This window comes from Equus caballus, chromosome 3 (genome assembly GCF_041296265.1).
Source record: "Equus caballus isolate H_3958 breed thoroughbred chromosome 3, TB-T2T, whole genome shotgun sequence".
NCBI classification, from domain to species: domain Eukaryota; kingdom Metazoa; phylum Chordata; class Mammalia; order Perissodactyla; family Equidae; genus Equus; species Equus caballus.
The window spans coordinates 39737668-39809756 of record NC_091686.1 but is presented as its reverse complement, the minus strand read 5'-3'; the positions used below and the strand labels follow the sequence as shown (position 1 = coordinate 39809756).

General features: G+C 37.9%; 3 pseudogenes; 2 read left to right on the top strand and 1 right to left on the bottom strand.

Annotated features, from left to right (window-relative positions):
• Positions 36313–37233, top strand: OR2BZ2P (olfactory receptor family 2 subfamily BZ member 2, pseudogene; annotated as a pseudogene).
• On the top strand, positions 46650–47514 carry OR2CA2P (olfactory receptor family 2 subfamily CA member 2, pseudogene; annotated as a pseudogene).
• OR14V1P (olfactory receptor family 14 subfamily V member 1, pseudogene) lies at positions 61832–62386 on the bottom strand (annotated as a pseudogene).

Below are 72089 nucleotides of genomic sequence, written 5' to 3'. Positions count from 1 at the left end.
TGCACTGACTTGGTAATTACTTTTATTATCTGCCCTTAAATCAAACAGTGTGAGTTCTCCAAACTGTTCTTCTTTTTTCAAAATTATTTAATCTTTCCATATAAATATTAGAATCTTTTTGATTTCTAGAACAAATCCTGCTGGAAGTCTGAATCTATAGATCGGTTTGGGGAACTGACCTCTTAAGATGGAGTCTTCCAATTTATGAACATAGTATATCTCTCCATTTATTTAGGTCTTTTTTTCAGTGCTTTATAGTTTTCAGCATACAGTTCCTGAACATATACTGTTAGATTTATGTCTAAATATTTAATATATTTCATGCTATTGCAAATGGATCTGTTTTACAAATTTCAACTTCCAATTATGCATTGCTAAGTATAGAAATACAATTGATCTTTTCACATCAATCTTGTGTCCTCTGACTTTGTTAAACTTATTTGTTAGTTCTACTTGTAGATTTGTCTCTCTCTCTTTTCAGTTCTGTTAGTATTTACTTCATATATTTTGAAGTTCCATTGTTAGTGAATACACATTTAGGATTATTATGTCTTCTCAGTGAATTGAGTCCTTTATCCTTATTTAATATCTCTTTATCACTGATAATATTTTTTTCCTGAAGTCTCCTTTGTCTAATAAGTCTCCAGCTTTTGATTCCAGTGTTTGCATGGAATATCTTTTTTCTATCTTTTTATTTCTAACTTTTATTTTAAGCTATCTTTTAGCCAGCATATAGTTGGCTCTTGCTTTTTTTTTTTAGGAAGATTAGCCCTGAGCTAATATCTGCTGCCGATCCTCCTCTTTTTTCTGAGGAAGACTGGCCCTGAGCTAACATCTGTGCCCATCTTTCTCTACTTTATATGTGGGACACCTGCCACAGCATGGTTTGCCAAGCAGTGCCATGTCCACACCCGGGATCCAAACCAGTGAACCCTGGGCCACCGAAGTGGAACGTGTGAACTTAATCGCTGTACCACCGGGCCAGCCCCGGTTCTTGCTTTTTTATGCATTCTGACAATCTGTTTTAATCACTTAGATTATTTACATTTAATGTAATTGATATGATTAGATTAAAATCTTCCATCTTTCTGATTGTTTTCTATTTGTTCCATTTGATCTTCATTCCTTCCCCCCTCCTCCCCCAACCCCCACCTCTCCTTGTCTTACTTATGTGAGAGGAGGTGATTAAATGAGTATTTTTATGATGTCATTTTATTTCCACTATTGGCTTATCATTTATTAGGTAACTATCCTGGTACTTACAATATACATCTTTAATTAATCACAGACTAGCTTCAGATAATATTATACCACTTCACGTATAGAGGAAGAGACAAACAGCAGTGCACTTCCAATTCCTCTTTCCCATCTTTTGTAGTATCATTGTCATATACTTTACTTTTACGTATGCCATAAATCCATGATATTACTACTATTTTTGTGTTACACAATCAATTATCTATTAGGATTGTCAGAAATAAGAAAAAGGCCTTTATATTTACTTTCTTTTTGTCCATTTCTAAGGACCTTTATTTCTTTGATAGATCCCCGTTTCTGTCCAGTATCATACTCTCTTCCTGAAGAACTCTTCAAAGTTTCTTGTAGAGTAGGTATGCTGGCAATAAATGCTCTCAGTTTTTGTTTGCATGAAGAAGTCTTTGTTTATCCTCTGTTAATATTTTTAAAAGGCATTTTGGGTATAGCATTATGAGTGGCACTTTAAAGATGTCAATTCATTGACTTGTGTGTTAGTTTCTGATGAGAAATCTGCTATAACTAAGATGTTACTCTGCATGTACTCCTAGTATTCATAATATCATTGAAGGTAGTTTCAAAGATGTGACAACATTAGCACGAATAGACTCATATTCACTTAACGTGTGATCCAGTCACTGTGGAATCACCAATTTCATTTCTTAACACATTCCTCTACTTCTCTAAGTTCCAGTCCCGTCAACTTTTTCTTTCATCATTTGAAGTATTTCCCTCTCCAATTGTTTCTTCTGCCCAGGACGCCTGTCCCCCTATCTTACGGTTCATCACTTCTCAACATTCAGACATCAGTTCAAACATCTTCATCACAGAGAGGGCTTCATTCCCACCCCACCGAGCATAAGTTACGACTCACCCCTCAACCCCCAGCCTCATACGGCATTGTGTGATTTGTTTTCATGGCTCGTATTTGAAGTTATCTTATTGGTTTGGTAACTTGCTTGTTGTCTAGATCACCCATCTCGGTACAAGTTCCTGAAAAGCATGAACCTTGTGCGTCTCTTTCTGTCTGCTCCCCCAGCTCTGGGAACAGTGCCTGGGGAAGAGCAGAGTCTCAGCACACGCTTCTGCGTGATGAGCGAGTGAATGCATTGTGCTCAACATCTTCCCATAGGCCCCCTCTCGTTTCTCTTAACGAAATACCAGATGATGTTTTCTCCGTTTTACAGGTGATGAACTGAAGCTCAGCGAGACTAACTCATCCAATTTGATGTGGCCCAGGAGAGGAGGAACACTGCAGCGAAGCAAAACAGAAAAGAAGTAACAAATAGGCCAGCGGGCACACGCGCTGGGAGTCCTCTTTGTCTTTTTACACCCAGCGTCTAGAAAAATCGTGGCCCATTACACTGCAGATGCTCAATTAACACCTGCTACATTCCTGAAACTCGAGCCCCAGAATCCTGAGACTGGAATATAAAACACAAGATATTACATAAAAGAGGCCACCACAAGATTATTTTGATTACTCCTTTACTTGGAGAGTTTTCTTTAAAATCAACGTCAGGTGTTTGTTGCCACGGCGCTGCCCACTGCTGCTCTGCGTACCCGCCATGTCTGGTACAACTACTGCACAGGAAGAAAGACGGAAGTTCTCCCCTCCCCGTCAGACCACCTCAAGGCTTGCAACATCTCCCGCAAACTTGGTGCGCACCCGGACAAGTTCCTCTCCGTTGACGTTAACCCGCTGTGGTCATCCCCATTTTGAAAGCATTCAACAGGGCACTTCACAATTTTCAGCTTCTCCAGCACCAAGTGCTGCATTGTGTGCAGGACAGCCAGCTTGGGATGAGGTTGTTGGAGATGACCAGGAGGCTCAGGTGGGACCTGGTCCCACAGGGCCGGCAGGATGGCACAGAGGTGCACGTCCTTCAGCGGCAGTGGTTCGGTCCAGGTGCTGCAGCGTCCCTGAGACCTCCTCCAGCAAGGTCGCTAGGGGCCCAGGGACCACGTGGGACAGGTCGTTGCCACTCAGATCCAGCTTCTTCAGGTGGGCGGCATCAAGGCTCTGGGACAAGTAGGTGATGTCGGTGTCCAGAAGTCCACATCTTGGGATCTCCAGGGTTTCCAGAGGTCTCTGCACACCACTTAGGAGAGACAGACAGGCATTCCTGGGAGCTGGGGCTCGAGTCCAAGCCCCCTTTGGGAAAGACCTAAGGCTTTCGGTTTGGTAGACCTTCAGCGCCCACACCTAGGGCTGGACCTATTGCACGAGACAGTCTCTCCACGCTTCTGAAGGCCAGACTGCAGAGTCAACCACTCTCCTGTACCCCAAAGAGCTCTCACTCAATGTATGATATTGGGCACTTTCCTCGACCACCACTAGCCACAGCCTCCCACCTGGCTATATCCCCATAATCATCACTCAGGCCGCACGAAGACACTGGGGGTTGGGGCTTTGTAGGAACTTGACACTCTATGGCTCCATGGTTACTGTGTGATGGGTCTCGAAAGATGCCTGCCTGTTCCACCCCCTGTACCCAGTGGTCAGTGGCCTAGTTCAGACCAAGCCTCTGATAAATTTTATGACTTATACATGAGATCAGTGTTTAAAAGATGTCAACTGAGATTAGAATCAATTAGGGGGTGGGGCACTCAATTACCTACCACATATTCCATCTGTGGTATCATAATATTTATTTGTCTTTTGTCCCCAGTTCCTGGCACAGAGCTCCTAAAACGCTTGTTATTTCCTGAGCCACAGGAATGTCTTTTGTTACTCATCAGAAGCCCTTTATGACCACACCTGAGTCCATGCTAATGAGGTGACTCAAGCTGGGGCCCCTAGATAGCTTCAGGACAGGAGCTGGTCACCAGAAAGACCAACAAGTGATTAGAGACCCCCATCCCAACCTTAACCCCCACCTTCTGGGGAGGGGCAGCTAGAGGGTGGGTTAGAACAACCGGAACGATGAGATTCGAAGAGCTTCTGGGTTGGCGGATGCATCCATGTGGTGGGAGGGTGGTGCAGCTGGAGAGGGCGGCACAGCTGGAGAGGGCATGGATGCTCTGCAGCCACCCCCACCCCCACCCCAACCCCATACCTTACCTCATGCATTTCTTCCACTTGACTGTTCCCGACTTGTATCCTTTCTGATAAATCAGTAAACTTAAGTAAAGCATTTTCCTGAGTCCTGTGAGCCATTCTAGCATATTATCAAACCTGAGGTGGGGGGGATCACGGGAGCCCCCAAATTTGTAGCCAAGTCAGACAGAAGTGTGGGTAGCCTGAATACCCAATTTGTGACTAGCCTCTGAAATGGGGCAGTCTTGTGGGACTGACCCTAAAACCTTTGGGGTCGGATGCTAACTCTGGGTAGTTAGTCTCAGAATTGAACTGTTGCACACCCAGTTGGTGTCAGGGAATTACAGAAGTGGTGTAAGTGCCAGGCCGAGAGCCAGAATGTGGCCAGTGGCAGTGGGCCCCGGGGAGAAGCAGGCCTTCAGGACCCTCATTCAGCCACCCCTGCCTCCTCCCATCTGCCCCCTGCACAGTGGTGCTCTACCATGCGGTTCTCCCCTCCGATCCCCTCTGTCACTGTCTCCTGCAGCCCTTGGTCACCACTCATGGAGTTTCCAAACAACTCTTGCCCATCTCAGCTACACAAGCAGACCCAACCCACACCTGACACTTTAGCCCGGAGGGGCTCCAAGCACAGACTTCCGGCCCTGAGAGTCCCAGTTTGTGCACACACCTTTTGCTGCTCCACTCCCAGTGACTCCCTCACCCCTTCTCTGTGCCCCAATTGCATGCAGTCCCTGCTGTCACCTGTGGCGGGCAGTGTCAGCAGGAACAATCTCCAGTGTGTCCAGCATGGCTTCCAAGCCAGCTTTACTTAGTGACGGGTCCTGCTGAGCCCAGGAGGAGACAGGGGAAGGGCCAGTCCTGCACCACAGCCGTCATGGTCTTTGAGGCCCCCAGTGAAGCCCCCCAGGGAGTCTCCCAGGGCTGCAATGGCTGAGTCCACAGCCCTCGGCAGGCTCTGTGTTGAGAGATCCAAGACACTGAGTGGGACTCTGGGTCATCTCCACTGACTGGGCCAGAGGAGGGGTGCCCCGAGTGGGCCTTCACAGTGGCCAGCCTCCCTCCCAGGCCTCACACCACAGAGAGCCCCAGTGCCCTCAAGATGTACTCCTGCTTACACCCTGCGCTTGTCGAGCAGAAATGTGCAGATCCTCCTCCACTCACAAGAGCCCCGGTGCTCTAGTCCAGGCACCAGGAGGCTGGCCTGGAGACAGGCATCTCAGTATTTCAGCTCTGTTCCTAACGGATCTCAAAGGGATGAACTGCTCTGAACTTGCCTTCCTGGTCTCTCCCCCCAGAATTCACATTAGCACATGCACAGTTCCAGGAGCTGGAGAGAAGTAGCGAGGAGCCCACAGCTCCTGTGAGGACCACAGAAAGCTCAGCTCTCAGCCTGTGGTGGGTAGGGAAGCTGCCAGGAATGAAATCACCAAAACCCCGGGAGCATCAGGATCATCAGGGATAAGGGCCAGGAGAGAGGGAACACAGGAGGCCTGAGAGAGGCATCCTCTGCCCCACAGGGGACAGGAGCCTCAGCTGCAGAGGGGAGCCCCAGGGGTCTGGGCAGGCAGCCCTGCCATGGCGTGGGAGGGAGGGGCTCCTGGAAGGAGGGACTGGAAGGAAAATGGACCAACTGGAAAGCTGGCACACTGAAGGGTGAGCCCCAGGCTCCCTTCCTGCCAGGCTCCCAGCAAGCTGGCAGCTAGGTTGGCAAGCCTCAGGGAGGGGACAAGAGGACTGTTCCTGGAAAAAGAGTAGAAGCCCTGAGGTTCTTTCACATGGAGGATTCCTTGTGAGAAATAGCTGGGCATCTGGCCCACACTCCTACACTGCTGCCCACGGTTGACAAGCATTGTCCAGGTGCCAGGGCACCCGGTCACCTTCCTCAGGCTTCAGTCTGAAGGACAGACAGTTGACGATTGCACTTTGTAACAAACCTTCAAGAAAGAAGCCAAAACTGTTAACCAAGTTTGAGGGTTGAATACCTTTTTAAATTAAGTAAACAAAAGGAATCAATCATTACAGTCTTAAAAGAAAGAATATACAGGCATAACAAGCCAAGTGGCAAGCTGTGAACATTTATGTGGAAATAATTGAGTATGTATTGAATGTTGATTTAATGAAGAATTGATGTATCTGTTGGCAAGATGGAGCAGACATGTGTGTGTGAGTGGGAGGTAAGAGGTAATACTCTACTCCAGAGCAGGAGCTGGGGACGAGGGAACCTGGAAACAGAACTAAGAGGGTGCAGGATGGGCAGGTTGGAGAGTGATGGGGACAGAAGCACAAGAGAAGAAAGAGGCTGCCCCACTCCGAGCAGGAATCAGAAGGGAGCAGGGAACGATTCTTTTTATTACCGTCCTAGCCTACAGTACTACTTGGCTTTTTTTGAAGAAGATTAGCCCTGAGCTAACATCTGTGCCCATCCTCCTCTACTTTATATGTGGGATGCCACCACAGCATAGCTCACCAGGCGGTGCCATGTCTGCACCCGGGATCCGAACCAGCGAACCACGGGCCGCCAAAGCAGAACGTGTGAACTTAACCGCTGCACCACTGGGCCAGCCCCATTGGATTTTAGGATAAGATAAAACATAAATTCAAAAGAAAAAAATACCCATCAGCAGATGTCAGGTAAACACAGCTCCTTGCTGCAGACACGTGCCGATGACAGAGGCAATGACAAGAGCTCATGGTAGGATACAGACAGGCTCAAGAACAAGGTCCCAACTTGACCGGACAACCAACCAATGAGACAGAAACAAATGCAGGGCCCCGAGCAGTGCTGCACCATTGACCTCCGCTCCTGAGCAGTAGCGTGGCTCCGGGGGGACACCCGGGCTAAGGATGAAGGAGCCAGGGCAAGCCCAGGGCTGGGAGCTCAGGCCTGTGGTACACATCTCCCATCCTCAAAGCATAATTGAAAACTGCTGATCAACAGCCTGCAAGGGACCAACCAGGACAGAGACCAGTATTTGGTTGTAAACGTGTGTCCAGCCAAGTCTGGTGAACTTACTCTCGCATTTTCATTCTAGCAGCCTGTCCTCTGCAGTGGAGCCTGTGGTCCTCTTCTTCCTGTCCACTGTCCATTCCTGCCCACACTCCCCATCCCACCATAGCCACCGGTTTGGAGCCTTGGTCTCCACTCGAGGGCAGGCCCTGGTCATCTAGGCCAGTGGTTTCCAAACTTGAGCGACATCAGAACCACCTGGAGGGCTTGTTACAACAAAGCTGGCTGGGATCTTCCCTGAAACCAGAGATTCTGCGTTTCTAACAAGTTCCCAAGTGATGCTGCCGCTGCTGGTCTGGGAAACACTTTGAGAACCACGGGTCTAGGCCAACCATGGTAACGTCCCCTCACAGCAAATGATGCGGGGACACAGACCAAACATTAATGAACACCAACCAAATAAAAAGCTGGGTTTAGCAATGTTAACATCTGGGAAAGCAATATTTGAGCCAAAATCATTAATAGAGATAAAGATGTTCATGACTTCATAACAAATGAACCATCCACTAAGTCAAAAGGTACACAAAAAATTCCAAGTGGATAAAAGATATAATTGTGAAAAGCAAAACCTGAAATGCTTGAAAAAATATGGCAGAACATCTTTACAGCACAAGGAGAGACGGGTATTTTAATGAAGAAATAAACCACAAAAAAAGACTGACAAATTAAGCCTGTACAAAAAATTAAACTTTTTTCAACAGAAGACCTGAAAAACAGAGGATCTAGAGAAGCCAAAGGCTAGGGAATGATGTTTTCAATGCATATAATTGACAAAGCAGTAGTAATAAAAATAAATGAAAAACAATGCTAATCAGTAAGAAAAATACCCCCAAAATGGAAATATGGACAAAGTGTATGAACAGGCAAGTCCCATACGAGATCAGTGCGGACTCGTTTTTCAGCTGGAGTCTAACTTTGGAATCGAGGGACTGGAGCAGGTACCAACATCTGCTCCCGCTGCTCAAGGAGCTCCCTTCCCAGTGTAACTGGAGCTCACTCTTTCCTCTAGCGCCTCATTGAATCTCCCCTGCTCCTCATATTTTTCTTCGGCAAAAATTTTACTCAACTACCACCACTACATGTTATGCTGTTCTGGGAATTCTGACCAGTGACGTGAAATAAATATGTATCATTCAGAAAAAGATACATGAAAAACAATTAGAAAATATATAATTATGTACCGAGAAATCTTAAAAGAAACAATGAAAATAATTACGATGAGCTAATTAATGGGACTAATTAATGATGTGCTTGCTTTGGGGTGCGTGGTATTGTCAAAGATAAGCAAAACCAGAGACTAGTTAAAGGGGTAGGAAGAGGTTTTTATTAGTAATACACCACTACAATAGGGAAAACCGTGCAGCTGAACTGAACACAACCTGGGTTTGTACAGAGGCGACTGGGCATCACAAAGGGAGAGCGAGGGAACAGGGAGGGCGCTGAGAGGGGCTCAGTAGTCAGGGAGGCGAAAATGACGGAAAGCGGGAAGGGCGGGTTGGGCCACGTGACACCCAGCTGCGTCTGCTGAAGGGAGCTTACGATGTTCGGCCCCCACCCTCCCACAGAGGCTGGGAGACGAGCCCTGTCCTCAGGCGTTGCCTGGAAAAGACAGTAAATTCCTCAAGCAGGCGTTTCAGAGGGACGAGGGTCATTCTAGGGATGTGAACCCGAGCTGTTAGAAACTGTGTTAGCGTTTCTTCAATTAGAGGTCCAGGTTGAGGCCCGACTGAGAAGAGGGCTCAAGATCCCGGCCAGACTCTGGTCTGGGAGAGGCTTCGTCAGCATATCCCAGCAGCAGCCTACTGCTAAACGATGATAGAAAAAATAACGTATCTGTTTCCTCGTGCGCCACGCACTATTCCTAACCATGAACTTAATGATAAACGAGTCGCGACTGCTTGAAGAGCAAAGTTTTCACCCTGAAGATAAAAGAAGGCCACGCAATGAGGTTGGATGGTGAGAGCAAGGGGAAAATACACACACATACAGTAGCCCTCACTAATTGGTTTTTTGTTGTTAATCAAACTAAAAATTCCAACTTTACTCTAGAAGAATCACAGGTTAAAAGGGGCTGTAAGAGTAACTAGGATATATCCCTCTCAGCAGCTATTTAAAATAACAGACTGAGAGAATGACACAAAGCGACCCCCACTTAGGGAGAGCGGCAGAACCGACCGAGGGCCTCCTGCAGGCGCGCCCAGCCCTCCCTGCGACCCCCTCGGCCTGAGTCCTCGGCGGTTGACCCCGGGAACCAGTGGACACGTGCGGGGCGCGAGAGGTAACCCAGCCGCCCACCGCACTTAAAGCAGCAGGATAAAGGCCTCCAATTGGTCGCGTTGGTCAGGTGGCCCGTTTAGACCAATCAGCTCTGGGCTTGGGCGGGGCCAACTGGGGGCTGAGAGGCAGGGCCGGGGCGGGGCCAGGGAGGCTGCGGCTGCCAAGGCAGCCTGGGAGGGACCCGGGGTGCGAGCTCCCTGGAGCACGGTTAGCCCGGTGGAGCTGAGGCTCTGCGGAGGCGGGAGGAGGTATGTGGTCCGCAGGTCGCGCCTGTGCCCGAGAAGGACCCACCCCAGGAGCAGACGAGCCGACCCTGCACGTCTGGAGATGACCTGACGGCTCGTGCTCACACGTCCGATCTCCCCTTCCATCCTGTTCCTCTCTGAATTTTTAATTTCATTTAATCTTGGGTAGTTTAAAGTTGAATTTACAAAATCGAACTTGGTTCAGTTATTGAAAAATCCTTACGTATGTCTGGAACAACTTGGGTATATGAATTTACTTTTCATCTGGAAATTTTATAACATCTAAATACAAATAAAATATTCCATTGAAAGTCTAAAGTCTAAATTGAGATCTACTTACTGGATTTTGAAGATAGGTACAATAAAAGGAAGGGAAATATCTAATTTAATATTTCCTTGTATTTATTCTGTGGTGAAATAATAATGTTTTGGATATATTGAGTTAAAATATATCAATAAAGTTGGGCTGGCCCCATGGCCGAGTGATTAAGTTTGCCTGCTCTGCTGCAGGTGGCCTAGTGTTTCATTGGTTCGAATTCTGGGCACGGACATGGCACTGCTCATCATACCATGCTGAGGCAGCATCCCACATGCCACAACTAGAAGGACCCACAACGAAGAATATACAACTATGTACAGGGGGGCTTTGGGGAGAAAAAGGAAAAAATAAAATCTTAAAAAATATATATATCTCAATAAAGTTGATTTCACCTGTTTCTTTCTAATGTGACTATTAGAAAAGTTTTAATCGTGGTTGTGGCTCACGTTATATTTCTATTGGAAAATGCTGTCATCGATTATGAGAAACTGCCATTGGAGCTGTCAGTGAGAATGGAATTTCTCACTCCTGCTCAAGACCTCAGACCTCTGGGCTACTTTGACACAGGGATGCAGCTCAATTTCCAACCCAGAGCTTCAGATAAGTGGTTGCTAGTTTGCAGTTTCCAAGGAAACAGGTAATCAGACTGGAATACTCCTAACAGAACCTAAAATAATGTTTCCCCTGGGAGGAGGCCAGGGCCATGTAAGCAGCGTTTCTCCTCAGGCTATCCAGCCCCCTCCTTTGGAGGGATTATTGCTTTTTACCAGTGACATCCCCTGCTCTGCTTTGTTCCTGTCGCCTCCAGAACAACTACAGAGAAACCTCAGTTGCTAAACTGTCCCTGCCTCATGACCACAACAATCCAGAGCTGATCCCTGTTTCTTAGGTCCCTCCCCAGAATCATCCAGCAGGGCCCACACCCTGAGGTGAGCCCCTCTCAGGTCGCTGTGCCCAGACTCTCCAAGGTTCCCTGAGAGGCCTCATGTTCTCCCTTGCAGCAGCAAGTAAATAAACCAAACTTTACTTAACTGCAACTTGTGATACCAAACTTCTTAATCTCAAGATCCTGTGCTGTGCACAGTAAGCCGAACACAGAGACATGGGTGCCTGGAGGCAGAGAAAGATCTATTCAAATTGGCCAAAACAAGGAGGAGGAAGACAGGTTCTCACAAAGCCACCTTCAAAGAGAGGAAAGTGGGGGATTTTATAAGCTAAGGGGGTTGGCAGGAGGAGTTTCAATGAAACAAAGGGGAAATCCGTGGTGTTCCTTTCATTCCAGATAACTCCTTGGGCAACTTGACTTCTGGGCATCAAGGGCAGCCTGGGGCTGTTTATCTGGTGATTGTAACTTCATTGAAGGCATTCTTGGGGCGGGCCTGGTGGTGCAGCAGTTAGGTTCATATGTTCCACTTCAGCAGCCCAGGGTTCATGGGATCAGGCCCTGAGCACGGACCTGTGTGCCGCTCATCAAACCATGCTGTGGCAGTGCCCCATATACAAAATAGAGGAAGACTGGCACAGATGTTAGCTCAGGGACAATCTTCCTCACCAAAATAATAATAATAAAATAAAAGGTAACAAAAATGAAGGCATTCTTTTTCTTCTGCAAAATAAGCTTATAAATCCCTGTGACCCTTGAGTCACCCCTCAAGTTAAACAAACAAAAAAAAAACCCCCAGCAAATTGACAATATTAACTTCTTTTCATCTATGTCTGTGTTGGGAACAAGGTCAAAAGAATCGAATGTTTACAGTAACCCTCAGGTACCCAGCTTCATGTATTCTTGGTGGCCTCCATCTGATGGGCTTTATCTGTAGACATCTTGAGATGGAGTCTTGAAATCTTGAAATTGGATTACCAAATAGGAGCAAGAGAAATCATTTATTGATTCAAGAAAAATTTAGAATGTAGAGTGGAGATTAGTTTTAGAGTCTGACCAACCTGGGCTCTAGTTCTGGAGCTGCTCAATTTCTGTTCTCAGACTTCATTGATGTGAGTCATATCAATACCTACTTCATTAGTCACATGAGATTTTCACATATTGAGTATATGGGGTAACCATTCTGGTTCAAAACTGATTTGGCTTGAACTAAAGAAGCTTGACTTACTGCCTATCAAACACACATTGTACATCTGCTTTAACTGTTAAAGAATGCATTCTCTTACAAGAATGTGTAGGTCCCCTCCTACAATGCCAGTATCAGCCAGTATCACCAGTATCAGTAATTCCCTATCAGTAACACCCATATCAGCACTCCTGAAAATAAGTTCCCTTTCCTGGACATCAGGGTCAGGTTGACCTGCTAACTTGTAACTGAATATCTCTTTGAAACTTTGATGAGTATGTATCCTGGGCATGTTTAATGTATGTTCTTTGCTCTCAAAAGCTATAAAACTGTACTGCAAACCCTGCTTCTCTGGAACATTTTCTTCCTTTGTGGAAACTGCCTTCCCAGCTTATAATCCTCAACTTGACTCAAGTAAAACTCAACTTATCTCTCTAATCTATAGAATGGTTATTGGTTATTTTGCATAGACATAAGGTTGTTGTGAGAATGAAATGAAATACCCTATATAAAAAGCATAGCATAGCAGCTGGCATACAGTAAGGACTTCAAAAACTGGTAGTTACTGTGAGCTGAGCACAAAAGGGAAAAGTTAGAATGAGGCTCAAATCCTGTGGGCGCCCCTGTGTTCTCCACCAGCCCTGTTTCTGGTAAGGCAGGGAGCAGGGCTTGGGTGAAGAATGGGACTTAATTACTTAATGAATCTATTTGCCTGTAACAGTTAAAGTTGAAAGGAAGATAATGGGGCTCTAAATTCTCCACTGGAATTAAAGGAGGGAATAATTACAAATAAAGGATTCTCCATTTCAAAAACCTGTTCTGTTTTCCTGAGTTTTAAAGATGCTCTCTAGAGCCAGCCTGATGTCCTAGCAGTTCAAGTTCAGCATGCTCCACTTCAGCAGCCTGGGTTCAGTTCCCGGGCACAGAAGCAGACGACTCATTTGTCAGTAGCCATGCTATGGTGGTGGCTCACATAGAAGAACCAGAAGAACTTACAACTATACACAACTATGTACTGGGGACTTTAGGGGAAAAAAAAACAAAGAAAAAATTAGGAAGATTGACAACAGATGCTAGCTTAGGGCAAATCTTCCCCTGAAAAAATAAATAAATAAATAAATAAATAAAGATGCTCTCACTTTGTGTGTCTAATAAACTTTTAATGCCTAATGGCTCCAGAGTCCATGTAAACCAAGCCTTGGATTAGCAGGTGCGCGAGATGAGTACAGGGTAGTGGCAAAGAGTGTGGGCTTTGACTTGGCTTTTAATCTCTACCCTGCCACTGTTTTAAATCCAAAGGTTGAAGGCCATATATGTCCTTGGGCAAGAGACGTAATCCTTCATAAACCTCAGTTTGATAACAATCTCTTCTCCATGGAGTTTTAAGATAAATTATATTACAGTACCTGGCAAATAATAGATTTTCAACAAATGGTACTTTAAAATACTAATACTGACAATAACAATAATAACAATATCCTTGGATCTACCAATAGAAATTATGAGCATTTTAGTTAAAGTATTGAGACATCAAGAGCAAGAGGTATTGCTATAAAAAATTATTAAGAATGACAAAATTTAACATTAGTTGGCCACAAGTATAAACTGGTGGAGTCTTCCTATGAAAGTTATCCCCTCCTTCTTGGTGGCTGCAAGTGTCACTCAGACACTCGGCAGGCTGGGCTCTGCCAGGGAGGCCGTCTCAGCACAGCCGGAGGCTGAGGATCAACTCTAGTTCCCAACAGTCCAGTCCCTTGCTGATGCGGCACAGCCACCCAGGAAAGAGACTTGCCAGAGGAAGGTGGGGAAGGCTGTGCTGTCCCTCCAGGGAGAAAGAGTCGTGGCAGGTCCCAGGGCTAGTCCAGGGCCAGGACGAAGGCATGGGTGTCCCAAGAGGGTCTCCTCCAGGACTGGGGTGCTCCTGAGAGCCGATCCGACAGGTAGCAACTTTCATTTTGTTGCAGGAGTACAGCTGTGGACACAGGAGGCACCATTTATCCCATCTTTGGGTTTCCAAATTGGAAGTAGGTTGTGGAAGTCCACAAGGAAAGAAATTAGAAAATCTCGATGAAATGTTTCTTGTTCATGGCACACAGAATTTACCTAAACTGGATTCCTAAGAGCTGACTTAGGAGAAGAGAATCTAATAATGTGAGTACCTTGAAATGCCTCAGGTGAATATGGTGCTGGAAGGAAATGCTCAAAATATTTGAGGAACTCGTAAGTTGGGTGCCATTTAAACTATTCCAGGTCTAAGGTGGGGACATATGCTTGCATCTTGGCTTCCACTGCAAGCAAAAACAAGATCATGTTGGGATTCAACTCACTCTTTCCAAAGTGGTCGATGAGATGGCGTTTGTACTCCTCACTCACGGACCTCGAGAACATCTTGCCCTGTGGTCCATGCACAGATGCATCTTCCATTTATGGCAGCTGACAAAAAATCTGTCCAGTTGACAGCCATACCATCCAGTCTAATGCCGTCTCCCCCCACTCACAGTGCCCTGCAAACCTGTCTTGCTGGCTTGGACACGATTTGCCTCATTACAATGAGAGAGCCATGCCAGGGGGTTCTAGAGCCCTGTGAACCATGTTCACACCCCCTCTATCTGCCAAGACAGGAGCATCTCTGGACGGGTAACCTGAGTCCAGACCCTTGACTTTCCCTAGGCTTGGCTTAGCATTTGTCCCTGAATGGCATGACTCGGCTATTCTCCCGAATGCTGCTCCTCAGCTTAGGTGTGTCTGGAAGAATTACCAGGATGGACTGGCCTTTCCTTCACCCTTGTGGAGACCAACGAGAAGGCTCCTCCATTCACCAACCTGCCCCTGGGTTTCGATGTCTACCAGGCCTGTCCCCGTGACACCAAGACCTTGGAGAACACCCTGTTCTGGCTCTCTGGAGGGAATCAGACTCTCCCTAACTACAAGCACCCAACTACAGCAAATCCGTGGCCACCGTTACAGGAACAACTTCATCACTGTCAGCGGAGGTCGGAACCCTTCTGGAGCTCTCCAGAAGCCCCCAGGTAAGAGGGTCTGAATCCTGGAGAGAGAGGTTCTGGTCTTCCCCAATGCCTTTCTCTCAGCCAATCACAGGGAAAGGCAGAGCTCCACTTAAGTCCTCCCAGGGACTTCCTCAGATCAGGAGATTATTAGCTGGGTTGGGAAGGAAGACCACGGTGAAGAAGTGCCGTTGAAACATTGAGACTCAACGCAGACTCATGCTCAAGGCCAAGGCATCCACCCTGCAGCTCCTGGGACTATTGGCTGAGGACAGCTCACAGCTCTGTCCCTCACAGGACATGCCCACAGCATAGGGAACCGCCTAACCTGAGGAAGCAGCCCTCTCCAGGGACAGCCAGGGACCCATGTCTGGCAGATAAGGGTGTAAGAAACCTGGTTCCCTTGTCTCAATTTCGGACAACACCAAAGGGCCGTCCCAGCTCCAGAGATCCCTGAGGTTTGGCTGAGACCCAGTGGAAACGGGCTTGTGCTTCAGCTTCTCCTGTGATCATCTCTGCTTTTCTAACTTCCCATAGGGATATCTCTCCAGAACACTTCCATACACTTTCCACATGCAATACTCCCCATCAGACTCAGAGTCTCTTGGCAGGGCCCCCATCTGTGACAAGCAGCTGTCAGCAGACATGACTTCTGACCACAGCAACATGAGGTTCTACCAATTCTGGTCTGAGAAAATCACCCTTTAGACAATCTTAGAGGGTAGGTCATCGTAATCTTCAGGACAAGCTTAGGTAATGCTCTAGTAAGAAATTAAAAGCAACGATTAAGAAATCCATGACTAAAAATGTATTTCCCCTCAGATTTACATGAAACATTGGTCACCGGGGTGAAGGGAACCCTGCCTCCCAAGTCTCATTGGGCAAGGCTGATGGAGACCCCATGACCTTGTTGCTACACCATCTGAAACTCACGCCTTCTTCCATTGTCAGTGAAGGACACCAAGAGCACCTGGGGCCTTACACATCCTCTTTTGTCCTTTGGCTGAAAAGTGATGCCCTTGGGCATAAGTAGCCACAAGTTCATTTGATAACCAAGAGGGCTAGGAAACCTAGTCTTCTGTGTGCCAGAATGAAAGGAGAACTGCATGCAGTCCACCACGCTCTTTCTCTACACCAAAGCAGACAGTCACTCTCCCTGTCACATACAGACTTCCCTCACCCTCTTTCCCCTTGAGGACATCCTAAGACCCACTAAACTCAGGATCTCTGGCTGATCTTGAGGTTAACAGATCAAAGTCTTCAGTGGCCACACATGACAAAGAATACAGGACTTTCAGGATTGGATCAGAATATCCCCTAAAGAAACTAACACTATCTATTGCAGTCAGCACCCCCCAGAAATGCTGGGGAGGGGGAGAATCTGATTTCCCTAGTTGTCATGTCATAATATTCCAAATGGTAAGTTTTCTGCCCAAAGTTCCAGGGCATACAAAGAGACAAAGAAGGATGGCTCCTACCTAGGAAAAATCCAAGAACAGAAGGGGCCCCTGAGGAAGCCCTCAGGGGTGAGCCCACAAAGCTTTCTCTGGTTGTTGCTGTTGACATCCCTGTGTTGAACATCCATCTTCCTATGCAGCAATATGCTGAAAACCTCTGTTTCAGGGTCAAGACAGAGTCAGAGGCCATGGATGCTGGAAATGGATTTGTCTCTTTTCTTCAGTCTTTGTCCATGACTATATCTACTGCCTCATCTTGATTTACAGGGAAAACCTGGGAAACCTACCCAAACAAGAGTTTTTTTGTTGTTGTAGGAAGAATACAGAAAATATTGCAGTTATTTTGGCGGAAGAAACTCAACTTCATGGAGTCACTTTCAACCTCAAGGTGAATTTTGTTTAGAAAAAAATTAAACATAGAATTAGCATATGACCCAGAATGTTTATTTCAGATTTTGTGGCCTTGATGGCTGCAGCATCTGACCCAAAGGTGCAACTGTGGACCACATTTCCCCAAAGCCAAAGGTCAGAGACACACACCTGTCTCTCCCCATCTCCCTTCCTGGAACAGCCTGGACTTACCGGTTTGCTGTGGGAGGGTGATGGGTTTGGGGGACTGTCCAAGAGACTCCTGAGTTCTTTTTCCTTTTCTCCTTTTTACTGGAATTGCTATCTGTAGAGCCTGAAATTTTCAAGCATCAAAGGAAATGCAGGGCAGCATTTCTTTGTAAGAGTTCTGAACAAAAGCACCTTACTTTTTATGACATGCAGAGCAGGATCATTTGGGGAAGAATTTGATCTACAATCCTAAAGCAACTTCAGAGGGAAGCGAGGGTGTTTCCTGTAATGATTTGGTTATGCTCCTGTTTATGCTGTTCCAACTGACGTGTAGTGATTGCCTTTAAGTTTCTGGGTAGATAAGGTGATGTTCATCTGTTCCCTGTAGAAGGGAAGATTGCTTAAGAGGTCATTTAATGCTTTCTCTGCTGAAGGGTCCACTGATGGTGTTCTCTGCCTCGTGATGGTGCTGATCAGATTCTGGGTTGGTGCAGTGACCAAACTTTTGGACTTAATGACAGTACACTGTGTGAGGCATTACTGTCACTTTAGTGCTAGTATCTGTATTGACGATCTGCACTAATATTTACAGGGTAACGACTTGCTGTTGCATTCAGTGCTGCAGCAGTTGTTAAGCCAATGAGCTGATACCAGGACGTGTCAAGCATAGCACCTGGTGGACAGCAAGTAAGAAAGTGCCCAGGAGGTGGTCAGACAGAAAGCTTATGCTCAATTGTCTGGCAGGATGCAAGTGTGTGTTTCAAAAGTCACAGTAATGATTTCAAAATGCTGGGAGGCCCTCAAATTAGATTTCTTGAATAGGCCAGCTTTTTCTTCTTTTTTTTGGATTGAAGAACTAGTGTGAAATAATAATTATAAAAAGTGACTGTTGCAGATATCTAGAAAAGAAAAAAGATTTTTATTTTGACAGCAGTATTTTTTCTTAAAGCCAGCTTCAATAATCTATAATGTACTTTGAATAGAATTTTTATTTGAAAAATAAAACTTACTGGAAATGAAGCACAGCTTTAAAATTGACCTTCTATCCAGTGAAGGATGCCGACTCGATTTCTGTCAATGTGCAAGTGCTGCTGCCTGCATAGCTCAGGCAGCAATCCTACAGGAAATGAATGCTGCCTGTGTTTGTGGAGGAGGTTCTCATGACATTGGTCTTGATGGGTTTGGAGAATGGGTTGGTACCTGAATGGGGCTGGAGAGTGAGTTTCAGACGTGACAGGTGAGGTTATTTTTCACTGTGAGCAGAAGTGGACTGATTTGTGCTCCAGATGTCGGGGACCTACTAGATATCAGGGACTGTGCTGGGGGCAGAGTCTGTTCTTGCTATTGTAATGTTTTGTGGAAGAAAGTTGTCTTTGTTTTAAACTAATGGAGGTCATTCTTTTTGACCTGAGTTATCCAGCACCCAAGAAGTCAGTAAATGCATAGGACACGTTTGAAGACAATATGGAATTTTTGATAAGGATGAAAGATTAATCAGGAAGGTGATAGAATCCTGGCAAAGCATGTGGCTAGGTGGTGTACCAAGATGTTCCTAGGGGCTTGTGGAGAGGGAGGAATGGGGGGTTGTTTTGTAATGGGAGCAGAGTTTATGTTGAGGATGACAAAATGTCTTGGACATAGACGATGATGGTTACACAAAGTTGTGTATATATTTAATGCCACTGAGTTATACACTTAGAAATGGTTAAAATGATAAATATTATGTATATTTACCATAATAAAAAGGAAGAGAAAGAAAAGTAACTTCACTTTTCCAACCCAGATGAGTTCATTCTGTGTCCACATTCATATCTTCTGTTTACATCATTGTAATTATTATACAAAGCATTTTATTTTGTATTTGTACGTTTCTTACTCAGCGTGTGCTATAGCTTCCCTCCCATAGTTTGTCTCATCTTCCTCTTTTTTGTGGCTGCAGACTGTTTCATCATGTAGTCAGATCACGGTTTACACAGCCCTGGTCTTTACAGGGAATAATTAGGTTATTTCTTGGTGTTTTTTTTATAGAAAATTTCTGCCTTTCATGACCTTTTGTCTGTGGAACCCCTTTGACATCAGGAATCTGGTGATAGAGAAAGAAGACATTCAAAGCTACCTCCCTTTAAGGGGAATCCACTTAAAAAACTAATTTTGAAGTAGATAGTACATGCATGTGGTACAAAATTAAAAACAAGTACAAGGGGTTTTACAGTGGAACTGTTTCCTTCTTTTGTCCCCCAGTCACCCAGTTCCTCTCACTGAGAAAAGAACATCGATTAAAAACAAGCAAATAATTTATTAAGATATTCATACTAAAAAGCCCACACATCCTAAGTGCATAATTTGATGGATTTCCACAAACTGGACCCATCTGGTCACCAGCACTCAGATCAAGAAACTGAACACGATTTCCACTCCAGAAGACCCCCCAAGGGGGCGTTTTTATGGCAAAAGCAACAGACCAGAGAACTGATGTGATGAACTCGTAAGTTCATCTGTGTTATAGAAAAGCCAAAATTCTTGGAAGAACTGAGTGTGTGCATTTCTCACTTAAGTTTTTGAGTTTGCCCTTTGTGAACTCATTTGAGAGCTTGATGTACAAGAGCAAGTTCTTTTCACAGACGCTTTAAAATAAAGTTGCATGTTATACTGGTCATGAACAGACTTCCTTTTTTCCACCTTTCCTCTGACCAGACCTCAGTGCAGTGTTTGACATCCGCATGGTCCATGTCACCACGACCAAAATGCAGCTGGAGTGGCAGAGTACTGACAGTGTGTCTGAGGACATCTGCCATCTAGCCATACAGATGGCATGGCTCAAATGAGACCGACTGTCCTCACAGAGTGTCACTCTCAGGGGCCTGATCCCGGCACCTTATGTAATGTCACACTCTCTCCAGAAGTGAGCCATGTCCGTGGGGACTCCAACTCCACCACACAGCAGACGTGTGAGTGTCTTAGGATGTCCTCCTAAGGGAGTATTCTCCTTACTTTCAATGGAGGGGTGGGAAGTAAGTGTTGGTTAGATGGTGGGGTCAGGGGCAGTGGTTTTTCTGGGCTCCAAGCAGAATGTGAAACCACTTAAGCTGAAAACATCGGCCTCGGCAAAGTTCCCACGGTTCTCCAGGGGCACTAGTGCTGAACCATGTGGACCTGGAATTTTCTTTAGAAGCAGAGGGTGATCCCATAAGCTTGGAAAACTGCACTTTGAGAAAACAAGAACAAAGATCGCACAGAGCAGTATGTAAAAATGTAAACACTTGCAAACACGTGAGCCCTCAGAGGAACACTGACCTCCGGGCATAGACCAGGGCCAGGGCCAAACACCTTGCAGACTGCAGCTCAGCAGGAAAGTGGCAGCCAAAGAGCATGCGTGCGCATCCTGAGTGAGGGTCAAAATTCTCCAAGGAAGCTGAGGGGGCACAAGTGTTAAATTTCTGGGCCTTCTTTGTAATGGAGCCTCACACCTAGAGAACAGTCTCCTCGGGACCCTGCCTATGCGCCCAACCAGTGCTTGCTGAAAGTCTACCTCAGTTTCAGTTTATGGTTCCCAGAGGCCAATGGACCTGGAATTAAACGTCCCAGAGACCAACGTCCTCTTCATTTGAATTTGCCTGTGGTAGGTGAGTCCGCAGGGAAACTCAGGGTGATGTGGGGAGCTCGCTGCAGACAGTGGCTCTCTGAGCTTACTGTCTGTGTAGGAGTGGAGGGTATGGGATGAAGAATGGATGTGTGGGCTGAGGTCAGGGTTGGGGAAGATTGATATGGACTGGGGTGATGGTGTGAGGTAGGAGATGCTCTCAAGATCACCAATCCACAGGGTGAAAGTAGCTAAAAATCATTGCCCTGAGACAGAGCTCTGCTCTTGGGTTCGAATTTTAGAGCTGAAGGAGTCCCCATGTCAAGAAGGAGAGGCACCTGAGGAAGAGTCGCCGGGATTAGGAATTCCCTCATGGTGTATCCTTTTGGGAGCTCTGTGGAGAAATTTACCCTTCCAAGAAGCCCTCTCAGGCCAGGACTGTCCCACGTTGGTGTCTGAGACCGCTAAGAAGGTGCAGACCCAGGTGTCTTTAAGCCTGACTTTTCTTTTTGATACAAGGATGAGTAGAAGATGCTAGTCTCTCTCTGACCTTCATCTGTGCACACAGATAGCAGGCATGGAGAGCAGGTCTTAGTTCATGCTGAGACAGAACTGGTTTCTCCTAATTCCATTCTCCTCCAGTTCTGCTTTTCCAGAAGTGCCCTGAGGAGCAGGAAAGCATGGCTATTGTGGATATAAAAACTATGTTGAAGGTGAGGTGAATTTTCTTTTTTCTTTTAACTACTTTCTTCTTTTTTTTCCCCTGAAATGTGCTTTCTACTTTGGAATAGTAACCAGGTCTGGTTTGAGATTTTCCAGCTGATTTTGGTGTAGGTTGTGTCTTTGTTTGGACTATGAAAGGCAGTATGCTTTTCTTTTTTCATTTAAGCACCTCCCAGGCCATGTGGACCTTACTATCTGTGTGTATTTGAGAAATTTGCTTAAATTCTCTGCATTTCAATTTCCTTATCTGTAATATGGAGAGAATAATATACTTACTTGTAGGTTTGTTATAATGGCTAAATAAGTTGATGTGCCAAGACCGTTTAAAATACTGGTACATAAAAAATACTCAATTTACATTAGGTATTATGATTATATTGTGTACTGAGGTTGCTGTGGATGATGGAACATGAAAATTTAAGTTAATTGGATAGATATTTGCAATAAGAAGAAGAGCTGGAAGCTCAAGTGATACAGGAGTTTTTAATCTGTAGGAAACTCGGTGGAGATAAAGGAACTTTATGGGTAAGCTTTATGTCTTGTAGTTTTAGTTTGAATGTATTTCTTGTCAAGTGATAGTAATAGGACAAGATGTATTAGTAGCTATATAGAGGGTATCATATTGGAAAGAATTGGCTAAAAAGGAAAATAAATGCATGTCCTAAAAAGACATAGAAAGGAAGCATAGTTAGAACTGCCTGCAGGGCATACAAGATGTATCTCAGAGACTATTAGGCATTTTTAAAAACTTTATTTTAGAATACTTTTAGATATATAGAAAAATTACGAAGATAGTGTGAGGTATCTGTTACACCCATACCCAGTTTCCCCTATTATTACCATCTTACATTAGTATGGTACATTTTTCACGTTAAGGAACTAATATTGATGCATTATTATTAACCAAAGTCCCTGTAATATTCAGATTTCTTAGTTTTTACCTAATGCCCTTTTTGTGTTCCAAGAACCCATACAGGAAAGCACAGAATATCTAGTCATCATGTCTCCTTAAACTTGGCTGTGTCAGTTTCTTTGTTTTTGATGACGTTGACAGTTTTGAGGAATACTGGCCAGGTACTTTGTACAGTGTCCCTTCATTAGGATTTTTCAGATGTTTTTCTGATGCTTAGATTTGTGTTTGGGTAGGAAGAGTACAGAGGTAACTCAGCACGTCATTTCAAGGAAACCTCGACACTTATCACTGTTGATGTTGACCTTTATGACCTGGCTGAGGTAGTGTTTGTCAGGTTTCTCCACTATGAAGTTACTATTTTTTCCCCATTTTTATACTATACTCTTTGGGAAGAAGTTACTGTGCACAGACCATGCTTAAGGAGTTATACTCAGTGCACCCTGAGCAATGGAAAATGGAATGTTTCCCATCTCTTTTCTTTTTTTACATTAAATTCACATAATATTTATTTTATAATTGGAAGTTTGTACATTTTGACCCCCTTCACCCATTCCCCGCTCCAGCCTCCCTCTCCTCTGATAACCACCAATCTGTTCTTTGTACTGAGTTTTGTTTTTTTTGTTTGACTTGATTTTTAGATTCCACATATAAGTGAAATCATATGATATTTATCTTTCTCTGACTTATTTCACTGAGCATACTACCCTCAAGGTTCATCCATGCTGTCACAGATGGAAAGATTTCATTCTTTTTTATTGCTGAGTAGTATTCCATTGTGTATATATACACTGCATCTTCTTTATCCATTCATCCACTGATAAGGCACAGGTTGTTTCCATATCTTGGCGTGTATAAATAACACTACAATGAACGTAGAAGTGCATGTATCATATTCAGTTAGTGTTTCTGTCTCCCTCAGATAAATACCCAGAAATGGAATTGCTGGATTTTATGGTAGTTCTATTTTTAATTTTTGGAGGAAACTCCATACTCTTTTCCATAGTGGCTACACCAATTTACATTTCCACCAACAGTACACCAGGTTCCCTTTTCTCAACATCCTCACCAACACTTATTTTTTGTCTTTTTGATAATAGCCATTCTGACAGGAATGAGGTGATATATCTCATCATGGTTTTAATTTTCATTTTCCTGATTAGTGATGTTGAACCTTTTTTTAATGTGCCTATTGGCTATCTGTCTGTCTTCTTTACAAAAATGTCTATTCATGTCCTATGCCCATTTTTTAATCAGTTTGATTGTTTTCTGATATTAGATAATATGAGTTTTTATTTTTTATATTAACTCCTTATCAACTATGTGATTTGCAAATATCTTCTCTCATTAAGTAGATTGTCATTTCATTTTGTTGATGGTTTTCTTCACTGAGCAAAAGCATTTCAATTTGATGTAGTCCCATTTATTTATTTTTGCTTTTGTTTTCCCTGCCTGAGGAGACACATCCAAAACAATATCACTAAGAGCAATCTCAAAGAGTGTAATGCCTATATTTTCTTCTAGGAGTTTTACTGTTTCAGATCATAGGTTTTTTTTAATCCAGTTGGAATTTATTTTTATATTTGCTGTAAGAGAGCTGTCCAGTTTTCCCAAAACCATTTATTAAAAAGACTGTCTTTTCTCCATTGTATATTCTTGCCTGCTTTGTCATATATTAAATGACTACGTATGTGTGGGTTTATTTCTGGGCTCTTTATTGTGTTCCATTGACTCATGTATCTGTTTTTATGCCAATACCATACTGTTTTGATGACTATAGCTTTGTAATATAGTTTGAAATCAGGACGTGTGATGCTTCTGGCTTTGTTCTTCTTTCTCAAGGTTACTTTGACTATTCAGGATCTTTGTGGTTCCAGAAAAGTTTTAGTATTCTTTATTCTAGTTCTATAAAAATTGCATTGGTATTTTGATAGAGATTGCATTGAATCTGTAGATTGCTTTAGATAATATGGCCATTTTAACAATATTCTTCCAATCCATGAGCGTGGAATTTTTTTCATTTATTTGTGTCTTCTTCAATTTCTTTCATCACTGTCTTACAGTTTTTAGTGTATAGGTCTTTCAACTCCGTGGGTACATTTATTCCAAGAGATTTTAGTCTTTGTGATGCACTTGTAAATGAGATTGAATTCTTAATGTTTCTTCTGATATTTTGTTGTTAGTATATAGAAACAAAACAGATTTTTTTTATATTGATTTTGGACCCTGCAACTTTACTGAATTCATTATTAGTTCTAACAGAGTTTTTGGTGGAGTTTTTAGAGTTTTCTACATGTAAAAATCATGTTGTCTGCAAATAGTGTCAGTGTTACTTCTTCCCTTCCAAACTGGATGCCTGTTATCCTTTTCCTGTGTAATTATTCAGACTAGGACTTCCAATACTATGTTGACTAGAAATAGCAAGAGTGGACATCCTTGTCTTGTTCTTGAGCTTAGAGGAAAAGCTTTCAGCTTTTCACTGTTACGTATAATGTTAGCTGTGGGCTTGTAATATATGCCCTTTATTATGTTGAGGCACATTCCCTCCATACCTATTTTCTTGAGAGTTTTTATCATAAACGGATGTTGGATTTTGTCTAATATTTTTTCTGCATCTATTGAGATGATCAAATGATTTTGATCTTCTTTTTGTTAATATAGTATATCACATGACTGTTTGGTGGATGTTAAACTGTTCTTGAATCCCTGGCATAAACACCACTTGATAAATAAATAAACCATGGTATATGATTCTTTTAATGTATTGCTGAATTTGGTTTTCTAATATTTTATTGAGGATTTTTACATTGATGTTCATCAGGGTCATAATTTTCTCTCTCTTTCTCTTTATTTTTTATTTTTTTTTTTAGTTTCCTTATCTGATTTTGTTAGCAGGGTAATACTGGCCTTGTAAAATGAGTTTGGAAGCATTCCCTCCTCTTCTGTTTTTTTAAAGAGTTTGAGAAAGATATGTATTAAATCTTGTTTGAATGTTTGGTAGAATTTACCAGAGAAGCCATCTGGTCCTTCACTTTCGTTTGTTGGAAGGTTTTTGATACTGATTCACTCTTCTTACTAGTAATTGGTTTATTCAGATTTTCTATTTCTTCATGATTCAATCTTAGAAGATTTTATCTTTCTAGGAATTTATCCGTTTCTTATAGGTTGTCCAACTTGTTCGCATATAATTGTTCATAGTCTCTTATGATGCTTCGTCTTTCTTTGGTATCAGTTGTAATGTCTCCTCTTTCATTTTTGATTTTACTTATTTGTGCCGTCTCTCTTTTTTCCTTAGTGAATCTAGCTAAAGGTTTGTCAATTTATTTATCTTTTCAATAAACTATCTCTTATTTTCATTGATATTTTCTATTGTCTTTTTAATCTCTATTTCATTTATTTCTACTCTAATCCTTATTATTTCCTTTTTACTATTGACTTTGGACTTTATTTGTTCTTCCTCTTCTATTTCTTTTAGGTATAAAGTTAGGTTGTTTATTTGAAATTTTTCTTGTTTTTTGAAGTAGGCCTGTATCACTGTAGACGTTTTACTTAGACCTGCTTCTGTTGCATCCTATAGATTTTGGTATATTGTATTTCCATTTTTATTTGCCTCAAGGTATGTTTTGACTTCTCCATTGACCCATTGGTTGTTCAGTAGCATATTGTTTAATCTCTACTTGATTTTTTCAGTTTTCTTCTTGTAATTAATTTTGAGTTTCATACCATTATGTTTAGTGAAGATGCTTACTATGATTTAAATCTTTTAAAATTTATTGAGTCTTGTTTGTGGCCTAACATATGGTCTATCCTGGAGATAGTTCTATTGCACTTGAGAAGAAAGTGTATTCTGCTGCTTTGGGATGAAATGTCTTTTATATGTCTAATAAGTATATCTGGTCTAATGTGTCATTTAAGGAAGGCAAATATTTTCTTAATGGTTTTCTGTCTGCATAATCTATCTATTGATGTAAGTGAGGCATTAAAGTCCCTTACTATTATTGCATGCTATCAGTTTCTCTTTTAAGGTCTGTTAATATTTACTTTATTTATTCAGGTACTCCAGTGTTGTGTGCATACATAGTTACAAATGTTACATCTTCTTATTAGACTGACCCCTTTATCATTAGGTAATGCTCATTTTTTTGTCTTTTATTGCAGTCTTTGTTTTACAGTCTATTCTGTCTGATATACGTATAGCTATCCCAGCTTTCTTTTGGTTTCCATTTACATGAAACGTCTTTTTCCATCCCTTCACTGTTAATCTTTGTATGTCCCTACATCGTAAGTGAGTCTTTTTTTAAGCAGTATATAGATGGGTCTTGTATTTTATTCCTTCAGCTTCTCTATGTCTTTTGATCGGAGAATTTTGTCCATTTACATTGAAAGTAATTACCGATAAGTATGTACTCATTGTCATTTTATTAATTGGATTCTGGCTAACTTGTATTTACCCTTTGTTTCTTCCTTCTTCTCTTGCTCTTTTCCTGTGTGCATAGATTTCTTTTGTACTGTCTTTTGTGTGTCTACTATAGGATTTTGTTTTCTGTTCACCATGAGGGTCACACATAACAGTCTCTCTCTCTATATATATACACACACACACAAAATATATACACATATACATATACACATATATATACACATACACATACACACACACAAAACAAGTTTAAGTTGACAGTAAGTTGTTTGAATGCATTCTAAAATTCTACCTTTTTACTCTCCCCCTATGTTTTATGTTTTTGATGTCATATATTCCATCTTATTTTGTGCAAACCTTAACTAATTATTGTAGTTATAGTTATTTTCACTATTTTGTCTTTTAACTTTTGTACCTGTATCAATGAATTTTCTTCTTTTATACGTTTTCTTGTTACAAAGTTGTTCCCTTTTTAGTTCAAAGAAGTGCCTTTAACAATTCTTCTAAGGCTGATTTAGTGGTGATGAACTCCTTTAGCTGTTGTTTATCTGGAAAAATGTTTACCTGTCCTTAAATTCTAAGTGATAACCTTACTGAGTTGAGTATTCTTGGTTGGAAGTTTTTTCCTTTAGCACTTAGAATATATCATGCTACTCTCTTCTAGTCTTCAAAGTTTCTGTGGAAAAATCCACTGATAGTCTTTGGGGCTTCCTTGGCATGTAACAAGTTGTTATTTTCTTGCTGACTTTAAGATTCTTTCTCTATCTTTAAATTTGACATTTTGATTATAATGTGTTTTGATGTGGATCTTATTGGGTTCATCTTCTTTGGAACTCTCTGGGCTTCTTGGATGTGGATATCTGTTTTCTTCCCCATGTTAGGAACATTTTCAGCCCTTATTACTTCAAATAAGTTGCCTGCCCTTTTCTCTCTCCTCCTCCTGGAATTTCTATAATGTGAATTTTTTTTTCATTTGTTGTTGTCTCATAGGTTCCTTAAGCTATCTTTAGTTTCTTAATTCATTTTTTTCCTGCTCTGTTTGGGTGGTTTCCACTGCCCTGCCTTTCAGATCAATTATATTTTCTTCTGCTTCATCTAGTCTGCTATTGAAAACCTCTAGTGTTTTTCATTTCAGTTATTGTATTCTTCAGCTTTCTATCTCCTTATTGAAGTTCTCACTACATTCATTCATTCTTCTTCTGAGTTCAGTGAGCATCTTTATGACCATGACCATTCCTTTGAACTCTTTATCATGCAAATTACTATCATCTCCATTTCATTAAGTTTTTTTCTGGGGTTTTGTTTGGTTTTTTTCATTTGGAACACATTCCTCTGTTTCCTTATTTGATTTGACTCTGTGTTTGTTTCTATATTCTCGGTAAGACAGCTACCTCTCAGTCTTGGAGAAGTGGCCTTGTGTAGCAGATGAAACTTATTGTTCAACCTTGCCATAGCTCTCGGTTGTCTCATGAAATTTTGTAATTGTCTAAGCAGTCTGATTTATTCCTGATAGGTCCCAGGTATTGAAGGTGTTCCAAAACCTGACAATGTTCCAAAGGGAGGGATTTCAGTCAGCATCTAGCTTCAGGCTCATTGGAAGCCAGACCTTCAGGCAGCAGCTTTTAAAGTATGTAAATATATACAGTCATGTGGTACCATAATCATAAACATTACCGGTGTCCAGTTGATCTGGAAGTGTCCCTTTGGCTACAGTTGGAAAAATCCGGGCTCCAGATGAGTGTATAGGCTTCTTTATGGGAAGTGTGATGAGCTATAGCAAGAACAAAGAACATAAAAATTGTGTCCCCTGAGAGTACCTCTGTAGCATCTATGTGTCTGAAACCTGAAGCCTGTCCCTCAGGCTCATGCTCCAGAACAAGGAAATAGGTCTTTTCCCCAGGAAGACTGGGGACTTTTTTCAATCTGCTGCCTATGAAGTGCCCTGGGAGTGGTAGTCTTCCAAGAACAGTCTGACCATTTGTTTCAGTCCTGTGGGCCCAGAAATGTAAGCTTGCCTGGCCATCAGAGCCAGGAGCTCAAGAGGCATCCCCTGTATGGACTGCCTGTCCCTGCTGGCTTTAGCAAGACCCTGGGAGAACATGAGGGTGGTGTGTGCCCACTGACTTTATCAAGGCCATGGGAGAGCGCAAGAGTGGAACATGGCTGCCAGCTTTAGAGTAGTCATGGGAGAGTATGGGGGCAGGTTGCATCCAATGAATTTACAAGACTCTGGAGAGCATGGGTGTGGAGTATGCCTGCCAGCTTGATCAGGCCAGCAAGAGACTCTTGTGACTGAATGTGCCTACTGGCACTAATAAGGTAGAGTGAGAATGTAAAAATGTCACTCACCAGTGTCTGTGCTAGAAATTTAGAAGGAGTAAAAAAATGGTGTTCACCAGTGCTTCTGTCCTTGGAGAGAGTCTCAACTGGCCCCTGATCCTCTGGCAAGTGCTTTAAGATAAGCAAATGAATCTCCTTCACATATGGTCTAGGTGCTGTTCAAACTACTGTTTTTGTGCTGGGTCCAGGGGTGACTGACTCTATGCATGGGCCTTTAGGAGTGGAATCTCAGGTCCCTATGGCCCTTAGGGTCTCCTATACATAAGCCCCACTGGTTTTTCCAAACTAGATGTTTTGGGAGCTCATCTCTTTAGTGAAGGTCCCAAGGTTTGGGGTGCCTACTGTGGGGCACAAACCCCTTGTTTCTCAGGGAGAAGATTTGGAGATGTGAGATCTATCCCAGTTATGGGTTGCTGTGCTAAGGATGGTGGTTTTCACAAGACCACAACTCTGCCTCACCTTCTCATCTCAATGTAGCCCTTTAATCCTTTTTTTTTTTAACATTTTTTTCGAGGAAGGTTAGCCCTGAACAAACTACCTCCAGTCCTCCTCTTTTTGCTGAGGAAGCCTGGCCCTGAGCTAACATCTGTGCCCATCTTCCTCTACTTTATATGTGGGACGCCTACCACAGCACGGCATACCAAGCAGTGCCCTGTTTGCACCCGGGATCTGAACTGGAAACCCTGGGCCGCCAAGAAGCAGAACGTGTGCACTTAACCACTGTGCAACCTGGCCAGCCCAGACCTTTTATCCTTTGTTGTGGAGGTGCTGTTTAGCTAGTTTTCTTGTCTTTTTAACAGGAAATTGTTTTATATGTAGCTGTAAATTTGTTGTTTCTGTGTGAGGAGCTGAGCTGAGGGTCTTCTTAAACCACCATCTTGAGTTGCCTCTCCTATCTCTTTCTTTCTTTCTTTTATTTTTCTTTTTGAGGAAGATTAGCCCTGAGCTAACATCTGCTGCCAATCCTCCTCTTTTTGCTGAGGAAAACTGGCCCTGAGCTAACATCCATACCCATCTTCCTCTACTTTTCATATGGGACGCCTACCACAGCATGGTGTGCCAAGTGTTGTTATGTCCACATCAGGGATCTGAACTGGTGAACCCCGGGCCACTGAAGCAGAACATGTGAACTTAACTGCTGTGCCACCAGACCGGCCCCTCCCATCTCTTTCTTAATGCAAGCTTTACTGTGTGACTTGCTCTAACAAATGGAAATGTGAATGAAAGTGAAGGATTCCATATCCAAACGGAAGATTTAAGAGCCATTACCTCCTTCTACCATTGTTCTCATTCTTTTGCTGTGATAGTTCGATAGTAGTAACTCAATAGAATCTAGTGAATTTTCAACCCAGGAAACAGGGATGAAGATATGGAGCTGAGTTGCACTTGACTCATATCTAATAAGTGATATCAGTGACAAATCTCCCCACATTGTGGGCCGCTGAGATTTGGAAGTTGTAATTCAACAAATATAGAGCTCAAGGCCAGTTCCAAGGGTGTGAACCAACCACTTGGCAAATAACAGTAATTTAATTTTCATGGTTATTTCAGGAACATGCCTTTAGCAAGATGTTATCCAATTTGATCAGGTATTATTTGGGGAAGGATTCTTATAACTATACTATCTGGTGGCTACCTGAGTAGCATATTGTAGACACTGAATTTCAGATTTGAAGCCTGGTGATGCTCTTTTCATATTTTTCCAGCCCTAGGCTCCATGCTTACAATAAAACTGAAACTGATGAAAGTAGAGAAAAAATAAGGCAAATTAATTACATTATCACTACACTGACTAAAACCATCTACTATGTCTAGAACACCAAACATAAACCTGTAATTACTACACAAGTTTAAACTGGGTTTTTAATTATTTACAAATGAAAGACATTTTAACTAATTCAATAAGGATGAGTTTATATGAGTTGCTACTGCTGCCAATAATGATATACCTCCACTCCAACATATTTGTACTTAATATAATTAATAATTTAAGGTGCCTAAATAAAATATTGATTTACAAACAAGGTGATATCTCAGATATATCCTATGAATAATAGGCACACTGCTTTTGAAAGATCAGATGTCTACTACCTGTTTATATTTCACTCAGTTTTAAATATATCTCTATATTTGCCTGTATCAAATATTTATTCCCTATAAGTGAACAAATCTATGGGGTATCCAGGACATTTATACATTTTTAGAACTGGACTTTATTGATGATAATATGGAGGAATACAGATATATTTAAAATTATTCCTTCAATAGTTTTTTTAGTACAGTTTAATTGAAGACCTTGTTATTTATTTATTTTTTGAGGAAGATTAGCCCTGAGCTAACATCTGCTGCCAATCCTCCTCTTTTTGCTGAGGAAGACTGGCCGGGAGCTATCATCCATGCCCATCTTCCTCTACTTTTTATACGTGTGACGACTACCACAGTATGGCTTGCCAAGCGGTGCCATGTCTGCATCCGGGATCCAAACCAGTGAACCAAGGGCTGCCAAGTGGAATGTGTGAACTTAACCACTGCACCACTGGACCAGCCCTGAAGTCCCTGTTATTTTAAGTGATTCATAGTTGACCCAATATTTCAAATTGCCTTTATTGGCTTTTATCAGTATCTTTGAATTGATCCAAGTGATTTTTGAGAACTTTTGTATACAGTGTCCATCAACCTAATTTCAAAATAAAACTGAATGCTAGTCAATTTTATTGACTAAATAGCATAATCTCACCTCATTTCTCAGAAAATGGCTCAGTTGACATCTAAAACTTTTGTAAATCATTGTGTTGATAATTGTAAATATATTCCACTTTCTCATGCTTTACTGAAATCATATCAAAATCTTGATATTCTTCTTTCCTGGGGACTGTGACAGTGTTGATAGACTTAATAATATTTCACAGTTATCTCCAATCATGCATTTCCTTCCCCTGAATCCTTTCTCTATGATGAAGATCCCACTGGAGGTGATTCAAAATGATTCAATGATCAAGAAAAAATTAAATTCCCATGTTTACACATCCTCTAGTTTTAATTATTTTATTTAGTGTTTATTTCCTGCCATTTTCAAGAAAATACATGCAGAAAACATCCCTTATTTAAGGGTATTTCTATTTATTTATCTTCAACATTCCACTTGTGCCAGTGAAGCAGACCAAGATCACACTCGCTTAGTTTCCTAGTCTTTGTGAACAAACCATTAATCATGAGGAAAATAAGTAACTATAAAAAACGATATTTCTACACACATGATTTCAAACTTATGACTATGGAACATCTCAGTGCTTAATTCTAGACATTCATCACTGACTGAGGTGTGAGTCAATCTTCTGCTACTAATATCTTGCAGATAATTCAATTTTGTTCCATGAAGAAAACATCTTTCTAACTTGACTGTAGCTAGAAAAGGCTACAAAATAATTACTTTAACTGCATTACCACAGTTTCAGTGAAGAAATAAATTCAGCCTTATTTCTAATTTTTATTCATTTTCAGCTTTTTACATTTTTGTTATAAATGAGTAATTTCCACCAAATAATGATACAGTGACAGCATCTTGGCTTTGAAAGGCTAATCATAAATATGGTTAGTTGTTATCTAGAAATTCCCATAAAACAATCATTTTATGAAAGGCAATGCCAAATTACTGTCAAATCAAATATACATTATTTTATTTTAAATATACTTGTGAAAGCAACCTATTATGCACTCTTTCTATTAACATATTTTGTATTTTGCTCGGTTATCTTTCTATGTTCAATCATTTTCTTTGGAAATCCTCAGCGGCACTTCACAAAGTCTCTCTTTCATATTCTTCTTACATTAATACAAAAATAATACCATCTGAATTCATAGTTAATCATTTCAATACACCAGGGAACATATCTGGGTATTCATTGGGTAAATCAACAAGTAACTGTTTCAAGTTTTCTTATCTTAAATTTTCTCACACCGTGTGAAGAAGGTAGGATAAGGAGTGTCTTTATTTTAAGTTTATAAAGACTACTTTGCTTACTTAAAGGCATATTCCTAGCAAGATGTAAATATTTAAATTCAATCTAGCACTGTTGAAGACACAGTGAAATGGAAAGAGAGAGGAAAGAAGCTAGGGTGAAAGAAAGAAAAGAAGGAAGGAAAGAGTGGGGAGGAAAGAGGAGGAGAGAGGGAAGAGAAAAGTAAAAAACAAAGAAAATAGTACTGAAAAAACTAGCCGGAAGTTTGGAATGGGTAAAGAAGGCAGCTGGGAAGAATATAAATATTTATTAATATTAGCTTTGTTCTATACATTGTCTTTAAAATACTTCATATACAAATGCTTTTTTTTTTTTCTTTCCAAGTGAGGATCATAATCCCATTTTGTGGATAAGTAAAGCAAGCCTCCAGAACATAAACTTGCCTAAAATCATCAGCCTATAACTGGCAGAGTGAGATTACAAACACAAATCTCTCTAACCAAAAACCCAATGTTCTGTTAATGACTTTTTCTTTACATTTGTAATGGCTAACACTTTATGCTTATAATGCAAACATCCTGAACAGTAAAGAACACGTATTCTATCCACACATATTCCTAGTGGCATAGAAAGATGATGATGACAGTGATGGGAACTTTAAAATATTGACCAACTCTGAAAAGACATTACTCATTAGAGCAAATAATATGAAATGAAAAGGGTTTGGTCCCGAGAAGTACATATTAGAAAGAGAAGATAATTCAAATCTATTGGTCATATAATTATTTGCAAAGAATAATAATCCACTCTTGATAGCATCATAATGGCCATTCAGAGAAAGAAGTTCAATTATAGAATTTGCAAAATGTGGGGAAACCTAATGCCCAGTTACTTTCAAAGCAATTCAATTGCCCTGGTTAGAGTTGGAACTGATGAATTTGCCTGTTTTATCACAAGAAAAAATTGAATTTTAATAACATTGATGGATCAAGTTGTATTTAACAATTTTAAAAGTCTGTATTGCTATATAGCACATTTCATGTGTAAAAGAAATTTGAGACAGATTACAATCTCAGCTTTGAAAATGATGAAAGTGAGACTTAAAGTGAGTTAAGTATTTCATCCCAAGACATTCAGCTAATAAATGCAGGAAATAAAACCTAGGCACTGAATTTTAACTCCAAATCCTATTCACTCTGTGAAAAATTCAATTATCAATATGTTTAACCATGTCTCGTTTCTATGAGTGAATAAATAGAAATATTACAAAAATTCAGTTTTACAGATGTACTACAGAAAGAAATCAACAGTTAATAATAATTAAGGAATAAAATGCAATAAGGCAGTAAATATTTTAAGGGCCATCATAATAAGAGACCATATTGCTATGAATATAAAGAAAGATGACTTTACAGGGACTTGAGTGGCCAGCATTGCATAAGAAAGTGGTTGGACTAGAACTTGTGCTTACAGCTTTAGAAGGATTTGCATAAATTTTTTTTGGCAAATAATAAAGCAGGAAAAGCTGAGGGATCCAGATGGGAACAGTAAGCAAAGATATATTTATGTGAAGATTCAGGCATTTGTCCTACAACACGAAACTTGTAACATGAATTATTTACTTAAAAGTGCTATTTGCGTCATATGAACTATTCATTTTAATTCCAATTAAGCAGAAATTGCAACACTCACTAAGGAAGAAGCTGTTGGATATGAATAAAGGAACATCTCACTGTTTTATTTTAATGTCTAGATACTCAGCTGTTTTGCATAATGTTAGTAAACTGCTATTTTTATTTTTCTGTTTATAATAATTATGATGATATCTAATAATCTATTCTACTGTTCAATAGTGTTTTTATTTGCTTTTGTCTGTTTTGATCACCCAGTGTATTTTATTAAATGTTTAAATGCAAATACGCTTAGGTTATGAAACACATTAGTGTTGAAACTTTGACATGAAAATATACTTGTAATTCAGTATCTGCTAACAACTATCATCCTTCCCACTATATAAACATGAGAACATCAATCTGTAATATGAGTTTTATTATATACAAGTGAAAACCTGATTACTTCGTTAAACAACAAAGTAATGTAAACATTATGTAAGGGACAATAATCTGACTAATTTAACTAAATGATGCCTTGCCCTAATGATAAATGATTTAATGCATTGATAGGATTATATTTTTTGGTTTATCTATACTTTTCAAGAGAAAGATTGAGACTATTACTTGAAGGAATGTTCTTGTGAGACTGAAGAATTTGGAACTTATTAGAGGATGAGGTGTTGTTGCATGTTTGAGCAAAGCCTTTCCTGTGTTGAAATGATGATTACATTGCTATGTGAGACTGTATCAGGCAGATGATTTCTAAAGTAAACATTTGCTACCGGGATCCAGTGCATAATTTCTTCATCACCAAGATTAAATAACCACATGAATATTCTCCATATCCCTATTTGTCCTTGAAAGTTGGGTGAATGTTCCAAAGAATGAATGATAATATTTGAGGGGAAACTATGTGTGAAACGCTCATTATATATAGAAAACTCTAGGTATCTGAAGTGAGGAAAAATATACCAAATCAATTTAGGAGAATTGGATTCTACCAACCAACACAGAATCCATATGTATTTATGTCTGTAGTGTTTTATATTTCCATGCACAGTGCTTTTCATTTCTAACAGACATGCTTACAGAACTTTGCTTTGTTCTAGAGGTCAGAGTTCTGAAGCCAAGGTGTACTTACAGTGGTGGGACAAAGGAAGTCAATCTGATTAATTGTATTCTCCATTCTCCTGGAGAGCCATCACTAAAAGTGCTGATAAACCACTAATAAAAAGACCTTTTAATTTAACATATTTTAGACTGAAAAAGCCTGTATCCCAAATATATTTAAAAGATGAAAATATCCATCTAACTTAATGTTTCACATCATGTAGCACCAAATCAAACAAGACAAATGCCATTAGATCAATTTGGGTCTACTGAATTTACCAGTTTTTTCCAGATTCCTTAGGTAATATTAACACTGTTTTTGCTGGGTTAATTTCTATGTAGCCCATTATTGATTGTGAAATACTTTCCACATCATCTGCTTTACCTTTTACCTCTATGGAGATTCCAAGGTTGACATATTTTGAGAACCACACAATCACTGAATTTTTTCTTCTAGGTCTGCTGCAATGCACTTCAACTCACTTGTGTCTCTTGCATTTGTCACCATGATATTTCCACACTAACTGGAAACAGCATACTAGTTCTGCTGATCCGGATATGCCCGCATCTTCACATTCCTATGTATTTTTTCTTTGGCAGCTCTCTCTTATTGATATCTTCACATTTTCTATTGCCCCCAAGGTGATAATTGACTACCTTCTGCATAATACAGTCATCTCTGTTTTGGACTGTGGCACCCAGATCTTCTTGCTGTTGGCCCTGGGTTGAACTGAATGCATTCTCTTGGGCCTCGTGTCCTATAACAAATAGTTTGCCATCTACAAGCCTCTATACTATCTATTCCTCGTGAACTGGCCCCTCTGTAGGCAGATAGCTGTTAGCTCACGAACCAGTGGTGTTTTCAGTGTCTTGATATATCCTCTCTTCACCATGAGATTCCCCCTCTAAGGATCCAGAAAAAAACGTCATTTCTACTGTAAACGTCCATGTCTTGCATCTCTCCTGTGAGGCTATCTTTATCTGTCAGGTTTTGATCAGCACTACTATTCCTCTTCTTATTCCATTCACAGTCATCCTCCTACACACTCATCCTGGTCACCATCATCCAAATGGCTTTCACTCATAACCAGAGGAAAGCATTCTCCACCTGCTCATCTCACCTGACCGTGGTCAGCCTATAGTATGGCACCATTATTTTTATGTATATTTGGCCAGTCTCTTCCCATACTTCAGACAAAGATAAAGTAGTATCTGTCTTCTTCACCATTCTGACACCCATATTCAACCCTGTGAGGCACAGTCTAAATGAAAATTCTAAATAAGGATGTGATGGGAACCCTGGGAAGAATTCTATGGAAGTGTTCATTATATTCTAAAATGTAAATATAAAGGCTCAGTGGACATTGTCTGTTATTGGGTATAAACGTTTACATTGTGTGATGCACTTTAGACTTTCTGACAACAATCATCTGTCAGTCTATTGGATATAGAGTTGCATTCTATCTATTAACATAAACAATATATTCTCAGATAGATCTAAATACAGAGCCATACTATAAGATGAACATACCTTGCTAATTGCATTGACAATGCAATTCACAATAATAAATTCCAAAACTAGAACACCAACTGAGGAAGAGTTCTGGAAGCCATAATAATTCACCAGGAAATGATCAGAACCATGAACTCTGGATTCTTGTGCAAAGAAACAGAAAACAAGGTAGAGTGGATAGAAGCCTTGCCCTGACATCTTAGGCCTCATGTTGGCATCATCTAGAAGTATATTATGCCTCTAAAAACTCAACTTTTGAGGTATTACAGGAGAAATCAGGTGTCTCCTGCTTCTTCTCCTCTGCTGTCTTAGAAATCGTCCTTTTAGAATCTTCTAACAGTAAGAGAATACCTGAGACATGATGCCTCCTTCAGTGAATCAGAGCCCTGAGTAGCTCTCTCATTACTGGTATCTGATTGTTGCTTAATTAATAATATGAATAGAAAAATGACCACCAGTTGACCTTGTAACTGTTTGAAAATTCTGCATAAACCAACTTTCATCATGTTTCTGTCTTAGTTTAATACCATTTTAACATCTAAAGGCAGATGAAGGCGATCCTGAAAAGCCATGGTATTTAAGGCAAGCAAGAAATAAAGAATTCCACATTCTACATGTTAGGAATTGTACATGTTAAGAATGCAAGAACTGAAATAAGTATTAATTAGTCTCAAGGATTTTTGGACTGGAGAGCAGCCAGCAACTCAAGTAGAAAGACTCGAGAGCCTTGCCTCTAACCCTGCATTCTTTGTCTGAGACTTTCAAGTTCATGACACAAAGCCTTTACCATCACAGGTCAAACAGGACCTAGGACAGAAATGTCAATATTCTTAAGTCCCTGCTGTCCCTGATTATTGCCTCTGCTGGAAGTTCTAATAGATTTATTGACTATGAAGAAACAAGTTCAAAGAGTAGTAGGTCAGTAGTGTAAAACCTTCTGGCTGGGTGATAGTGGTATCAGTTAGCAGAAGTTTGCAATCAATAAAAAAAACTTACTCTAAAAGTGTATCTTTGTGACTTCCCTCTTTCTCTTGGTTCTCTCTGTGAAGCCAACTTTATCTTTTTATTGACATTTACAGATGCATTTGACTCTCACTTGGAGACAAGTCGTTCTACACCTAAACAAAGGAACAAAATTGAGTAAAAGAAACACCTAGATTCAGTGCCTCCCCCCCTTTTACTTGCATACATCATTTTTTTTTTGCTATTAGCAACTCTGTTCATTTAGTCTATTTGTTTTTACTATAGGAAGAATATGTACCAAAGACAGTGCTTAAGAAATATCCCTGTGATCTTCCATATTTGCTAACCTGTGGAATTTCACTCGTAGCCACATGATTATTTCTGTGCAAAAGATAATGAGCATGAGTAAAATGTCTCATTTCTAGCCATCCATCTCTGACTTCTCCAGCCATGGAGCTATTGGCCATCACGTGATCCAGAAGGGCATGGCTGTGAAAGAAGGTAACGCCACTCTCATCAGAATGCAGCAGCAAAGACAAGCCAACTCTGCAATCTTAACACACTGAAGTTGCTTATTGCAATAGCCAACATTGATTGTCCTCATACAATGTAACATACTATCAGAATTTCTCCTAATAATGTATTAACTTACTAAAGGACTGATTCACCATAGTGCCAAGTTTTATGATAAACTTAAAGAAAATGTTTGCAGTTGTCAATGTTTGCTTTCTCTTCTACTTGTAAAAATCTTATATGCAGCATCCTACATATATGTTTAGAAAATGGTGAAAAATTGGATCAAACCAAGTTCTTTCTAAAACATATATATAACTTCCTAAGTAATTTAAATTCTCTTTATAATTAAATACTTAATATGTATAATAATTGTATAATTCTAATATGTAATATAATATGTAAATAATTTTAAAACTTAAAAATTAATGTGATTTGTACAGATTTTCCTGTGAAAATATAACGTGGAATTTGAAAATTATGCGAGAATGACTAAAATTACACATATGTGAAGAGATACAATATTTTTATATTTTGATTCTACTATCTGGAAATTATAGAGGCAGTCAAAGCCTTAGTGAGTGTGTGATGATTATCCAGATTTTAACTTGCACTTTCTTTATTCTGATTTTATTTATATTTTATTTCTTGTATTTCACTACTCTCACATACTGAAATACTAGTTGACTTTTCTATAATTAAATTCACCTAATCTTATGAGAACCTATTGTTTTATTTACTGAAGATAAACTAAAAAAAAAATTTGCCCTTAAAGGACAGGAGCATGACTAGATTTACTATTGGTCAGTCTGAGGTTTATACTCTGCTAAGTCAAGATTCTTCTGCCTTCTCTTTTTCCCCTTTCTTCCTGTGTGGATTCAGGTGTGGACTGTGTGAAGGATGTCATAATTATAACTGCATTTTCTCTTCCTGGATAAAGGTTTTCTGGTCTGAGACATTGCCCTGATTCTCATCATGTTCTTTCTGTGTATTTATCCTAACTGTGAACGAGTCCGACTTTGATGCACCCCCGGCTTGTTCTCATGTAACTCATAGTTAGATCTCCAGGTACAGGCCACGTACTGTGGGGAATATGGAGGAAGGTCTTGCCATCCCCTCCCATCTGCTGGCTTGGTTCCACCTCGCCCTTCACTGGCACCAAGTGCCCTCCAAGCTCAGCCTCATCCTCCATCCACTGGCTGCTCCAGCTGCAGCCCAGGCCTGGGCCATGCCCTGTGCCGTGCTCCAGGCTGTGGTGCTAACTGGGGACACACAGCCATCCTGACCTGCCCATTCTCCTGAGCTGCCCCATCCACTGGCCACTGTGGTCCTCTGAGGATGGTTCTCCCCTGAATCCAGACCACAGGCTTCCTCAGTTTTGCATACCCAAATCTATCCAGGGGATGGTGCTTACTGAAGATCCTCCATACCTACATTTGTGACCCCCAAGAGATATTGTGAAGCAGAATCTAAGATGTCTTACTTCCAAGTGGAAACTCTTTTTAACTTCTCTCCAAAGGTCAAATAAAGATTCTTGACAATATTTTCATCACAGACATCTCTGTGTCCTTAAAGAAGATAAAATAAACACTGTGCTCTGCAGTTTCAAGGCTTTGCTTTTAATGTGAAAAACGAGTGCTTAATTTCCACAAAAGAATGTTTTTTGCCAAGAACTTGGAATTGGAAATTCAAAGCACTTTGTCATTGGGATAATTTTCTTTGCTAGGAAATTTTAAACATTTTCTTTTAAAATCTCTTTGTGCTGGATCCATATTTGCTGTTAGTTATCTTATTGGAGACATATAAACATTGAGAAGAAGTAGGTATTATCAGGAGCAAGAATTGTATTAATGCACATTTTCAAAATATCACAAACTACAATGAGTAATACTTCACTGTGGTAATATCTAGCATTTCCAACAGAGTGAAAAAAATCTAGAAATGTGTAATCCTTTTACTAAAGTTTTAAAAACTATATCATCCAAACTGTGTGAAAGATTAGTAATTAAAAGATTAAAATTTCAGACAAATAAATTATACATATAGCATAATATAAAATAATACATTTAATACAATTAGGTGTATACATATATATGTATATGTAATTTTATATATATGTAAAACTGTGTGTCTCTAATTGAATACATCCCATTTTATTTTAATATATTAGATGTGTTGGTCAATTTTGTAAAAACTATCAAATTAATTAGTATGTGTGGGCACATTATAACTATGTACTTACTGGATATTAGTATATAAAATATAGAAAACTTCAATAAAATTATTTTTGGAGTCCAAGTAAATAATAATTGTTTTTTTCTTCCAGGAACTAGCAGAGACGGTTTCTGAAACTACCTGGGAGGTTTTTATGACCTCTTTCTCCTGGCGGGCCTGAGGCTGTCCTGCATTCTTGGTTATTCTTTCTACATTGTCCTAGTCTCAGGGAGCATTGCTAAATGAACACAAACAAACCAACACATGTTAGAATTAACCTCTGAGTAGAGAAGACTAAAGTCATGGTTGCAGATGTGTCTCTGATACCGAACCTAAGTGATTTCCCTGAACCATTGTGCAGCAAGCCAATCTCTGACAACGGGGGTAGTGGAAGGAAGTAGGAATTTTATTGCACAGCACTGAACAAGGAGAGAGGTCAGCTAACACTGAAATCCATAACTCCCCAAAAGCTAAAAGGAGGGGTTTTTATTTGGGGTTTTAGGTAGGGGAGGGGGAGCATGTGGCCATGCTGGTCAGAGATTTCCCACCAGCCTGTGTTGGACCTTGAAACACTTGTAGAGAGGAGGGAGCCCCTGACTTTGCTGGTCAGCAGCTTTCCCACCAGCCTGTTCTCCTTGGCAGGGAGGAGATAGTGAATCCAGCTGCTTGTCCTTGGAAGTGTCTGTCTCCATGGAGGATAGTGGATTCTGGAGCCAGGAAGACAGGGAATAAGCAGGGAATGAGTGTTTTGGTTTTAAAACATATGCTGGGTTTAATGTAGGGAAACTGATATCAGGGTCGGTATCAATTCCCCCCTATTTTATGTCCATCCCTCAATCTTAAGGAATTTGGGGTGGTGACCCATCTAGCTACTTCCTGCTGAAATGGGGCATAGGTTGTTTCATCTCATTGAACCAGTATTTTAATAAGGTGGTGATGCAGGTGGGCTCCCAAAGTTAGGCCTGTATCACATAAGTAAGTAACCAGGTATTTAATAAGAAGTTTCTCTAGAGAAACAAAAAGAGAAAAACAAGGTTAATGCTAGGAGCAATGTATAAACCAGTTTCTGAGCCCAAGGGGCAGCCAATCAAGATTCCTAGATGTCAGGGTTGAAGTATCTTTTGCAGTTTCAAATATCTCTGATGGTGTGATTGGGCACTTGGGTACATTTTTGAGTCACTTACACAGCAGTAGACATGAATCTCTCTTGAGTTTATATTAAGTACTCCAGCCTCAGTTTGCAAGGCTTTAGGAAAAAGGGCAGGTCTAGTTTTCAAAGACTCCACATGCAAATGATGGAGACAAACCCTGAAAATGTTAGTTTGGAGGTTTGTAGACAGATATTTCAGGAGACTAAAAGAATTCAAGATCCAGTCCACTTAACAGATGTAACAAAATTATAGTCCTCCCTATTGGTTTATTCAGTCCTGTATGATTGGCTCTTATTCCCCATAATGCACTTAAGAAGTTCATATATAACATCAAACACTTCACTACTTTTCACCTTCCTTCTAGAATAGATTATTTGTGATCACAAAAGTTCTTCCCAGAATTGAAGATACCATATTTTGGTCATATATAGAACTCTATATCTTAAAAAATAGTCTTCACTTGGAGATAGAACTCTGAATGGTAAATCAAAAGCATGAATTCTAGACCCAGTTATACATGGCTCACTGTATGGTCTTGAATAAATAACTGTAAATCTTTTGGTCTTGGTTTTTTATCTGTATAACAGTGGGAGTACATTTTAAATATCTGTAACAACATTAAATAACTCAAAAATTGAGTCAAATTTTTACAATATATTACAAACTTCTGAAGAAAAGGACAGAAATTGAATTTATGCAAGGAAAGTAGTTACATAAATGTAATATCTGAGTCACTTTCGAACTTGTGAAAAACTGGAGAATAGAATTTGTACATCTGCAACCTGACTTACAGAGATAATGTGGGCATTCCTTGGTAAACATATCTTTCTAGAAACACTTTTTGACTGAAAGAAACATATGACTTACACTTCATTTAGAGTTCATGAGATATTATTTATCTGTAAATGATATTGTGAAGCCTCCCTTCTACCAGTTACTAGAAGCTGGATGTGATCTGTTGGATTCTTGCAGGGAATCAGTGAGAATACAGTAAACTCAGGAAACCTTAGGAAGCAAGTCTCTAAGGAGAAGATGTAAAATGTGTAAGTAAACTTTAAGACAATTTTATTTTGGCATAAAATAACTTAAATGCATTTTCCATCATCTACTGCCTAGTAGGAAGAGATAGTTCCTGTTTAAAATAGCTACTTTAAAGGAAGTTTTGGGTGGCTAAACCCGTGAGCCACACTTATTTCTGATTCACTGCTTCTCGTAAGGTGATGGATAAGGATATCCTTTTAGCTCATGATATAGAGAGTCACTTGAATTCAATGACTGCCAGTTCTTTTACAAATGTGGATGGTGATACCAAACTTAGAGGCTTGCTCTCAAGTTGCACAATTCCTGACACCTGTCCAAGGTGCCAGTGGAGATGGTCAATAAGGTTTACACATGTCTTCCCTTCCACATACAGAAATGGCCCAGGAGCAAGGCTTTATTTCTCTCACCCAGTGTGTAACTTTTGACGGATGCTATCAGTTTTCTCCTAAGCATAGTGAAATTAATGCTAATGCTCAAGTGTCTAAGTTTTTCAGGGGATTGAAAGAAATTAGTACAGGTGAGAGTTTATGTAAACAGACCAAACACAGGTTAGTTATTGTTATTTCAGTGGCTAGAAGCAGAAGAAATGGGTAAAAATAATCTAATAGAAGTTTTTTACACATTCAAAGATTTTTTCTTCTCTTTAAATATTAAAATAAGCTTTTAGTGGGTATGATTGAATCCTTGCTAGGAAGACAATTCATTTTAATGGAGTCATAGTCTAAATGGTGCACCTAAAAATGACACATTGGGATCCAGCACCAGGCCTGATGGGCCATCTAATATTTCCATGACCCTCTTCAAATCCCTTTATCCTCTTCTTTTTCATCAAGTATAAAACTGGGTTAATATTAAATACCTGTCAGAGATTTTACCATGGAAAGTTCTCTTACAAAATAAACGGTAGCCAGAGATAGTAAAAATATTTCAAATACTACCTTGGCAACAGTATTAATAATTCAGACTAATGTAAATTATGTATTTTGATATCAGCTTACTATGCTATGCTTATACTGAAAACCAAAGGAGATTTTAAGAAAAAGTTTGCTTTCCTCAATTACTATATCACAAGTTATCAGTGTGGTTTTCATTTATTTTGCCGGACCTTTTCAATGCTGATACAATGGTGACTCATATTGGTCAGTTCTGAGATATACTTTGACAATTTTATCTCCCTTATTTTTTCCTATACACTTCTAGGAGCTACAGTAATCATACATAACTACTTACATCAATTTTCTAATTTCCTCTCTCTTATTTCTTACTGTCTCTGCCTTTTTTCTTTATTTATGCTTTCTATTGTTTATTTTACTTTTGTCCAAGATCAAGTGTATTATACTTACTAAAAGATTTTCTGATATTTGACTTTCAAAATTTTGAATGAGTCATTTATACTGGCTAATATATATAGCCAGTATATATATACTATATACTTAGTTTTCAAGAACTCTTCTTATCTTTGTGGGTTTAATATATTATAGACCTGTGAAGATGTTAATTTTTATTTAAAATATTTTTCTATGTAGATTTTCTCTTTTCTTTCTCAGTTTTTTCTCCATGTACATTTTAATCTTGCCCTCTTTCATGGTGACTTCCTCAAAGTTCTAGTAATCTCTAGCTTAAGACATTTATATGACTCATCCAGTAACTAGCTGGACCAAGTTTGTACAGGGGTTTCCTGATGTTAAAACTGAAAACCTCATGTTCCAATTGGGCAAATCAGAATGGTTGGCAGCCCACAGATGGGTGGTATCAGAGTTTGTCTGCCAATAGACTTTCCCTTGGAATACAGTTTCCTCCCACCCCCATGGATTCTTAAGGTATCAAAACCTTTTCCCCATTATTGAATAACCATTGCTCCATCTAAATCTCATCATCTAAAATGTGCTGATACTTATTACTTTATGTAATTTTTAAAATCTTGTGATAACTAACATTTTTTATTTCATTATCATTATTTCAGTTGTATTTCAGAGGGAGAGGTGATAAATATTTTTGATCAGACTACTATTTTTAACTCTACTAATACAGGCTTTAAATATAAGATATTACTTGACGAGAGGGAGAGAGGAGCAAGAGAAAAAGCCTTAAGACATTTTTAAATTTCACTCTAATATTTGTGGATGTCTGAGCAGAGTAATGGGGACTGCAGTGCATGTAATGAGGGCTTATAGATTTGGAGAAATGTCTGCCTTATACTAGAGAGCAAAGAATTGAGCTAGAAGGTTGAAAATGATAATAATGGAGGAATTTAAAAATCAAAACTATTGATTTGGGGTCCTACCCATGGCTGAGTGGTTAAGTTCACACACTCCACTTCAGCAGCCCGGGGTTCACCAGTTCAGATCCTGGGCATGGACCTACACACAGCTCATCAAGCCATGCTGTGTGACATCCCAAGTAGAAGAACTAGAATGACCTACAACTAGGAAATACAAGTATGAACTGGGGCTTTGGGGAGAAAAAACTATTAAGTTTTACTTGTTGGTATTAGGCAATAAACACTTGTATTTTTCTGAGCCCATGTTGCTTACTGATAACTGACTTTCAGGAAGGTTCAGCAATGTTGGACAGAGTGACATCAAGAAGCAAATCTAGCTTCTCAACATTAGAAAAAAAGCTACAGTTATTTATATATATCTTAAAGGATAAGCAAGGAGTATAATCCTAAATACAGTCATGTGTTTCTTAATGACAAAGATACATTCTGAGAAATGCACCATTAGGCAATTTTTTCACTGTGTGAACATCATAAAGTGTATTTACAGAAACCTAGATGACATGTCCTACTACACCTTAGGCTATATGGTACTAATCTTGTGGGACCACAGGCATATATGCAGTGTGTCATTGACTGAAACATCATTATGCAGCACATGACTGTATAGAAGAAAAATCACCTCCTGTGTATCACTAAGTTTATTCATATGATAATCCAAACCTATATCCATTTGAACTGATATTCCATTTGTGCTCAATACTAGCAAGAAGAATTACGTAAATGTTTAATTAAAATCTTTGATATTTTTTGATATGCAAATTTATGAAGGGCAGACAATCATCCATATCTTATCCAAGTAGGTATAGATATTTTCCTTTAATTGTTTAATGAATCCTTTACAAAAGATTTTGAATGTCAATGCTTACCAACTTACCTTGTGATTTTGGGTAACAGAATGAGATTTCTTTTTTCAAAATAAGAAACTTTTATTACTCACTTAAGTAACTGAGTCTTTTCTGAAAAAATCATGGTTAGAATAAAAAAATAAAGAACTAAACAGTTCATTTTTCTTTATTTACCACACATGCTTGTGTCTCTTCCTTCAGGAAAAGCAGTAAATTCTAAGGGAGAATTAAAACCAAACCTTACCTGATTTTTATAAATTGGAGATTTTTTTCACCATCAGAAATTGGCTTGTTCTTCATTCTCATTGTTCTCATTTTCCTAAGGGCTCTGTTTGGCAACCAGTCCATAATCCTCCTCGTCTTCATGAACACCCATTCCCACACACCCATGTATTTCCTACTTAGCTCTCTTTCATGGACGTGAACCATTGTCCCAAAAATGGCTTCTGATTATCCATTTGGAAACAATTCTATCTGGTTCACCAGGAGTGAGGTTCAGATCTTCTTGACTTTAGCATTTACTGCAGCACTGCTCTTGACATCTATGACATACGATCATTATGTGACTACTTGCTCTCCTCCCCTCCGTCCCATCCATAGACGAAAAAGTCTGTGCTGGTAATAATAGGATCTTGGATAATGGGCTTTATCACTCTTGTGCCCACATTGTATATGCCCTCATACTCCTGATTGCTGGTTCTGGACCATCAACCATTTCTTCTCTAATGGACCCAGCCATGTTGACTCAGGTCTACATTGACACCTTGGTCTATGAATACACAGTGTTTGTGAGCATCACCCTATTTCTTGATTCCTTGTGTTGCCTTTCATTGGTATAGCCAAGGCCAATGGCCAGGTTCTCCTTGTTGTCTACTGCATGCACTCAGCAGAAGGGAAAAGGAAAGCCTATTCAAGTTGTAGAACTCACCTCACTGTGGTGGCTTTCTACTATGTGCCCTTTGCTTACACCTATCTATGCCCAAGATTCCTCCAGTCCCTGACATAGAACAACACAAGACAGTTCGGGCTGTCTTCACCAGCTTCTTAAACCTAATTCTCAACCTCGTCATCTACAGCCTGAGGAACAAGGAAGTGATGGGGCCCTGACAAGAGTGACTCATAGAATCCACTCTGTGAAAATGTACACAAAGATTTCTTTAGTACTGTAGTCTCAGCAATGGATCAATTTAACGTCAGATTCTCATTAGGAATAATATTATTTTGAGATTGAAGACAGGGACTAAAATTAATCTAGAGAGTAAAATAATTGAGATTTGACAAAATAGTTGTATATTCCCAACCAAATTTTGGGGATTTTTGTGATATTTTTTCAATAAATATAAAGGGTATATATTTTCTTCTAACTTGTGGGCAATAATTTTTTTTTTTGCTAATATATAGAAATAAAAATAGAAACTACTCAACTTGATGTTATCATTCTGTATAATAGTTGTAGTATGTACTTGCATTACTTAACAAATTCCACTTGGTCATGCTGTATAATCCACCCTTTTAATGCTGAACATGATTTTTTAGTATTTTGTTGAAGATTTTGCATCAATATTCATGAGGGTTATTACTTTGTAGGGTTTCTCCAGCATCTTTGTCTGGCTTTGGTAGCAGGGTGATATGCTGAGCTCATAAAATAAATTTGGAAGTTTTCCCCCCTCTTCACTTTGCCGGAAGAGTTCAAGGCTGATTGATGTTGATTTTGTCATATATATTTGACATAATTCACCAGTAAGGCCAATTTGCCCTGGGAATACTGGTTGAGAGGTTTTCAATGACTGATTCAATCTCCTTAACAGTTGTTCTGTTCAGATTTTCTATTTCCTAAATATTCCATCTTAGTAGATTTAGATTTCTAGGAATTTTTACATTTGACTTTAGATTATCCAATTTGTTGGTGTACAATTGTTCATAGTAATTGCTTCTAATAATTTTTATTTTTGTTGATTGGTAGTAATGTCCATACTTTCATTTATGATATTAGTAATTTTAATCTTTACTCTTTTTTTCTTGGTTAATTTGGTAGAGAATTGTCAATTTTGTTGACCTTTTAAAAGAACCAATTCTTGATTTTGTTGATTTTCTCTATTGTTTTTCTATTACCTATTTTATTTATATCTCCTCTAATCTTTATTATTTTCTATCTTGTGCTAGTTTTTAACTTTATATTCCTTGTTTTTGTAGTTCCTTAATGTATAAAATTATATTTTTGATTTGAAATTTTTCTTCTGTTCTAATGTAGATAATTATATCTATAAATTTCCCTCTTAGCACTGCCTGTACTACATTCCATATATTTTAGTTTGCTGTGTTTACATTATTATTTGTCTAAAGATACTTTATAATATCCTTTATGATTTGTTCTTTGATCCATTGGTTGTTTACACTGTGCTGCTTAATTTTCATATATTTATGAATTTTTCAATTTTCCTTCTGCTGTTGATTTTCAATTTCATTTTACAGTGACCAGAAAAGATACTTTGAATAATTTCAATCTTTCTAAATTTATTAAGACTTGTTTTGTGGCCTAATATGCAGTCTATCCTGGAGAATATTTCATGTGCACTTGATAAAATTGTGTATTTGTCTTTTGTTGGGTGGCGTGTTCTAGTAGGTCCAAATGGTTTAGAATGTTTTCCAAGTCCTCTAATTACTCATTGAAATTCTTTCTGGTTATTCTAGACATTATTAAAAGTGTGGTATTGGGGCCGGCCCGGGGGTGCAGTTGTTAAGATCGTGTGCTCTGCTTCAGGGCCCAGGGTTCACTGGTTTTGGTCCTGGGTGCAGACATACACACCGTTTATCAAGCCATGTTGTGTCAGATGTCCCACATATAAAGTAGAGGAAAATGGGCATGGGTGTTAGCTCAGGGCTAATCTTCCTCAGAAAAAGAAAAGAGGGGTTCAGAAGTCTCCTCCCATTATTGTAGCCTTTCTTATGTCTTCATTCAATTCTGTCAATGTTTGCTTTGTATATTTTGGAGTTCTGATGTTTGCTGCACATGCAGTAATTGTTATATCTCTTGGTGAATTGATTCTTTTATCAGTATATAATGTCGTTCTTTGATCTTTATAACTTTTTTTGTTTAAAGGCTATTTTAACTGATAATTGTATAGTCATCCTTACTCACTTTTGGTTTCTATTTGCATGCATTATCTTTTTTCTTTTCAGTCTTTTCTTATTCAACTTGTTTTTGTCCTCAGCTCTAAAGTAGACAGCATATAGTTGGATAATTTTTAAAAATTATTTCTCCCATTCTTTGCCCTTTGATTTGGGAGTTTAATCCACTTAGATTTAAGATAATTATTTATAGAGAAGGAGTTACTTTTGTCATTTTCTTGTTTCTTTTATCTTATTGTCCCTGTTTCCAACATCAATTCCTTTTTTTGTGCTTAGTTGATATTTTTGTAGTGAACCATTTTGACTCCTTCTTTTTTCCTTTTTTGTATATTTTATACATATTTCCTTTGAAGTTACCATATGGATTATGTATGAAATCATAAAGTTATAACAATCTATTTCAAATTAATATTAAGTTCAATTGCATATTAAAACTCTATTCCTTTACAACTCTATGTGATCATGTTATGTGTCACTACTATATCTTTATAATATATTGTCAATGTTATCAATGTCACTATTTTATGTAATCAATGTCATTAATTATATCTTTAGCTATTCTATACTTAATGCAAATTTAAAATTATTTTTATGTCTATATTTTAAATATAAAATTTATATTTTATTTATATTTTAGCTATCTTTTAAATTATGTAGAAAAAATTGAAATGGAAATGCAATCCAAAATCATAATAGTATTGGTTTTTATATTTGACCATGTATTTACCTTTACCAGAGAGGTTCATATTTTTGTACATTTTCTGGTTAACATCTAGCATCCTCTTATTTCAACCTGAAGGTCTCCTGTTAGCATTATTTGTGGGACAGGTCTAGTGGAAATGCATTCTGTCAGCTTTTGATTATATGCAAATATCTTAATTTCCACCTCACTTTTGAAGGACAGTTTTGCTGAATAGAAAATTCATGGTTGGGGCCAGCCCTGTGGCCAAGTGGTTAAGTTCACGCACTCCACTTCCAGCCTGGGACTTCACTGCTGTGGATTCTGCGTTCAGACTTGGCACCGCTCATCAGGCCACATTGAGGTGGTGTCCCACATGCCACAACTACAAGGACCCACAACTAAAATATACAACTGTATACTGAGGGTATTTGGGGAGAAAAAGCAGGAAAAAAAGATGATTGGCAACTGTTGTTAGCTCAGGTGCCAATCTTTAAAAAAAATTAATGGTTAACAGCTTTTTCATTTTATTTTTTCTTTCAGCAATTTACGTATGTCATCTGGTTACCTTATGGCCTCCAAAGTTCTTGTGGAAAAGTCGATTCATAATCTTAATGGCATCCTTTGTATGTGACTTTTTTTTAATGTCAAAGTTTTGTCATCATTTTCTTTCAATAGTTTGATTATAGTGTGTCTTATTGTTGATCTCTGTGTTTATCTTACTTGAAATTCATTGAGCTTCTTGGATTTGTAGATCCATGTATTTTCTCAAATTTAGAAAGTTTTTGTCCATTGCTTGTTCAGATAATCTGTTTGCCCTTTTCTCTGTTAACCTTCTGAGGTTTCCATAATGCATATTTGTGTCCTTTTGATGGTCTGCCATAAGTCATTTCACCTCTGGTAACTTTTTTCTTTTTGTTCCTCAGATTCCATAATTTCACAAATCTAACTTCCAGTTCTCTGATTCTTCTTTCTGCTCAAGTCAGCCACTGAAACCTTATACTCAATTTTTCAATTTGTTCCTTGTATTTTTCAGTTCCAAATATTGTTTCATTATTTATTATAATTTCTCTTTTTATTATATGATCATTTTGTTCATTTGTTGATCTTCTGATTTCCTTTAGTTCTTTGTTTTCTGAGCTTATTAAGCATTTGTAAGACAGTTGTTTAAAGTCTTTATCTAATAGATTTATACTTATGTTTCTTCAGGGATGGTTTTTGGACATTTTTTCTTTTGAATGAGTCATGTTTCTCTGTTGTTTTGTATGCTTTGTGTTTATTTTTATAAAAAACCTGGCCTTCAAAATACACCTGTCTCTCCAAGTATTTGCAGAATGGCTCTGTGCCAGGGAAGTCCTTCACTAATTAGCTGAGCCTTGGTTCTGGGCCTTAGAATCAGCCTGAGAGAAAGCTTAATGTCCTCTCAATCTTTTTTCAGCATGTATCTTATCTGGACTTGTGTGTTGCTCTTTAGATTTTCCCATATGCACAACTTCTTTTTTTTTTTTGAGGAAGATTAGCCCTGAGCTAACATCTGCCACCAATCCTTTTTTTGCTGAGGGAGAGTGGCCTGAGCTGACATCCATGCCCATATTTCTCTGTTTTATGTGGGATGCCTGCCACAACATGGTTTGACAAGCAGTGTGTAGGTCTGTAGCCAAGATTTAAACCGGCAAACCCAAGGCTGTTGAAGCAGAATGTGTGAACTTAACTGCTGTGCCACCAGGCTGCCCCCACAACTTCTTTTAAATGTCTTAATTTTCCAAAGAGTTTTCTTTTTGAGGCCTTTGGTAGTCTGAAGTATGTCTCCACTCATAATTACTTGCCTCAGGCATCTGTGGTTCAGTCTCTGTGCAACATTTTGAGCAGTGCCTGCTGCTTTTTCCTAACTGATATCCCAGTTAGTAAAACAAACCAGCACTTCAGGTAGCCCCTGACAGTTTAGAACATTGAAATAATGTCGGCTTCACTGTTTCCAGAACACAGGAGGGAATTGGAAATGGGACTGCTGCCCTAGATGGCCTATTGTAAGTTTCCTCCCATAATCTTTTGCCCCAAGTGTTTGCAGATGGGTCTACCATCAGGTTTTATAAGGAGGGTGAGCTATTTCTTCCTGTCTGAGATCTGAGTTACATGAAACAGAGACCAGTCCTTCAGGCAGCCCCCACACAAGTTATAATGTTGGGAATGAGGTCTGATTACTTTCTCTGGTTGAGAGAGGGAACTGGGAATGGGGCTGCTGCCTCTTCTATACCAAGGCCATGCCACTTAGAGGAGGGTGTGGGCCAAGGATAAACAAGAATGCCATGGAATTTCCTACCATTTTGAATGTGCTTAGATTGGATATTTGCTTGCTGCTTATACACCTTTGGCTAGTTTCCAGACCTCCAATTTTTTGGTTGTTTTTGATGTAATCATGGGGAATCAAGACCTTGGCACTTCCTAGTCTGCCATTTTGCTAGTGTCATTCCAAACTAATCACTCTTTTAAAAAATTAAGAGATAATTAAAACTATATCACTCTAGTAGACATGAGGGATAGATGATTTACCATGTGTTCTTAACAAAAATGAAATAAATATTCTCAAGATAAATTTATGTTTTTTGAAGGGTAGCAAGAGAAGAAAAGAATACTGTTTAATTCATTTATTAGATCTATAATAATCTTAGGACAAAATCATGCAATAATACTATAAGAATATTATGAATACATATCATTATGAATGTATATGCAAAAATCCATAAAACATAACAAATAGTATTCAGCCATACAATAATAAAATAAACAAAATCCCTGTCATAACAAGTTAAAGTTTGTAACAAGTCATTTCAGTGTCAGAATTTCTTTTAAAAACTGTTTATTTCTCAGATGTTCCTTGAATTTCCACAACTGTATACACTTGTATAACCACCACCATAAGAAAATACAGACTATTTCCATTGCCCCAGAACATTGTCTAATATCCCTTCTTATTCCTCCACCCAGTTTCCCCTGATAAATTAATAAATATAGTTTTATATACTATAATACTTACATTATTATATAATGCAATATTATTTATGTATTGTATAAATTACTACTTCTATTTTATATAATATAAAGAATATACATATACATAATTTATATGTGTACATGTATGTGTATGTGTGCATATGTATGTATGTTATGGAAATTTTGATTGGAATTCCTATGAATATGGCTGCTTATGAACATTCTTGTATAAATCCTTTTGTATACATATGCTTATATTTGTCTTGGGTAAATACCTATAAATGGAATTGGTGGATCATAGGAGGGTTGCATAACCCACATATGAGTGTTTCACGTGTTCTATATCCTTGTAAATATTTAAATTCTCCCATAATTTTTACTTTTAGATATTCTAAGGCCTGAGGAAGAGTAATATTCACTTTTGAATGGCTAATTCTCTTGAACATCTCTTCATGTACTTCTTGGCCATCCATATATGTGTTTTCTTTTGTAATGCTCAAACATTTGCTCATTTTTTAATTGAATTATGTTTTTCTTGTCAGTTTTTAGGGATTCCTTATATAATTTGCATAATTGAGAGTTCTTTGTAACATATATGTACTTATATGTGAGTACTTTCTCCTTAGACTACTGATGGCCTATTCATTTATTTCATGAAGTATTTTAAACTTTTATTAATTTAATTTATTACTATTTTTTCTTTTATTATTAGTTTTTTTGGTGTCATATCTAAGGAATATTTGCCTATTTCAATTTTGTGATTTATTTTTTAGAAGTCATCATTTTAGCTTTTAGATTTAGATATATAATCCATCATGAAATAATTTTCACATGTGGAGTATGGTGAGATTCAAAGTTTATTTTTTTAATATGGCCATTCCATTTTTTCATTGAATTCAAAAAGCCTCAGAATTTCTTTTAATATAATACATCATATTTCCAGATTATCTGAGAGAAGCATACAGGGCAGAAAAATGTGTTCACCAAACTTCAACTCTACTTTATGAAATTTAAAAACAACTGTTAGCAAAGTAATAGAAATAAACTTCCTTAAACTACTAAAAAATGCATGTATACATATATATGTATATATGTATAAATATATACAAGATATATGATATATAAATAATAGGTAATATAAAATGACATGTAATATAAAAATGATATATAATGTAAACATGATGTGAACTCTAAACATTATATACAATTTCTAAGTTTTAAATAATCCCAAATCCCAATTAAAATCAGAATCAAGACAGTTATTTGACTTGGATAGTTTTATTTAACATTGTAATGAGATGCTAAACGATGCAGTACAACAAAAATAAATATGATGTACAATATTTGAAAAATTTACAAAGTCCCATAGTTACTTGAAGATGACATGATTATATACATAAAGAATGCAACAGGGGCAGTCCTGGTGGTGTCGTGGTTAAGTTTGCCTGCTGTGCTTTGGTGGCCTGGGGTTCACACATTTGGATTCCTGGTGCAGACCTAGGCATTGCTAATCAAGCCATGCTGTGCTAGGCATCCCACATATAAAGTAGAGGAAGATGGGCAGAAATGTTAGTTCTGGGCCAAACTTCCTTGGCAAAAAGAGGTTTGACAGCAGATGTTATCTCAGGGCTAATCTTCCTCAAAAAAAAATCAAGAGCCCAGAAATAAACCAACACATTTATGGACAACTAATATTCAACAAAGGAGCCAAGAGCATATAATGCAGAAAGGAGAGTCTCTTCAATAAAGGGTGTGGGAAAACTGGACAGCCACATGTAAAAGACTGAAAGTAGACCATTCCCTTACACCATGCACAAAAATCAACTCAAAATGGATTAAAGACTTGAATGTAAGACCCGAAATCATGAAACTTCTAGAAGAAAACATAGGCAGTATGCTCTTTGACATCGGCCTGAGAAGCATATTTTCAAGTACCATGTCTGACCGGGCAAAGGAAACAAAAGAAAACATGAACAAATGGGACTACATCAAACTAAAAAACTTCTGCACAGCAAAGGAAACCACCTACAAAACAAAAAGACAACCTAACAGTTGGGAGAAGATATTTTCAAACCGTATATCAGATAAGGGGTTACTATCCAAAATATACAAAGAACTCATACATCTCAACAACAAAAAAACCCAACAATCCCATTGAAAATGGGTAAAAGATCTGAACAGAGATTTCTCCAAAGAAGATATATGGATGGCCAACAGGCACATGAAAAGATGTTCAACATCACTAGCTGTCAGGAAAATGCAAATCAAAACCACAATGAGATATCACCTCACTCCAGTCAGAATGGCTATAATTAACAAGACAGGAAATGACGTGTTGGAGAGGATGTGGTGAAAAGGGAACCCTCGTACACTGCTGGTGGGAGTGCAAACTAGTGCAGCTACTATGGAAAGCAGTATGGAATATCCTGCAAAAATTAAGAATAGATCGGGGCTGGCCCCGTGGCCGACTGGTTAAGTTCACGTGCTCCACTGCAGGCGGCCCAGTGTTTCGTTGGTTTGAATCCTGGGCGCGGACATGGCACTGCTCATCAAACCACGCTGAGGCAGCGTCCCACATACCACAACTAGAAGAACCCACAACGAAGAATATACAACTATGTACCGGAGGCTTTGGGGAGAAAAAGGAAAAAATAAAATCTTTAAAAAAAAATTAAGAATAGATCTACCATATGATCCAGATATTCCACTGCTGAGTATTTATCCAAAGAACTTGAAAACACGAATGCATAAAGATACTTTGACCCCTTTGTTAATTGCAGCATTATACACAACAGGCAAGACTTGGAAGCAACCTAGGTGCCCATCAAGGGACGAATGGATAAAGAAGATGTGGTATTTATACGTGGTGGAATACTATTCAGCCATAAGAAATGATGAAATCTGGCTATTTATGACAACATGGATGGACCTTGAGGGTATTATGCTGAGTGAAATAAGTCAGAGGGAGAAAGTGAAATACCGTGTGATCTCATTCATAAGTAGAAGATAAAAACAATGATAAACAAACACATAGCAACAGAGATTGGATTGGTTGTTACCCTAGGGGAAGGGAGGAGGGGAAGGGCAAAAGGGGTGCTCAGGCTCACATGTGAGTGGATGGACTATAAGTAGTTTTTGGGTGGGGAACATGATGCAATCTTCACAGAATTCAAAATATATTATGATGTACATCTGAAAGCTATATAATGTAACAATCCAATGTTATTGAAATTAAAAAATAAATAAAAATTTAAAAAAACCAAAACTTCTGCTTTGCAAAAAGTAATGTGAAGAGAGTAAGACAACCCACAGACTGGGAGATAATATTTGCAAAAGTTACATTTTAAAAAGAAATTATTAAAAATATACAAATAATTCTTAAAGATCAATAATAAGAAAATAAACAACTTATTTTAAAAATGGGCCAAAATCCTTAATAAGCACCTCATCAAAGAAATATATAAATTGCAAATAATCACATGAAAAGATGTTCTACATCATATATTATCAGGGAAATGCAAGCTAAAATGATAATAAGACACTAATACACCCTAATTAGAATGGTCCAAATATGCAACTTTGACAACACCAGTTTCTTGCAAGGATGTGGAGCAACAGTAACTCATTCTTTGTTGGTGGGAATGCAAAGTGGTACAGCCACTATGGAATATATTTTAACAGTTTGTGTCTAAACTAAACATACACTTACCATGTTTTCCAGCACTCAAGTTCTTTAAAATTTCCCCTCAGGTTGGTCTCCAGCACAGAGATACCCAACAGCAACAAGAACAAATAATAATGGCAAACAATGGAGAAAGGAGGTAATATGATTTCCATAGTTGCCACATTATAACATTCAAATGTCCAGTTTTCAAAACCACCACCAACAAAATATACAAGATGTGCAAAGTAACAGAAAAGTATCACTCATTCAAAGGAACAAAATAATCAGAAAATCTGAGGAAAACCTGACATTGGATTTACTAGATAAAGATTTTAAAACAACGTCTTAAAGATGCTCAATACGCCAAAAGAAGAGATAAACAGAGAAACAAAAATAATTTATAAACAGAATTAGAATATCAAGAAAAGATAAAATATAAAAATAAATCATAAACAATGTGTAGCCTAAAAATACAATAACTGAAATGAAAATTTCACTAGAGGGATTCAACAGCAATTTGTGCAGTCAAAAGAAAAACAGAGAGGAGCTGGCCCCGTGGCCGAGTGGTTAAGTTCACGAGCTCCACTGCAGGTGGCCCAGTGTTTCATTGGTTCAAATCCTGGGCTCGGACATGGCACTGCTCATCAAACCACGCTGAGGCAGCGTGCCATATGCCACAATTAGAAGGACCCACGACGAAGAATATACAACTATGTACTGGGGGGCTTTGGGGATAAAAATGAAAAAAAATAAAATCTTTTAAAAAAAGAAAAACAGAGAATTCAAGATGGGATAATTAAAGTTATTTAGTCTGAGGAGCAGAAAGAAAAAAATATTTAAAAAAATGTGAACAGAGCCTGAGCAAGCTGTGAACTCCATCAAGGAGAACAACTCACACATTGTCGGTCCCAAGATTACTCAATTTTGAAAACCCACCCATTTCAATAAATAGGGCTGGGAAAACTGGATGCCTCCATGTGAAAAATAAAGTTGGTCCCTTACCTTACAGGATACACCAAAAACAAAAATCTCAAATGGGCCAAAGATCTGAATTTGAGAGCTAAAAATATAACACTCTTAAAAGAAAATATTGGAGAAAAATTTTCAACGTTCCATTTGGCAACCATTTCATGGATATGATCCCAAAAGCACAAGCAACAACAACAACAAAAAAAAACAGAGCAAATGGATTCCATCAAACTTAAGAACTTTTGTGCATCAAAGTACACGATCAAGAATACAAAGACAGCTTACCAAATGGAAGAAAATATTTGCAAATCATATGTTTGTCCAGGGATTAATATATAGGATATATAAATAACTTCTACAAATATATATCTAAAAGATTTGAAAGCACAAACATGGACAAATATCTGTACCCCAAAATTTATAGCAGCATTATTCACAATAGCAAAAATGTGGAAGCAACTCAAGTGACCATTGACAGATGAGTAAATAAAATAAATGGAATCAATAAGATACTCTTCAGCCATAAGAAGGAAGGAATTTGTTATTATGTTACCACATGAACAGATATTGAAAACATTATGCTTAGTGAAATAAGCATAAGCAAGTGAGGACAAGTATTATATGATTCATCTTATATGAAGTACATAGTTTAAGCAAATTCATAGAGACAGAAAGTAGAATAGAATACACCAGAGGCTGGGGATAGTGAGAGTGGTAGTTATAATTTAACAGATACAGAGTTGGGTGGTAATGAAAAATTTTGGGTACAGATAGTGGTGATTATTAGATGACATTATACACTTACAAATCATAAAATGTATAAATGTGATATTATGTATATTTTTCTACAACAGAAAATTAAATCTGTTATAACAGTTTGACATATATTCAAAGAGTTAAGTAGAGAAGTGGAAGAGAAAATTGCCCTCAGTGGAAGTGTTAGTGATAAAAATACAATTTGTGAGATGAAAACTAGATGGTATGGGATTAGACTTTCAGAAGAATGGATTACTGACTTTGAAGACACAGCAATGGAAACTATCCAAAATGAAACTCAGAAACAAAAAGGAATTTAAAAAAGTAGTGAACTGAGAATATATTTGAACAGTAATCTATATACGTAATTGTATCTGAAACAGAAAAGTGTGAGCAGAAAAAAGATTCAAATGAAAATGGCCAACATTTTTCCACTTTGATTTGAAAAGTTTGATCAAAAACTTTAAAGCCACAGACACAAAAAGCTCAACAAAGCCAAAGCATAAAAAGTATGGAAAGAACTACACCAAAGCACATCAGTTTTAATGCTCAAACCATTGATAAGAAGAAAATCCTGAGATCCACAGTGGGAGGAAATTACTGAAAGAATAAAGATATTATGCCAGTAGAGAGTTATATATCCAATTAAATTACTTTAAAAATGATGGTAAAGCAAAGACTCTCACAGAAAAAAAGGTCAAAGTAAAGGACACATACTACAAGAAATGTTAAAATAAATCTGTCAGTTTGAAATTATGGATTTACACAAAGGAAAAATGAGCGTCATCAAAATAAAAATGATATATATATATCTGACTTAGTATATATGATTTAATTTTTATTCTTAAAAGATTTTAAAAATGTAATGAACTATTTAGAAATAATAATAGCAATGTATTGTAAACTTTATAATACATCTATTAGTATGACTAAAATAGGCAAAGGTCAGGAGGTGAGAAATGGAAGTATATTATTATAAGCTCCTTTTACTATGTATAGTGTTATCAATGAAGTTTGCCAGAGAAAATTCAAACGTGTCCTATAAATGTTAAAGTGACAATTAGCATAATAATTGCAGAATTATAGCTCACAAATAGAAAAAAATACTTAATCCAAATAAAAGCTGACACAAGGAGATAGGGAACAAATAACACATCAGACCAAAAGAAAGCATATAGCTCTATGATATAAGTAAAGTTAACAATATCAATAATTTCAATTTTTCTATCTATACAAACACCACAATCAAAAATCAGAGATTCTTTGATAGGATTACAAAGCAAGACGCAACTCAATGATGCCTTCAGAAAATAAAATTAAAATATAAAGAAACAAATAGGCTCAAAGCAAAAAGATAGATAAAGGTATACATGCTCATGTTAAGAAGGAGAAAGCTAAAGTGGCAATGTTGGTATCATACAAAGTAGAATTTAGAGAAAAGACTGTTATAAGACAAAAAAAAGACCTTATTATAGTGGCAAATGGATCAAATAACTAAGATGAAATTAAATTCTAAATATTTATGCACCAAATCACAGGGCTTCAAAATAAATAAAGCAAAATTGATTGAGCTGCCTGGAGAAATAGATAAGCAATTATAGACAGAGATTTTTATACCTCCCTCTATCTGTTGATTCTTGAGGTCAAAGTTTGTATTCTCTATCGTTTCAGTCTTTCAAACTTTGTGGAGACCTTCTTAATCACAAAATATGATATATTTAGGTATGTGCACAATGAACATTTGAAAAAATTTTAATCTGCAGTTTCAGTGCATACCATCCTACAATTATCAATGTGGACAAGTTCATAAATCTTATATCTACCTTATTTTTTATTGCTATGTTCTATAAGTTTTTGTAAGCTACATCTTAAAATATTTAAGTATGAAAGCACATTTTCTTTTAATTTTCTTCTTTGCTTTGTATATCATGATGACATATTAATATGTGTAAAAAATTTTTATGCCATTTTATTTCAATGAATATTTCAAAATTAACTTTATAAATTGTAAGGGTAAGATAATTTCTTTCCTTCGGGAATTGGTTTCTAAATTAGATTGTCTACATGGCAAACTCTTTTGTCATCTAATGGAAAATATAGTGTCTGCCTCAAGAATTACCATAGGCTTTAAGGGTCCAAATATATGCAAAACTATATAAAATTCCCAATAAATATTTTCCTCATTGTATCTTTTTGATATGTTAAAATGATGCATCAAAAGCATTATATGATGAAAAAGAAAAGTATACCTTATTTGGTCTTGGCATGGAGATTGTAACTGCTAATAATAAGGGTATCACTAGTTGTTAAACTCACTAATGATTTACATATTAAATATAAATTTTTTACCTTGAGTAAAAATAATACTCATTTAAAATTTATTCTTTTACATTATGACAAAAAGGGTAAGGCCTGATTGATCTCTTTTACTAGCCATATCTTCTATAGATAATTTGGAAAAACAATAATAAAATTCATTTTTATAACAGTTTTAACTTATAGAAAATTAAGCAGAAAATTCTATGTCTCCTTGCCAAACACACACAGTTTTCTCTATTATTATTTTCTTTAATTTTCCATTAGTGTGATATATTTGTTACAATTGAAAAATATTGAAATGTTAATAAAGTTCATAGTTTACATTAGTTTTGACCTTTGTGTTTGCAGTTTTGTGGGTTTTGGCAAATGCATTATGCCATACAGCCACCATTACTTTATTATGTAGAATAGCGTTAGAACCCCAAAAGATTCCTGTGTTCCATTTATTCATCTTTTTTACCAAGAAAATAATGTTTTAGCATTTTTTTCATGATTGACTTTCAGATGTCATTACACACCTTTTAGGTTATTTTAAATATGACTGACAATGATTTTCTCTCATAAGTGCACAAAAAGATCAAATATAGTATATAGTTTATTTATTCTAGGACTCTTTAAGCTTAAAGGATAATATATATATATTTAGTAAAATATTTGTCTTTACCAGTTATGTTTCAAACATCAGAAAATGTGCATTTTATGGAAGGAAAACCTTCAAAATTAAGTTTACGGTTTGTTTATGCTGTCATATGATTTTCACTTCAAAATAATGTCAGATGCTCAAAAGTTGCAAGTAGGCAAGGACATTATTTTGAAGCATTTTTAAAATTATTTTACCTAAGTGGGAGTTTTTTAAAATAACAATCTTACCTTTTCCTGGATGAAGTATTCTCATAATTTTATTTCCTGTGTCATTATTTCTTATTTCTAAAACTGTAAATAATAAAATTTAAGAAAGGAGGGACTATAGAGTAGAAAATAGAAATGATCATGTCCTGAATGGAGGATGAGCTGGAGGTCGTCTGCAAATACACAGCAGTGGCTGAGCTGACAAAGACTGTCACCATGAGGATATGAGGAATACAAGCGGAAAAGACTCTTTCTTTCTCTCTTCTGATTGAAAACCTGAGCACACTAGAAAATACACAAATGTAAGACGTGGTGATGAAGGTAAAATAGCTACCACCAGTCATCACTCTGGAGACAAAAATTGCAATTTGATTGTTTAAGATATCAGAGCAGAAGAGCTTCAGCAGAGAAGGGATGTCACAGAAGAACTGATTTACCACGTTGGACTGACAGAAGGACAACCAAAATTTGTTGCCAGTGTCAAATCCTGAATAAACAACACCACTGAGTAGGGAGGCCATTGTCATGTGGATACAGAGCCAAGGGTTTATGATTACAGTGTAGTGGAGGGGCTGGCAGATGGCCACATAGCTGTCCTATGCCATGACAGTGAAGAACATGCAGCTATTGAGAGTTTGAACATATAATGAAAATTTATTGTTCTATATCTCCCAATCAATTTTCAGTTCTAGATTGAGTTTCCATGTAGCAGCACAGTAGAGCTGAAACTCCACCGCCTTCAGGGGCAGGGATGCTTTCCATCCTGACTGCCATTCACTTGCTTTATAGCTATATAGCTATGATAAGCCTCTTAAAAATTTTAAACCTCAGGGTGTGGTCTAGTGTAGTAGCAGTTAAGTTCTCACACTCTGCTTTGATGGCCCAGGGTTCACAAGTTAGGATCCTGGGCATGGAACTATGCACTGCTTATCAACCCATACTGTGGCAGCCATCTTACATATAAAAATAGAGCAAGGTGGTCATGGATGTTAGCTCAGGGCCAATCTTCCTCAGCAAAAAGAGGAGGATTGGTGGCAGATGTTAGCTCAGGGCTAATCTTCCTCAAAAAAAGGTTAAACCTCAGTTGCCTTATTTATAATATTTTAATAACATCTACCTCAAGGATTTGGTATTTCTAAAATAATTTAAATAGAAGAAGTACTCAAAATGGGGACTATGTTGAAGAAAAATAAATAAATAAATATGAATTACACATCACTGACAAGATGAAGCAGGTGATCCCTCAGCACTTACATTTCTTTCATCTTAATTCCATTAATCTTTGTTTTTAAATAACACAAAAAGGTAAAAGGAAACAAGAACATGTTTTCGATGAAATTTTAAAAATTGAAATATTTCTACACAGACAAATATAGAAAAATGACAGATGACACAAATTAACAATATCAGGAATAAAGAAGAATAATTTGGTAAATATTCTAAAGATATTTTAAGGATAAATGAAAATATTAATAACTTTATGTAAATAAAGATACTGAGTTAAAATGGAAAATTCTTTGAAAGGCACCAAATACAAAAATTTACTCAAAACTATAAAGTAAACTTATTTTGTAGACTTAAAACCCTTAAAGAGAATTCCAGATGCCTATGTTTTATAAAACATTTAATGAAGAAATAATATCAACTTTAAGCAAACTCTTCCTGAAATTTGAAGAGGATGAAGTTCTTCAAATGTTACTGTATAAAGCCATCACCACTCTGAGTGCACAAAAATAAACTGATTGCAATGAAAGAAATTATAAAATTACTATCGCTCATGAATAAACAAGTAAAACTTATTTTTAATATTTAGAGAATTAAATGAAATAGTATATACATGGAATATTATACAACTTCTTGGGAATTAGAATAGAAATATATGCTTGGCTTAACATTCAAAATCATTCTTTGTAATTCAACATATTATATAAATAATAAGAACATTTATATGATTATCATCATGGTGCAGAAAAAAGTGACAATATCAGATTTCCATTTTTTAAAATAAAAGTCAATAGAATAGAGATATAAAGAAAATTCTACAACCTGTTGGAGAGACTTTATGAAAATCTTACAAATAATATCATATTTGATGATAAAAGTATGAATGCTTTCCGTCTAAAATTGGGGAAAAACCAAAGATTTTCTCTGTCATCAATTCTATTGAACATTGTCCTGGAGATTCCACCAAGTGCAAAAATGCAAATGTAAAAACAAAAATCCAAGTTGAAATAGGGAGAAATGACTATCTGTATTCACAGAGTAAGATTATTTTACAAAAAATATCAAATTTTTGGGGCTGGCCTGCTGGTGCAGTGGTTAAGTTCACATGTTCTGCTTCAGTGGCCCAGGATTCACCAGTTTGGAGCCCAGGTGTGGATATGGCACCACTTGGCAAGCCATGCTGTGGTAGGCATCCCACGTATAAAGTAGAGGAAGATGGGCATGGATGTTAGCTCAGGGCCAGTCTTCCTCAGGAAAAAGAGGAGGATTGGCAGTAGATGTTAGCTCAGGGCTAATATTCCTCAAAAAAAAAAAAATCAGATTTTGATTTCCAGTCTGGCAAATAAAAAGCTTGGATTTTATCTCTTTTGTCCACACCACAGAAAGAAAAGTTGAATAAAGTGAAAATAAAAAAGTCTTCTTACACACTTGTGAAAACTAATGTCATAAAACAAACAGTTGCCCCAAATTTCAAAGGACAAAAAGGTAGATACGGAGAATATGAACTTACAAGAACACAAGCCAAGGATCAGAAAAATCTGTGGGAACAAGTAGTAGAGAAGGAAAATAAACTGATGAATTCCTGGAGGCTCACACAGACGAGTTTGAGAGAGAAAATCTCCAGTGAGGATCTGTGTTAGGGGAACCCCACACTTTAGGGTTTTACTTCCAGGAGTCTTCTCACATCTCACAGTGAAGATTTGAGCATATTCTCTTGTGCTTTTGTCAGGAAGAACTATAAATTAGCCATTTTAAGGTATATTAGTCTTGTCAAGGCTTGCATGCAATAGAAAAAAATTTTACCATATAAAGAAGAATTTTACCATATAAAGAACTTTCTCAGGAAACCTAAAGACAAGTGAGGAGACATAACTATTGTAGACAGAAAAGTTCATCCTCTCACACCTACCACTGCAGCAAACAGTAAAAACAGCATGACCTCTAACAAGAAAAATCTGTAACCATCATATTAACATTCTATTTACCTCAGTTACTTTTCTACTGAAAATTATGTTCAAGTTAAAACAAAAAATTGTAAGGTACACAAAGAAAAAAATGAGATAGAGAAAACATCAGAATCAGAATCAGATATGGTAAAACTGTTAGAATGATCAGATCTACAATTTAAAATAACTGTGTTTCTTAGGTTTTCCAGAAAAACAGAACCAAAAGGAGATTTTACATATACATATGTAATTTATAATGATAAATAATTTAAATTACAAATAGTAACTATAAATGTATACATTTATAATGTTTAATATATATTTATATTTATATATTATATTATTATTACAGTTATATATATATACAAATAATTTATCTAATACTGACAAATATACGATCATGGAGGCTGAGAGGCACTGTAATCTGCCATGTGCAAGCTAGAAAACCAGGAAACCTAGTAGTATAATTCACTCTTAATCTGAAGGTCTGCAATCTGGATGTGACTGATGTAAAAGCCAGAGTCTGAAGGTCAGAGAACCAGAAACTCTGAAGTCCATGGCCAGAGAGGTATACATGTTTCAGCTCAAAAAGAGAGAAGGAATACGACCTTTCATTGTCTTTGTTCTATTTGGCCCTCAACTATTTCTCTCCACATTGTTGATTGTGGGTGTTCTTTACCAGGTCTACCAAATCAAATGTCAATCTCCTCCAGCATATCATTATAAAGCCACTAAGAAATAAGGTTTTACTGGTTGTTTGGGCCCCCTTAACCCAGTCAAGTTAACACATAAAATTAACCATCACAGCAACCATGATTATTATGCTAAGAGCTCTAATGAAAAATGAACAACATGAAAGACCATATGTATAATCTATGCAAATTGATGGGAACTCTAGGATAGTACTAAAGGAAGAGCTACAAGTCAAAAATATAACAGAAAAAAGAATGCCTTTGATAGGCTCATCAACAGAACAGACAGTTCCAAAGAAAGACTCAGACAGTTTGAAGAAATGTCAATAAAAACATAAAAAACTAACATTCAAAGAAAACCAGAATGGAAAAGATAGACGAGAATATCTAACAACTGTGGGACAATTACAAAATAACATAACATATACAAAGGAGAACACAAGAATTAGAAAAAAAAGAAACAGAGAAACTATTCAAAGTAATAATGACTGAGAATTTTCCTATATTAATGATGGAAACCTAACCCCAGATCCAAAAGGCTCAGAAAACACTGAATAAAATATATAACAAAAAATCAACACCTAATCATAAAATATTCAAATTGAAGATAATAAAACACAAAGAATGGATCTTGAAATAAGCCAGTGGGAAAAAGCACCCAACTTATAAAGAGGCAAGGGTTAGAATAACATCAAACATCTCTTCTGAAACTATGCAAGCAAGAAGAAATGGAGTGAAATCTTATCATTAAAAAAGAAACCCAATGGGGCTGGCCTGGTTGCACAGTGGTTAAGTTCACATGTTCCACTTCAGTGGCCCAGGGTTTGCTGGTTTGGATCCTAGCTGTGGACATGGCACTGCTTGGCAGGGCACTGCTTGGCAGGTCATTCTGTGGCAGGCATCCCACATATAAAAAAGTAAAGGAAGATGGGCAAAGATGTTAGCTCAGGGCTAGTCTTCCTCAGCAAAAAGAGGAGGATTGGCAGAAGATTAACTCTCAGAGCTAATCTGCCTCAAAATAAATTAATAAAATAAAAAGCAAACAAACTAAAAACTGTTAAAAAAAGAAACACAAACCTAGAATGTTGTACTTAGCAAAATTCTCCTTCAAAAGCAAGTGACATCAGCAAGAATGTGGAATTGGTGGTTCCATGCCCCACTTTCCCCAGAAATACTTATTTTCTACCATCTACAAATGAAAATAACTGCATGAGTCCTCCACAGTTCAGGTAAGAAGTTACAGCAACCAAGTTCATATGACAGTGATAAGACACATTGCAGAGGGTAAGAAGAACAGTATCACTTTACTCACATCACCCCTCCATCAATGTGGCACAGCTCAGTTCTGAGAAAGATCTTTTGGCCATCAAATTCTCTGGGAGGCAAGAGAGACCAAAATGAATATCTGATTTCCCCAGTCTTTAAAGAAGCTAACTGAGAGGCTCACTCCTGTTGAGTCTCACCTCAAACTCTGAGGGTATTGGCATGGCTAGATTTCCAGGGGGCCATTAAGAACAAAGAAAAGAGACATGGCTCTAAAAAATCTACATATAGATCTCAATAGCTGACCCAGAGCCCTTTGTAGTGTGCCCTCCCACAGTCCTTGAAGCAGGTCTGCAGACACTCCACTCATGAACAATGTCAGTTGACCGACCAAGAATCTCTGCTGGGTTGACTGTTGAAGAGCTTTACTTGACATATCTATTATGTACACATTGGAATAAGTGATTTCTTTTTCAAAAGCACAGACAAAAACACAAGGCAATAAAGATAATAAAGAACCATGAAAACATGACACTATCAAAGGAATATAATAAATATCCCATACCAAAAGTAAAGAAATGGAGGCCTAATAGTAGCCCAACAAATAATACAAAATGTTCACTTTAAATAAGTTCAAAGAGCTATAAGAGAAGGCCAGGAGACATCTAAAAACAATCAGGAAAATAAAACTTTAATAAAATGAGAAATTCAAAAAAGAGATTGAAACCATAATAAAGAACCAAACAAATTCTGCAGCTGAAAAATACAGTGAATGAAACAAAAGATTCAATAAATAGCTTTAACAACACACTTGATCCAGCAGAAGAAAGAAGCAGCAACCTTGAAGACCAGTCATTGAAAATTATTCAGTCAGAAGAACAATTAAAAAAGAAAAAGTAAAGAAAGCCTCTATGATATGGGACATCATCAAAAGAAGCAGCCATATGCATTATGGGATTCCCAGTACGAAGAAAAAGAGAATGTTAATTAAAAAGTAGATTTTTTAAAAAAATTGGATAGAAATTGAAATCAAATTTATGAAGATGAAATGATTCTACATGCATTAAACCTAAAGAAGTTTACATAAAAAAATTTATAATTCAGTAGTCAAACTTTTAAAATGGAGAGAGAATTCTGAAAGTAGCAAAAGAAAAGTGATTCTACACATACAAAGAAACATCAATAAGCCTACAAGTATATTCTTCAAAAGGAACTTGGAGATCACGAATAATTGATATAATCAAATCTGAAAATATGATGGAAAGTATATCATACACACAAAAAGGTCTGAACCAACATTTTTCCAAAGACATACAGAGGGTCAACCGACACATGAAAAGATTTTAGACATCACTAATTATTAGATAAATGCAAATCAGAACCTAAATAAGATATCGCCTCACAACCACCAGAATGACCATAATTAACAAACAGGAAACAAGTGTTGGATAGGATGTGGAGAGAAAGTAAATCTCATACACTACTGGCGAGAATGTAAACTTGTGCAGTCACTATGGAAAACAGTATAGAGAATTCTCAAAAAATTAAAAATAGAACTACTATATGATTCAACAATTCTACTTCTGAGTATTTATCCAAAAAACATGAAAACATGAATGTGAAAAGATATTTGCACTCCTATGTTCATTCTATTATTATTCACAATAGCTAAGACTTAGAAACAACCTAAGTGCCCATCAATGGATGAATAGATAAAGAAGATGTGGTACATATATACACAATGGACTACTACTCAGCTGTAAAAAAAGATAAAGTCTTGCTATTTGTGACAAGATGGATGGACCTTGAGATCCGTGGATGGACACTCTAAGGGGTAAGGACATGTGCATGGGCAAGGACCACGTTGACAGTGTGTGTGGACCTATGGGCCATGGGGCTTGTCAGTGGCAGATGACCTATGCTTTGCAAACAGTCACATAGGCGATCAGGCCCACGTTTCAAAGCCTGAAACAATTTGATACTCCTGTGCCTGGGTCCAACCTCACTCAGCTACAGTCCTGAAAGAGCTGACAACAGCCTTACAGGCCCAAGGCCCACAGCAACTGCAAGCCCCCAAGCCTAGCAATCAGGCACACTGGGGGCATACTTACATAACAGAAAAACTGCAACAAGAATGTGCTATTAGACATTGCAACCAACTGTGCTGGGGCTCCCCAAACTCAATAAACTGACTGAAGGGGCTTATCAGCCACACACACCTGAACATTACAACCAGCTGGGCAAGGGAGACAACCTAGATGTCCTGGGCACCTGCAGCAAAAACAGCCCTGCCACACACAAGGACATATGTAGCCTACATAGGGGAAACTCCTGAAATGTTTGGAACTGGTTATGAGAGGGAAGGGCACTGTTGGGCCTCAAAAAGTGTCTCTCACATAAGGCCACTTCTCCAAGATCAGGAGACATAGCTGATACATCTGATACATATACATAAGCACAGAGAAAGAGGCAAAAGAGGAGAAAAAGGAATATGTTACAAACAAGGGAACAGGACAAAACCCGAGAAAAAGAACTAAATGAAATAGAAATAAACAATGTCATGTCCCTGACAAAGAGTTCAAACAGAAAGTCATAATGATGCTTACTAATCTTGGGAGAAGAATGGATGAATGCAGTGAGATCATCCACAAAGAATTGGAAAATATAAAAAAGAACCAATCCAAAATAACAAATACAATAGTGGAAAAGAAAAATTCACTTCAGGGACTCAATAGCAGATAACATGATACAGAAGAATGGATCAGCGAGCTGGATGAAAGATTAGAGGAAATCATCCAAGGTGTACAGATAAAAGAAAAAAGAATTTAAAAAATGAGAACAGTCTAAGACAACTCAGGGCAATACGAAGCACACTAACACTTGTATTATATGTGTCCAGAAGGAGACGAGAAAGGCAAAGGGGCAGAGAATCTATTTGAAGAAATAACAGCTGAAAACTTTCCTAACCTGAGGAAGGAAACAGACATCCAAGTACAGGAAGCCCAGAGAGTACCAAGCAAGATAAACCCAAAAAGGCCCACACCAAGATGTGTTATAAGTAAAATGTCCAAAATTAAAGATAAAGAGAGAATCTTAAAAGCCACAAGACAAAGGCAACAAGTGACATAAAAACGAAACTGCATAAGGTTATTGGCTGGCTTCTCAGAAGAAACTTTACAGGCTAGAATGGAGTGGTACAATATATTGAAATTGCTGAAAGGAGAAAACCTACCCCCAGGAATACCCTACCCAGCAAGGTTATCACTCAGAATGGAAGGAGAGATAAAGAATTTTCCAGACAAGCAAAAAGTAAAGAAGTTTATTGCCAAGAAACCAGTTTCACATGAAGTGTTAAAAAGACTTATTTAAACGGGAAAGAAAAGACCAAAAATGGAAATAAGAAAATTATCTTACAAAAAGTCAATAAAATCACTGGTAAAGACAAAAATACAGTAAAGGTAGCAAATCAAACATCTATGAAGATAATATGGAGGTTAAAAGACAAAAGTAATAAAATAACCTTTTTCAATGATGAGGGGGGAATGGATACTCATGCACAAATAAAGAGGTTAGATATGATAGTAAAAAGGAAAATATGGGAGGAGGGGAGGAAAAGACTAGAGCTTTTAGAAAATAGTCAAACAAAACAGACCATCAACTCAATATATATTGCTTTATATGTAGATTATTATATATGAACTTCATGGTAATCAAAAACCAGAAGCCTATAATAAATACACAAATAATTAAGAGAAAGGAACCCAAAGTTATAAATAAAGCCATCAAAACTCTTCTTCATCAAGAGAAGAGAGCAAGAGAAGAAAGGAACAGAGAAGAACTACCAAGACACCCAGAAAAAAAGTAACAAAATGATAATAAGTAGTTTCTTATTGATAGCTACATTAAATTTCAATGGACTATATGATCCTATCAAAAGGCATCGGCTGGTCTATTGGATTAAAAAATGAGACCATATATATGCTGCATACGAGAGACACACTTTGGCCCTAAAGACATTCAAAAATTGAAAGTGAAGGGCTGGAAAAAGACACCTCCATGCAGATGGCAATGAAAAGAAAGCTGGGGTAACAATACTTATATCAGGCAAAATACACTTTAAAATAAAAACTGTAACAAGAGACAAAAAATGGCATTACATAATGAGAAAGAGAATAATCCAATAAGAGGATATAACATGTGTAAATATCTATGCACCCAACATAGGACCACCTAAACATATAAAGCAATTATTAACAAATGTAGAAGGAGAAATAGACAGTAAGACAATAATAGTAGGGAACTTTAACACTCTACTTACACCAATAGATAGATCATCCAGACAAAAGATAAATAAGGAAATATTGGCCTTAAATGACACATTAGACCAGATGGGCTTAGTAGAAATATACAGAACATTCCATCCAAAATCCAGAGTAAACATGGAACATTCTCCAGGATTGATCACATGTTCAACAACAAAGCAAGTCTCAATAAATTTAAGAAGATAAAAATAATACCAAGAATCTTTTCCGATGACAATGGTGTGAAACTAGAAGTCAAGTACAGGAAAAAAAATAAGAAAAGCCACCAAAATGTGGAGATTAAACACATTGCTATTGAACAATGATTGGGTCAATGAAGAAATAAAAGGAGAAATAAAAAAGCACATGGAAAGAAATGAAAATGAAAATATGACATGCCAAAATCTATGGGATACAGCAAAATTGGTTCTGAGAGGGAAATTTTATAGCAATGCAGGCCTACCTCAACAAACAAGAAAAACTCCATATGACAATCTAACTGTACACCTAAAGGAACTGGGAAAAGAACAAACAAAGCCCAAAATAAGCAGAAGCAAGCAAATAATAAAATTTAGAGCAGAAATAAATGAAATAAAGGCTAAAAAATCAAAAGAAAAAATCAAGGAAATGAAGAGCTGCTTCTTTGAAACATTAGCAAAATTGACAAACCTTTAGCTAGACTCACCAAGAAAAAAAGACAGAAGATTCAAATAAATAAAATCAGAAGTGAAAGAGGAGATATTACAACAGACACCTCAGAAATACAAAAGATTATAAGAGAATACTATGAAAAACTATATGCCAACAATTCAACAATCTGAGAGAAATGCATAAATTGTTAGACTTATACAACCTTCCAAAACTGAATGAAGAAGAAATTGAAAGTTTGAATAGACC